This window comes from Tenrec ecaudatus, chromosome 7 (genome assembly GCF_050624435.1).
Source record: "Tenrec ecaudatus isolate mTenEca1 chromosome 7, mTenEca1.hap1, whole genome shotgun sequence".
Classification (NCBI taxonomy): Eukaryota; Metazoa; Chordata; class Mammalia; order Afrosoricida; family Tenrecidae; genus Tenrec; species Tenrec ecaudatus.
In genome coordinates, this window is record NC_134536.1 from 77,718,335 (window position 1) to 77,790,423 (window position 72,089).

Below are 72,089 nucleotides of genomic sequence, written 5' to 3' on the forward strand. Positions count from 1 at the left end.
AAGACACATGGAGAAAGGCTGATGTCAGTCAGAGCCTTGGCGCTGAAAGAACCACATGGAGACTCCTACCAGTGCTGCGATGCCTACAATGCCACTGGATCCACAAGACCTCCCACCCACTGGCCTGTGATTTTCCTGCATTCAGCATCACTGCATGTGTTCTGTGAGTCTGAAGAGGACTTCATAGATTGGTATCAGACATATGGGCTAATATCAAACTTATGGGTTTGATCTGGACTGGGCTGGAATGTTTTCTCAATATTCATACATCTTGTATATAAACCTCTTTCTTATACACATGAGTGTCCATGGATTTGTTTCTCTAGTCTACCCGACTACCACAGTTGTGATGTTTGGAACAGCATATTTGCAGTGTCTGAGTAGTCATGTGGCATAGGTATGGTGGCACGGTTAACCCTCTGCTCAGAATTGCACAAAGCTTCATTCCAGGCATCAGCCAGCACTGAGTCTCTATCTGAAGTCCAGGATCCCTTTACAAGCTCATGTGGGTGTTCACAGAATTTGTTTCCTTTCAGCTATGGATTCCTGGTGGCTTGCTTCTTCAAAGTCAGGAAGAGAACCTTCCTTATCTCTAGACCTTCTTCTAAAGGCTGTACTGAATAAGGTCAGCTGACCCAATATAGTTCCCTTTGGACTCACTTACGTAAATGGATTTGGGATCTCAGTTACAACCTCCAAGCCATGTAACAGGGATTTAAAACCAAACCAAACTCACTGCCATTGAGTCAATGGTGAGTCATCGAGTCCCTATAGGACAGGGTAGGACTGGACATGTGCGCTTCTGAGACTCATGTTTGTTTGTTTTTTAGTTGGGAGCTCATACCTATATGGAGACTTTTCCAGGAGTAGAAAACTCCATCTTTACCCACAGGTGTAGCTGGTGATTTCAAACCACCGAGCTTGTGGTTAGCAGCCCAATGCACCATCCACTACGCCACCGGGGCTCCAGCGTACAGGAATCGTAACCCCTTACGTTGCCATGCTCGTCTGAAGCAAGTTACACACCCGATTCTCTGAAGAGCAGGGGCTTACACTGAATTGTGACTAAGTAGAGGTCATTTTAGATTGCTTCTATATTCTTAGATAAGTAGAACACAAGATCACAATTTTGAGATTGAAGGAAAGACCAGAGGAGGTGCGAGGAAATGGAACAAAGGAGTGACATGTATTTAAGTTTTTAAGAATGAATGCTACTTTTTGCTTCTAAAAATCTACAAGATTTGTAGAGATCCCTACAAAATGTAGTTTCCTAGGATAGCTGCTTATCTAACTCATTCTTCATACATCAGTTATTACATATTCTGAATGGTGTTTGTGGGTCTTTGTCATGAAAAGTCAAAAATAAATAGATTCTACTGTCCTTTTAAAGATTTATTGATCTAAGAAGAATAATGACTAATGGAAAAATGAGGTTGATACTTACACATGGTTTCCTAACTCTTAATGTTGATTGAAAAGCATGTCAACATTTACTTTTTAAAAATTTCTGGTGCATGCTCTGTTTTAATAGCTGTGTTAAATTTAGCAAAACATTTCGTAGAAAGAGTACAGGGATTATGCAAATAGCTCAGAAGCTGTGACAACTTCAAACGTGATACTGTTACAGTAAATGACTGTTTAAGTTAGTTTAAATGGAATATTGCTATAATTTCTGCAACTAATATATATAATGAAGAAAACAGCCTTATTTTATGTAGGCAATTAAGTTTTATGTTTGTTTATAATTCTTTTTATCTTTTATTTATATTTATTGTTTTCATGGAACTTCCCTGAAAGTGAGTTTGACTTATCAAAATAAATAAATAGAAATAACGCGAACTATAATTTAATGGTTTAATATTTATTAATGAATATAAAACATATGTGCCCATATAATTTGGTATCAATCATAAAATATGGAAAACCTTTTTTAATCATTTTATTTGGGGCTAATACAACTCTTATCACAATCCATACATTCATCCATTGTGTCAAAGCACATTTGTACATATGTTGCCATCATCATTCTCAAAACATTTGCTTTCTACTTGAACCCTTGGTATCAGTTCATTTTTCCCTCCCTCCCCGTCTCCCTCCCCCATTAACCATTGATAAAATTATAAAATATTATTATTTTGTCATATCTTACACCATCCGAGGTCTCCCTTTATCTACTTCTATGCTGTCCATCCCCCAGGGAGGAGGTTATATGTAGGTCCTTACAATGTGTTCCCCCTTCCTCCCTCCCCTTCCCTCCACCCTCCCAGTATCGCCACTCTCATCACTGGTCCTGAGGGATCATCTGTCCTGGATCCCCTGTGTTTCCAGTTTCTATTTGTACCAGTGCACACCCTCCCATCCAGCCGGATTTGTAAGGTAGAATTGGGATCATGATAGTGGGGGGGAGGAAGCATTCAAGAAGTAGAGGAAAATTGTATGTTTCATCATTGCTACACTGCACCCTGACTGGCTCGTCTCCTCCCTGAAGCCCTTCTGCAAGAGGATGTCCAATTTCCCACAGATGGGCCCTGGGTCCCCACTCCGCACTCCCTCATTCATAATGTTTTTGGTTTTTTTTGTCTTTGATGCCTGATACCTGATCTCTTCAATGCCTTGTAATCTCACAGGTTGGTGTGCTTCTTCCATGTGGACTTTGTTGTTTATCAGTTAGATGGCCCGTTGTTTAACTTCCAGCCTACAGGACCTCAGATTCTATATCTCTTCGCAGCCGGGCACCATAAGCTTTCTTTACTACATTTGTTATGCACTGTTTTGTCTTCAGCAATCATGTCAGGGTAGGATGGTGTGCTTCTTCCATGTGGGCTTTGTTGTTTTTCAGCTAGATGGCTGCTTGTTTATCTTCAGGCCTTTAAGACCTCAGATGCTATATCTTTTGGTATCTGGGCACCATCAGCTTTCTTCACCACATATTCTTGTGCACCCATTGTCAGCGATCGTGCCAGGGAGGTGAGCATCTCAGACTGCTGAATTGTTAGAACAAAGTGTTCTTTGTTGAGGGAGTACTTGAGTAGAGGCTCACTGTTCATCTCTTTCCTTAATACAAAACTTATAAATATATGTACATAGATATATTTTCCCTCATCATATATAAATATATTTACATCTGTATATGCCTGTATTTAGATCTCTATAACTGCCCTTTGCTTCCTAGTTCTTTCCTCTATTTCCTTGTACTTTCCTCTTGTCCCACTATCATGGTCAGCCTTTGTTTGGGTTTCAGGAATTCCTCTCAGTTACATTGCCCTTGATCTATTCCTGCCAGACCTCTTGCACCCTCCTTGGCTCTGATTTTTGATCTCTTGTTGTTCCCTTGTCCCTGGATTTGTTAATACCCACTTCCTTTAATTCTCTTAAAAGTAACTAAAAAGGAATAAAATTAATAACCATTAGTAAGAAATGCTTATGAATAGAAATCACTATACAACAAATTGTATGTGCTAAATTCCTATGAAATTTTCTTCTATTTAACATTTAATTCTGTTTAACCTACTCTGTCTCAGGAACTGGAAATAAAAAAGTGGGTAAAAATACACACTAATTATGGTTAGGCTTCAAAGATATAGATTTTATTTTTTAAAACCTACATATTTGCTTATCTATATGATTCATAATACTAAATAAATAGAATCTCTCAAGGTGATTATAGTAAAGGAAGGTAATTATCATTGAAGATTATCTCAATATAAATTAGCAAGTGCCTAACCTATGCGAGTACAGGGGTAGAGTTGGGTGTACAAAATATGCTGGGAAAATAGAACTCAGGGGATAAATAGATACTTTGCTAAGATGTGTTGCTTTTTAGACAAGTTATAGAAATAGCATTCATTAATTATAAAACAAAAATTAAAAACCTACTGAATATTAGACACAACAACATATAATAGAGATTATGTACTTAACAAAAATGTTTGCTTTCTTCTTCCGCTGCCTTTTGACCCACTTTTTCACTTTCTAGTAGGAAAATTAACCAAAGGCATAAGAATGGAAAAGACTTACCAGGAAAAGAGGTCATCATCAAGTTATGAAATAAAAGCCTTTTTGGGAAGTTTGGAAGTAAAGTATTATTGTTGGCAAATGCATGAAAGGGAACCAGGTGAGTCAGAGATCAATACTAGGACTTCTAATTGATACTTTATCTTGTAGGCAACTGGAAACCACTGAAAAACTCAAAGAAAGAAAATTATCTAACTAGATCTGAGTCTAGATTTTTATTTGCATTAGAGAATACTGTAAACATATGTCACCATTTGCCTGTCAGTTTGTCATACTATGGTGGTATGTGCATTGCTGTAATGCTGGAAGCTATGTCCTTAGTACTTAAATATAGAAGGTCACACAGGGTGAACTCGTTTCCATGTAGCTTTGAGTAAGAACAGACTATAAAGAAGGAATAAACTGCTGAGGGTTGAGGTGCAAACAATCATGCAAACAGCAGTGACACATTGTCAGATTGAATCCCAGAAAAGGAGACCCTCCGATTAGAAAACACTCAGAAACAGCTGAGGAAGAACTGCATTCCCAAAGTAGAATTAGGCATGGTGCAAGGGATGGAGGAAAGCTCTACAAGCCTTCTTTTGGTAGAAGGGCACCACTCAAAATAAAAAGAAGCAATGCCACACATCCACAGAATATGTAATGTGTGAAATATGACTCTAGGAAAGTTGGAAATCATCAAAAAATGAAACATAAGTATTGAAACCCAAGGTCTAAGTAACTTAAAATGGACTGGTATGGGCCATTTTGAATCAGACTCTCATATGGTTTGCTATGCTGGAAAATACCAATCCAAAAGGAATATGGTAATAGTCATTATCAAAAAGAACATTTGAAGATCTATCTTGAAGTACAATGGTGTCTGTGATAGAATAATATTTCTACACCTACAAGGAAGTCCAGGTAATAAAACTATCATTCTGATGTATGCACTGTCATAGGTTTGATGGCCATTTGGGTGTGCCAAGAGTCTCCCTTTCTATGAGCTAACATAGCATGGTGAATGCCATGATGGGGACTATAGAGCAGTCAAGTAGTAGTGGGGAAAATAGACTCCCTTTATCTGGTCACAGCCTGGATACACTTGAAGATTTCATTCACAGTATGGCCTACTCTTATTCAAATTGACAGTGTGCTGAAGTTAGCTGACTCTACTACTAAATTTGGATCCTGTATCCAAATGATGCATAATGAATCTGGTTTGAAAACCCTTATGATACAGCAATACCTATACTTGGTATGTACTCTAAAGAAGTAAAAGTAATGATAGAAACAGACCTATGGACCCCTATGTTCATCCCAGCACTGTTCACAATAGCAAGAAGTTGGAAACAGCCCAAATACCCATCATTAGAAAAGTGGATAAAAGAAAAGAAAACATTGGCACATCCACACAATTCACTAAATGGCTAACAGGTATTGCCTTAGGTAAAAGAGAGGATGAAGTCCCCTAAGAGGAAGAAAAACAGGGTGTGGGGGTGGGATAAAATTCTGGTGGAATGGTGATCGGTGAGTGGACCAGTTGAATGAAGAGTTGATAGTCTCAGATGTAAATTCTCTCACCTAATTCACAGTAAAAAATCATTTAAACAGAAAGGGTTAAGGATCAAAGATGTCACCTTGAAGACTAACTTGTACTTGACCAAAGCTCAATAGTCTCAAGGATCTCATATGCATTGGGAAAGCAAGCAATGTATCAAGAATGGTGAAAAGGAACTGAGGTCGTGCATTTTATGAACATGCATTACCAAAAGGATTTTAAAAATCTGACTTGGAAAAAGTACCATCAGAATGTTTCTTAGAAGGGAGGATAGTGAGACGTCCTCTTAAGGGTTTTGGACACCTTGTTAGTAAAGATCAGCACCTGGCAAAGGACAGCTTGCTGAGAGAAGTAGGGGAAAAGCAAAAGGGAAAAAGAGGAGGGGGATAGGGAGCCCACGATATGCTGTAACTGCAGCGTAGCAATGCTTATGCGGTGGTGTAAGACTAGACACTGCCTCATTTTGTTGTAAATGCATCAGTATGAGTCAGAACTGACTCTATGACACCTAACAACAACCTCAATGATTGTCTAATCAGAAATTGCCTATATTATTAAGCCTGCCATAAGTCATGTCTAAATGAAGCCCAAATTATACAAATAAGTACTGACAGTTTTCCGTATCACATTCCTATGTCATCAGAGATTTCCTCTGACTGAGGGAAAGCTTGTCCCAAAGTATTGAGTAGTTTAGCATTTGCCCAAATTATTCATTCCACAAGAACATATTGCATAGAAATAATTATGCTGAACTTCACTCATGCTCTTATCTATTAGAATCATCAATACAGAATCCAAAGCAAAACCCATTGCTTTTAAGTGGATTCGACCTCCGTGACCCTGTAGATCAGAGCAGAACTCTGCCCAAAGTCTCTAAGTCTATAAATCTTAATAGAAACATAGTGCTTCTTTCTCTAGCCGCTATGCTTAAAGGACTCACCTTTCAGTTAGAAGCCCATCACTTTACCCACTGTACCACCTGGGTCCTGAACGGGGATACTGAAAGATAAACATGGAAGACAATTAGCATTATAACATGACTGCCTTTTTCAATTATTGCTAGGCACACTATAACTAACATTCCCCTGTCTGGAACACTCAAGAATCCAAAAGAGTTGGTGATAAAAGACCCTAGGGTCCAAGTAACTAGATGAGATAGTTAGGCCTTATGTCAACTTGGGTGGACCAGGATTTTCTCATGATATGGTCGAACACAGTGTGGTCAACTCCATGATGGGATCTTCTGTGAAGCACCCCAGCAGTTGTGAGAAGAATCGACATCTTTAAAATGGTCAGAATCTTGATACAATTGAGGGAGGTTTGAGCCCAGGTGTGACCTGCTTAGGACAATGTGTGGAAGCTAGCTGACTTCTGCTAGATTTAGATCCTAGGCTGGTTTCTTCAACTCCTATTATATAACCTGCCTATCCTAAGAGCAATCAGTGGATTGCCAACCGTGATCATCAATTCATTCAACTCTGCATCTACCAGCCTGTGGCTTTCCTATTTTATTTTCCTATTGCCTGTTTGTCAGCCTCCACATTGCAGGAAGCCTTAAATCTGACAAATGGGCTTGAACTGCACTGGATGTACCTGATTCTAAAATGGCATGAGCCATTTCTTGTTATAAATAATTTTCTATATACATACACATACATAATCACTGATAGAACCCAGACTAGCACATGCACTAACCACTAACACTAGTGATGAGGAAATTGAAAAATCGTACCAACTTCTTCACCCTGAAATTGATCAAATATATAATCAAGATGCATTGATAATTATTAGTGATTGGAATGTAAAACTTTGAAAATAAAAAAGGAAGTAGTAATAGTTGGAAATCATGGTCTTGAGAATAGAAATGAAGCTGGAGATCATATGATAGATTGATTGGTGTGTGATCAACAACTTAATTGCAAATACACTTTTTCAACATCTTACAGGGTGACTGTCCACATTAGCATTGCCAGATAGAATGCGTGGCACTCAAATTGACTACATTGATGGAGAAGTTCAATTAGCAGCAAAAAGAGTGGCCAACAACTGGCTGTGGAACAGTCACATATAAGTTCAAGTTGAAGTTGAAAAAAATTAAAGCAAAGAAATCCTATGCGAACCAAAATAAAACCTAGCATTGGGCTTTGATCTGCATAGCTGGCAGTTTGAAAAAACAGCAGTTCCGTGGGAGGAAAATGGGGCTCTGTACTCCGGTACACACATAGTCTTGAAACCCAGATGAGTCACTAGGAATCCGCACTGACCCGATGGCAGTCGTTTTGGTATATCCCACGGGAATACAAGGGATATCAGAATGAGAATGTTGACATCAAGCACCAGTGACAGAAGACCCGAGGAGCTGTGATAGGACGTCAAAGGTATCGTCCATAAAGAAAGCGAAAGGCCATTAAGTAGACCAGAAAAAGAGAGAGAGTGATATCAAAGTGGATATCATGAGACTATGAAACTTGCTCTTAAAACACGGAGGGCTAAATAAGAGAAAGGATGAAGTAAAAGACCCAATAGTTTGAGATGATAAAGTAAAGAATTATAATTAAATACACAAAAACCTGGAGTCAGCAAGTCAAATGGAAAGAACGGAGGAAAAGATTCGATGCAACATAAAGGATTCTCTGGGTAACATATCAACTTTTCTAAGACTTTAAGTATTTATAGGAGTAGAAAGCCCCATGTTTCTCCCAGGGAGAGGCTTGTTTCAGACTGCTGACCTTGCCGTTAGCAGTTTAATGCCAATCACTATGCCACCAGGGCTCCCTAGAATCATGCAGAAAGTATCCAAAAAAAAAAAACATGGAAGGAAGACACAAAGCCATCTCCCATTTGATCCACTTAAAGTTGTTTAAAATATTTTTTTTAATGAAGGGGAAATACATATGGATTGAACCTCCAGGGAAACCCTCTGACTATGGACCAGGGTTGTGAATAACCTAACTAACGTACAGAATGTAATGGCAGAAGATGTACTGCAACCAGCTAAATTAAAAACTAACGCTGTCCCTTGATCTCCCTTTGACCCCTTTTAAATTTGTTCTGGATTTTTAAATCTCCTATTTGGTTTTCAAAGGAGACATTTCTCTGGTTTAATTGTCATTGTTTGCTGTTGTTGCTGGTCTTATTTTTTGTATGTTTTCCAGTATATGAAACTCCAGATAGGTAAATCTATGGAGACAGTAACTGGATTAATAATGGCTTAATGGTGTTAAGGAATGCGAGATTGGAGGGAAATTGGGATCTGGTAGCAATGAGGATAAGAAGGAATAAAATATTCTGGAACTGATTGTGGTGATGATTACACAACTCTTTAAAAAATCATTTTATTGAGGACTCGTACAACTCTTATTGTAATCCATACATCCATCCATTGTGTCAAGGACATATGTACATTTTGCCATCATCATTCTCAAACATTTGCCTTCTACCTGAACGCTTACTATCAGCTGCTCATTTTAACCCCTCCCTCCCCACTCCCCCTTACCTCATGAACTTTTCATAATTCATAAATTATTATTGTCACGTCACACTGTCCGACATCTCCCCCTGCCCTCTTCTCTGCTGTCCATCCCCCAGGGAGGAAGCTATACATAGATTCTTGCAATCAGTTCCCCCTTTTCTACTCCACATTCCCTCCACCCTCCAGGCATCGCCACTCTCACCACTGGTCCTGAAGGAGTCATGTGTCCTGAATTCCCTGTGTTTCCAGTTCCTATCTGTACCAATGTACATCCTCTGGTCTAGCCAGATTTGTAAATATAATTGGGATTATGATAGTGGTGGTGGTGGGAGAGGAAGCATTTAAGAACTAGAGGAAAGTTATATGTTTCATCTTTGCTACCTTGGATCCCGAGTGGCTCATCTCCTCCCCACAACCCTTCAGTAAGGGGGTGTCCGGTTGGCTACCGGATGACTTTGAGTCTCCACTCTGCACTCACTCACATTTACAGTGATATGATTTTTTGTTCCTTGATGCTTGATATCTGATCCCTTCAACAGTTCGTGGTCACACAGGCTGGTATGTTTCTTCCACGGGGGCTTTGCTGCTTCTGAACTAGATGGTCACTGGTTTATCATCAGGCCTTTAAGACCCCAGATGCTATATTTTTTGATAGCCAGGCACCATCAGCTTTCTTCAGCACATTTGCTTATGCACACATTTGTCTTCATTGATCGTATCTGGAAGGTGGGCATCCGCGGATATGATTTTTAGTTCTCTGATGTCTGATAACTGGTTCCTTCTACACCTCGTGGTCAGACAGGCTGGTGTGCTTCTTCCATTGTTATACAACTCTCTTTTAATATGACTTAACTATTGAAGTGCATATGTGAATTAAATATCAATAAATTTTTTTAAAAAGAATCAATGATATATCCAAGCTGCACTGAAGGCATTAAAGAAAAGAAAGTCTTGATGGATTGATAAAATGCCAACTAAAATGTTTCAACAAACAAATATGAAGCACTAGAAGCACTCATTCATCTATGCCAAGAAATTTGGAAGGGAGCTACCTGGCCAACTGACTGGAAGAGATCCATGTTTGCACCCATTCCAAAAAACAGGTGACCCAACAGAATTCAGAAATTCAGGATGTTGACTGGAGGCAGAATATATCAGAAATTCTTGTGTTTTATTGACTATGCAACCACGTGGACGATCACAAATCACGAGTAACACTGATGAGAATGGGAATTCCACGATATTTCATTGTGTTCATGCAGAACCTGTACATGGAACAAGACGCCATCTTAACAGAATAAGAGGCTACTGGCGAGTTTAAAGTCATGAATGGTTGAATCAGGATCGTATCCTTTCCATTATATTTACTTAACCTGTATGCTGGGCAAGAAGCTGGACTCTAAAGAAAGCTGGCAGCAGTATCCTGATGGGAGGAAAGCTTATTCACAACCGGGCACATGCAGAACAGCCAACAGTAACTTGAAGCGTTTCTTGTTGAAGATCAAGGATGGCTGCACTGGGGTTGCGGTTCAATGTAAAGGAAACCAAAATGCTCACACTGGACCAATAGCCAACATCGGATTAATGGAGAAAAGATGGACGTTGTCAAGGATTTCCATTTTTTTATCACGATTAATACTCATGGAAACAGGAGTCAAAAAGCCAATCCCTCTATTGAACTGGGAAAATATGCTGCAAACGGTCCTTTAAACTGCTGAAGCACAAGAATGCGGCTTTAAAGACTATGCTGTGCTTGACCCAAACATATTTGTTCAATTGCCTCATATACATGTAAATTTGAACAATGAATAAAAAAGACCAAAAAGATATGATGCATTTGAATTTGTGGCATTGGCAAAGAATATTAAATGTACCATAGACTGCCAGAAGAAAAAACAACATATCTTTTTTGAAAGGACAGTCATAATGCTCCTTAGAAGCAAGATGGGGAGACTGTGACACAAATATTTTGCACAAGTTATCAGGTGAAATTTTCCCCTAGAAAAGGAAATCCAGCATGGCCAAGTAGAACGAAAGCTAAGAAGAGGGACACCAGTAAGGAGCTGGGTATGACAATGCCTGCAGTAATGGGCTTAAACATAACAATGGCTGTGAGGATGGGGAAAGATGGGGCCTCTTTCCTTCTCTTGGACACAAGGTCTCTAAGAGTAGGAACCAAGTCGACGGGACAAATAACAACCTAGGTGCATAAGCAAGTAGAGAAACATAATAGTCTAAAACTGTTATCCTGTACTAGGTAAGAGTGCCAATAGAGAATAGCATATGTTGTTGTTGTTAAGAACCACCAAATCGGTTCTGACTCATGGTGACCCAATGTGCAACAGAAGGACACACTGCTCAGTACTGCGCCATCCTCACACTTGCTCTTATGCTTGAGCCCCTTGTTGCAGCCATTGTGTCCATCCCTCTCCTTAAGGGCCTTCCTCTTTCTTGCTACCCCTCCACTTTACCAAGCATGATATCCTTCTCCACGGACTGGTCTCTCCTGAAAACGTGTCCAAGGATGTAAGATGAAGTCTCACCACCCTTGCCTCTAAGGAGTACTATAGCCATAATTCTTCCAAGACAGATTGTCGTTTTAGCAGTTCATGGTACTTTCAATAGTCTTCTCCAGCATGACAATTCAAATGTGCATTATTTTAAGTCTCCTTATTCAATGTCCAGCTATCACATGCATATGAGGCAATGACAAATAGCATGGCTTGGGTGAGATACACCCCAGTCCTCAAAGCAACATCCTTGCTTTACAATATTGTGAAGTCTTATGCAAATTTACCCAGTGAAATTTGTCTTTTCTTGACTGCTGTACATTGATATGTGGATCCATTCAAGAAAAAAATGTTGACAATTACAAACTTTTCTCCATTTATCATAATGTTACCTATTGGTCCAGTTATGAGCATTCTGATCGTCATTGCATTGAATGGTAATCCATACTGAAGGTACAGTACTTGATCTTTATCAGCAAGCGCTTCAAATCTTCTCTTTCAGCAAGCAAGATATATCATCTTCATATTGCAGGTTGCTAATAAACTTTCCTCTAATCCTGATTGCAAGTTCTTCTTCATATTCTATCTTCTCTGATTATTACTCAACATATAGATTGAATGAGCATGGTCAGAGGTATAACCCTGACGTGTACCTTTCTGATTTTAATCCATGCAGTATTTCCTTGCTCTCTTCACACAAGGGTCCCTTGGTCCATGTAAAAGTTCCACAGGAGTATAACAGAGTGTTCTGGAGTTTCCTCGAGGTTATCCATAGATATGACCCACACAGTCAAATGCTTTTGCATAGTCAATAAAACCTAAGTAAATGCCATTCTGCTACTCTCTTCTATTAGCCAAGATCTGACATCAGTAATGGTGTCCCTTGCTCCATGTCCTCTTCTGAAATCGAGCCTGAACGTCTGGCAGCTCCTGTCAATGTGATATTGATGAGATTGTTATAATCACGTATAATTTGAGCATTGTCAGACTATCTTTCTTTGGAATGGATAATAAATATGGATCTTTTCCTGTCAGGTGGACAAGGAAGTATCTTGCAAATTTCTTGGCACAGATGAGTAAGTGCTTCTAGTACTTATTATCTTGACGAAATATTAATTGGTATTCCATTGGCATTCCGTCAACTCCTGGAACCTTATTTTGGCTAATGCATTCAGTACAGCTTGAACCTCTTCCTTTAGTTCCATTGGTTTTTGCTCATTTGGAAATTCATATTTATATTGTGCTTGCTTATAGGATATACACATATTTAAGGAATATTAGGGGGAAAGGTAATAATTCATGCTTGATGAGATTTAGGGAGTGACAGAGTTTTATGAGATCAAGAATGACCCTCAATATAAGATTATGTGAAATAAGTGACAGTAAATCAATCAAGGTAAGAATGAGGAGTGAGGAATATATCAGATATTCAACTTCTAGTTTAAGCCAGTAGTAGTTACATAATCTGGTGTCAATTTGGGATTTGAGAGGATTATGAGGATTATGAGTGAAGGGGTGGAGTCTGGCCTGTCAATCAAGATATAACCAATGAAACCTGTGTGGGCATAGCTTTCTCCTGAGAATTCTGCGAACTCCAGTATTTCTTCTTTGGAGGCAAGAGACACCTCTCTCTCTGCTCACTCCCTGCAAGACATCCCTATGGAAAAGCCACATGGATTTACCCTGATGCAGTCAGAACTCTGGACCTGGAGAAACCACATGGAGACCCTGGAGAACCACCTGGAGAAACCACATGGAGACCCCTGCCAGCGGTGAGATGCTTACAATGCCACTGGATCTATAAGACTTCCCACCCATTATCCTGTGATCTTCCTGCATTCAGCATCATTGCGCGTGTTTCGTGAGTCTGCAGAGGACTTTACAGATTGGTGATAATCTTTCTCTACAGTGTAGAGTCCACAGTATCATACCTGATTTGCTAAAAGAACAATTGTGAGGATGGCCCAGGACCAGGCCGTGTTTTGTTCTATTGTAGAGGGTCAATATGCATTGACACCGACTCAGTGGCACCTACCAACAATTATTAGGGTGAGAAATTTTCTATGTATATTCCATGAGAGATATTGTCTTACCATTTCACTTTGGCATATGTGTTAGCTTAGGTTCTCTAGAGAAGCAAAATCACTGAAGCGTGTATATATTTGAATATAGAAAGAAATTTTTAGTAAAAATGGCTTACACAATTTTTAAGTAGGCAAGCCCAGTCTGGTTCAAGTCAGGCTTCTCCTGACTAGTGGAAACTGACAAAGCAGCAGCAGGATGATGAAGAGGGCGCAGGGGGCACAGGTTGGTGAATGGAGAGATGAATGAATCTGAAGTCAGTCCCCAGTAGGCAGTCCACTGATGGCACCTTGGATCAGCACGTAATTGAGGGAAGCTGACCCAGATCCAATCCAGTAAAAGGTGAGAGGATCACAGAGAACCTGATTGATCAGTTTCTGTCTTATACAAATGGTCATACACCCCCAGAGATTTCATCAGGCTGTGACCCAATGACATGCTGGGCTCTACTCCACCCTCAACCAGCAATGTGTAGTTGACGTAACGCCTAACCTTCACAGAATATACTTTTATGCCAGCCTAATAAAACAAGCAGAGGAAATTCTTTTGTTTCTTATACTTTAGCAGATGTATGCTAATGTCTGCGTAACTATTTTAAATGAAACATGCTATTTTTTAGCTTGTTTCCACACTAAATGGCTCTTTTCCTTGGTTAAAAAATCATTTTCCTTGATATTCTTTTCAGAGTACCTTCCATTTATCTCAAGACAGAAGTCAATAAACAACTAAAATAGCATTCATGACCTATACTATTAATTTTTTAGGTACCAGAAAGTACATTCACCAACTGCTACTTCTTAAAATTATACTCCCATTTGGTTTCTGACCTTAACGAAAATTAATTTTACTGGAAAAATAATAGTGCTTCAGTGTTTCTTTGAGAGAAATCTTTGGTTCATGTTAGTACAAATAATATGAAAAAGTTTTAACTTACCAAAAGTAAACATGAATAATCAATACAATTTTATTTAGAACATATAAAAACATATTTGACACTTTCTTTTTAGTTTAATAAGATGAAGTATATATATTATTTTTTTTAATCTTTTTATTGGGGCTCATAAGGCTCTTATCACAATCTGTACATACATCAATTGAGCAAAGCACCCTTATACATTCGTTGCACTCGTCATTCTCATAATTCACCTTCCACTTGGGTTCCTGCAATCAGCTCGGTTTCCCTTTTTTCCCCCATCCCCCTCCCTCCCCGATCCCACTCCTGGTCCCTTGATAGTTTATAAATAATTATTATATCTTATCTTACACTCCCCGGCGTCTCCCCTCACCCGCCTCCCCCCATTGCCCATCTCCCAGAGAGGAGGTTACACATAGATCTCCGAGATCGGTTCTCCCTTTCTACATGCCCTTCCCTGCTGGTGTCGCCACTCCCACCGCTGGTGCTGAGGGGTTCGTCTGTCCTAGATTCCCTGTGCCTCCAGATCCCCACTGCACCACTGTACATCCTCTGGTATAACCAGGTCCGCAAGGCAAGGTAGGATTGGGGTCATGATGACTGGGAGGGGAGGAAGCGTTCAGGAACTAGAGGAAGGTTTGAGTTTCATTGTTGCTACACTGAACCCTGAGTGGCCCATCTCCTCCTCACTACCCCTCTGGAAGGGGTGTCCAGCTGTCTACAGGTGGGCATTGGGTCCCCATCATGCACTCCCCCTCTTTCAGGGTGATGTGATTCTCACCACCACACCTCCTTTGTTGTTGGAGACCTGGTCTCCTCTGTCCTTCACGGTCACCTATGTTGATGTGCTGCTTCCGTGTGGGCTCGGTTGCTTCTGGGCTAGATGGCCGCTTGTTTGCTTTCAAGCCTTTAAGTCCCCAGAAGCTATATCTCTCAGTAGCCGGGCACCATCCGCCTTCTTCACCACACTTGCTTATGCACACTTTCGTCTTCAGCAATTATGTGAGGAAGGTGATCACACAATGATTGTTTTTGTTCCTTTGTATCTGCTACATGGTCCATTCAACACCTTGTATTCGCTTAGGCCGTGTGCTTCTTCTCTGTGGGCTTTGTTGCTTCTGAGCTAGATGGCCGCTTATATGCCTTCAAGCCTTTAAGACCCCAGATGCTATATCTTTTTGATAGCCGGGCACCATCAGCTTTCTTCACCAAATTTGCTTACACACACGTCTGTCTTCAGTGATCATGTCGGGAAGATGGGTATCCTGCAATGGCTGTTTAGCAGGGCGAGGTGCTATTGTATTGGGGGATCATGCATGAGGAGGCCCAATGTCCATCTGCTACCCTACTACTGAACCTATAAATATATGCATGTAAAGCTATTGCCCCCATAATCATAAATATATTTACATATGTACATGTCTGTATTTACGCTTCTCTGTATGCACTTTGCCTCCTACTCCTTTCCTCTATTTCCTTTCGCTTTCCTCCCGACCCATTACCATGTTTGGCCTTCATTTTGGATTCAGTAATTCCTCTCAGTTACCTTGCTCTTGGTCACTCCCTTCCAGTCCTCCCCTCCCCTCCCTCCTCTGGTTTTGAACCATTCGCTGTTCCCTTGTCCCTGTGTATTCCTAATTCCTCAGAGGCATAAGTGACATTTTAAGGGTGTGAAAACTATGTCCCCTTTCATATCCAATTCTTTATAAGTTGTAGTATGTCAATTTTCAGATGATAGTGGTTAAATATATAAATTTATCATTTTTCTGTATTATTAAATTCCTTCTGAATATGTTTGTGCGTGATATTTTCAACCTTGGCACAAAGAGTGACTGAACATCATTTTCAAATATGTTAATGTTTCTATAAAATTAACTCAAAATGTTTTTGTACATGGGAATAATTACATTTAATATTTTTAATTTTTAATGTGATTGAGCAGCTAAGATCATCTCTTAGTTTTGTTTATAATGATTTCTTCTCAAATTTTTAAACCACTTTCATCAGAATTATTAAAAATAAAACCATGATGAGAAACTCATATATCCTAAGTTGAATAGTATATAATACTTCTTACCATGGTGTATCATGGCCTTTGACCAAAATATCTTTATGTCAATGTCGTAGCTTCCAAAAAAAATTTATTTTATAATCATATTTACATCTAGTTGTTTTTAAGACACTTAAATTAAGTATACTTGTGTTTTAAAATCTAGAACCATTCAATATAAAAGTGCCACTGTTTATGGATTTCAGTTCAGTTTAGATCCTTCTTTATTTATCCCTTTTAATCCTTTGATGCACTAAAATTAAGTAATCACAGAATGCCAAAATGTCAAGCACAATGCAAGATGCTACTCTCTTCATTGATAGGTAGAATATAGCAGTCCTACTCGTCAGTTCTATGACTTGACAAAGATGAATGAGTCTCCATTAAGTAATTACACCAAAGTAGTATCTGAATTCTCAAGGCCACAATCGTACATCCTAAGCACACATGAGCAGTTAGCCTTCTCTGTGCCTATACAGCCAGTGCAAACGTTATTTGCACTACATTTTAAAAACAGCACGATTGTGAGTTATCCCACTCTTTTGCATGTGCTTAGGTCAAATATTGCTTTCCATACTATGGATATGAGTGTCTGACTTTAATTTAAAAATTTGGAACAGGCTTTTAAGGAGTGTTTCCAACAGGGATGATAGAGTTTTGAAGCAGCCATCATGTGTAAACTGAGTAACTAATGACTTTGAATAAGCAAATGATTATGAACTTGGTATATTCTCTGGTAGCTGCTTACTTTTGCTCTATTAGGGGAAAGTCAATTTCCTAAGTTATGTCAGAGTTAATATAGCATTATACACAAAAAATTTAAATGGAGAAACACCTGGCAAAATTTTAAAAACCTTTTTACTTGTGTAACAGTTAAACTCACACATTTTAAAAATATGTGCAGATACAGATGTCTACTTTATAAATGCCACATACAGGATGTATTAAGAATACTTACTGAACACAATTTTTCCTCTTTTAAATATAAATGAAATAGAAGAAAGTTGATAAACAAGTAGACATTTTGACTATGATGTAATACAGTTCATGTACACTTTTATTAGGGGAACATTTACTATATATAACAAGATAGGATACTATGTTTAATGACATACACTCAATGAGGATCAGGAAATTAATGTAACGATAATCAGTAACAGCAGTTTTTCAACAATATATGTTCTAAATGAGAACCGTAGATTTGGTTTTCACAGTCAAAGCAACTAGACTGACTGAAAAGATGAGTAATTTATAAAAGAATCCATTATGATTCATATATATATATATATATATATATATATATATATATATATATATATACTATACCACTCAATGTTCTCTTGTAACCATATTCTTAAAATCTGTTAAATTCAAATCTATAGTGTTTTAAAATTAGGCATTTATTTGCTCTTATTTATGATCAAAATTATCTAATCTGTGTTCCAAGTCAAATAGAAAGCGATACCTGAAATTTCAAAACATTCCTCCCTAATACTCAACAAAATTTAGTTTTTCCTAATGATTTTAAAATGTAATTTAATCAATGTAATTACTAAACCGTTATAAGAACAGATTCCATACATTTCCCCCTTAAAGAATGGTGCGTGACACTGACTCACTTTCAATGCACAGTAACCCTGTAGACAGAGAACTGTGCCACAGGTTTTCCAAGACTGAAATATTTCTGGGAATAGGATTACTATGGCATTTTTCCTGCAGAGCTACTAGTGGGCTTGAACCAATGACCTTTCAATTAGCAGTAGAATACTTAACTCTTGTGCCAACTCCGCTAATCATTGAAAATACTAGGGGGTACCCCACAACACCTGAATTGTGCTGGGTAGAGCAGAGCTCTCGTTGTGTGCATTTCTCCCGCTGCTAGGCGAGCATCCGACAACTCACTCTGAGTTAGTACACCCAGTGGCATCAACTGGGAAGGTTCTCTTTGGTCACTGTGAATTTTTTTGTAAAAGCAGTTTCGCTCAAACATTGTTTTTGGTGATGGCCAATTTAACAGAACTGCGTGAGCTATGAAATTTTGTTTCCTGATCAGGAAAAATGCTGCAGAAACTTGTCTTGTTAAAGACAGCTTATAAGGACAGTGTTATGATACAAACTCAAGCATATGAGTGATTTTATCATTTGAACAAAAGGTGAAGTGACTGAGGACAAAATTTGCTCTGAACGTCCTTTCAACTTCCTAAAGGATGAAAATTTCCACTCGTAGTGCACTTGGGAGTTCCTTCCACCCAGTCACACTATTAATCGAGCTTTCTATTTAGAGGTTCTAAAAAGATTACCTAACAGTGTGCAACAAAAAAGGCCTGATTTCTGGCAGACAGGGGACTGGTTTTGCCACAACGCACCTGCTGACACAGTCATCTCAGTGCACCAGTTTTGGCAAAAAAGCAGCAAGTCTCTCCTTCCCCACACACCTTACTCACCTGACATGGCTCCCTGTGACATCTCTTTGTTTTTGCAAATGAAGAGGGACATGAAAGGGCAGAGATTTGACAGCATAGAAGAGGCGAAGGTAAAAATGAGGGAAGTGCTGTCAGTTATCCAAACAGAGGAGTTTGAAAAATGTTTCCAGAATAGGATTGTAGATTTGTCAAATGTAATAAGTATAATGGAGAGCACTTTGATGGTGATAAAGTTGTTTTGTTAAAAAACATTTAAATACCTAACTTTGGAAAAATATTCTTTTTTTTTGTACCCCCTCCCTTTTTTTGGAAATGCTACTGCTTACACTTGCTGGTTGGAGTAATGTGTTCAAAGGTCATGACAAAGTTCAGAAGCTAAAAACGCTCTAAGGCAGTGGTTCTCAACCTGTGGGTCACAACCACTTGTGGGGTGGAATGACCCTTTCACAAGAGTTGCCAAATTCATAACAGTAGCAAAGTAACAGTTATGAATTAGCAACTAAAATCATGTTATGGTTGGGGGGTCACCACAACATGAGGAGCTGTATTAAAGGGTCGTGGCCTGAGGAAGGTGGAGAAGCACTGCTGTAAGGGATAATCTATTTCTGTAATGGTGGAAAAATAAAAAGAGTGATATACTGAGGATGTGCTGAGTCTATCTATACGTATAGTTTCTCCTAATTTCAAAATAGCTTTATGAATTCATTTTCTCTCATGAGTGGTTCAAATGCACAAAATAGGGAATAAAGGAAATTCTTCTGTAGTGAATATATCTCTAACTAAATTTAATAAATATATTTCATGACATATTTATATTTTATCCTTAACATATTCAATAATGGCTAACTGCATAAAAGAAAAAAACAAACCACAGGTTGATTATTTTAATGCCACCGCACCCCCTCCCGCCCACAGGCTGATTTTGTATGACTAATCACACAAAAATGCTTGTTCGTATCAAAATATCCTCACAGTGACTTATTCTTATAACTAATAGAAAGCAATCATGCTAACACTATACTTACTAATTTTCTGTGGCATGCTCATTCTCTGAACAATAGGTAATTCTTAAGTTATAAATATCTTTAAACTAATATTAAGCATACAATTTACTTCTAAATTGATGTTAAAATAAATTTTAAAAGAAACATATTTCATAATTTGATGGGGCATTTTAAAAATAAATTCCAGTGCTAATATATGCTTCTGAATGATCATCTTTATAATCTGATGGTATACATGTGATATTGTCTAGCATGGCTCTTTTTTAATTTAACAGAATTAAAAACCTAAGAAATAGTTCTATACTAGCACATATATTAGAGTTTTACTGTAATCTTAATTAAAAATGCTAACTGTAACAACAGAGTGTATTTTTTTATTCTCTAGTTTTAACTGTAAAGCTAAGAAACTATTTTGTAGCATAAAGATGCTTAATTTGTCACCACATGAAGAGCTACTAATCATGAATACTTTAGCTTGACTGGTACTGAGAGTAACAGTTTTAAAAAGTAAATATCAGGATACATGAAAAATGCCAAGTACTGCCTTGTAAATGAAATATGATTTTCATCATTTTACATATTCACTTTATACACATGCTAAATACTAGAGTAAATATGACTAAGATTTCAAAGCACTGTAAGTTCCAGGTTCCCAATATATGAGTACATTTTCTTTATTATTTTTGTAAATATTGTAAGATGAAGATCCTATAAAAATTATAGTACCAGCCTTTTTTTAATCCCTGTATCTTATAATTAGTCCCTGACTAACATGAAATTTAAAGATCTTAAGTATTAAAGTGTTAAAGACTGACATGATAACCTAACGGAAGATAAGTGAGTATATTTGGGACAATATGTCTTCATAATTGTGAAGAAAATGATACTTTGCTAATAAGTGACAAGCAATCATTAATTTGTATGAAAGTACTTTCCACAGCTTTAAAAATTGGTAATTCAGCATAATAAAGCAGAAACACTAAATATGCAAACCCCCTAGCAACTCCTAGGTAACCAAAATTCTGCAAGTATTGATACATCCTGTACTACGGAAAGCATGCCTTCTTTATACAATGTGGTTCAGAGTAAGGCTTCAGGCACACAATTTCATTTCTCTAAGGTCACCATTCTGGGGCGCTGTCCAGAGGCTGAACACTAATACAGTAAGGACAACAGATACAGTGTAAGGAAAAAGAAAAGGAGGGAGAAAGAAAACATGGAAATGATATCAGAAAATAATTGGCTCCTTTAGTCCATTTTTCTTACTTATACCACATACCCACAGCCCTATTTCTTTGGGCCCAGATGCAAGCAGGACTTAACTGTGTGCTGGCTGCTTTATGTAACAGCAATGTATCCACCGTGAAATTAAAATTAAATTGCCATCAAAGCAGATTTTCAATGTCATCCCAAAATCTAGCAAACTGTGCCACGAGGAATGTGGTTTGCACACGTCTTGTCTCGGACGTGATCTTAGTGCAAGGGAAAAGGTGGCAATGACAATAAAACTACTTTTTTTTAAAAGTAGAAATTATTATTTTTAAAGATTGCACAGTAGTTATGCATCCTGAACAGTAGTTATGCATCCTGATTCTGACAATTTTCATAGCTCAAAACAAAAGGCCTTTATTGAAATTACGTGTTTCAGCAGTTACTACACTTTCATGAAGACATTAAGAAACAGGTGGCTGGTGAGCTAATGTATACGCTGCCCTATCCTTGCTGAATCTTTCAGACCACTTGCGAGTTAATTCGAGGTAAACACCTGGCTTGTGAGGCCGATAATCCAGGTATACAGTATTACCAGTTCTTTTGGGAACAGCTTTTTCGATCTGCGTTCCTTCGTGCCACTCATTGAAAGAAGTGATGGAAATGACACTGGGCTGGGTCTGGAGAGCTGCGCTCAACGCAGTTTCGTAATACTTCCCGTTGACTCTGTTGCGGGTGTTGTGAGTGTTCCATGGACGGATGCTGGTGTCGATGTATCCTGGGCCCACACTTGGGATAAATATTAAGTTGTAGCTGTCACAAAAGGCTTTCAGGCTAGCCCAGTTCTGATGTGATGAGCCATAAGTAAAGCCATTGGTGGCGAAGTATGTGTACATTCCATCAAAACCACTGTGAAGAATTTCCAATTTATGTTTCTCGTCTACTAGAAGTGCAATAAACAATCCATCATAAGGAGTATTGCGAATGCTCTGAGACCCTGAGGCGGTTAATAGATTGGCCCATTTTTCAGACTTTATGATATAGGAATCATAGACATAAAACATCGGAAGAGCATTGCCTGTCTTAGTCTTGTACCTGTAAAAGGCTGGGTGTCTTCCATATCTAAAACACAAACATATGTGAAAGCAAAATGAATATTCATAACTCTCTTTCCATAGACAAAAGCTGATAATGTACAGAAAATGAGCTTAATCAGTGCAACTGAAGCACACTGTTAAACATCTTTGGAGAAACAGTTATATGAGTGTAATAATCAAAAATGATTATTTAATTGTATATATTAGGAAATGAGATACTGGGTACATCAAGACATAACCAAACCAGAAATTAATTATTTCACGCTGAGGTTTACAAATGATGACTAATGTCATAAAATTCTCATTAATTTCTACAAGACTACATAAACTACTTTCTGTATTAGTAATAAATGTTCCATTATTGCTGACAAGTTTCTTTGTGAAAGTACAGCATCTGTCACAAAGTATTATCAGTGAAAGTTTTCAACAAAATGTAACTGCATTAATAAATTATTTCCTTGTAAATAGACCAAAGATAAATAAAATCATCAAGTGCTATAAAAACAGCTCAGATGTCATGTTCTGAAGCTATGTTTTAAAACACAAAAGTCAACAATCATAAGATTTTAAGAAATACCATTTATAAATGGCAATATAACAAAAAACATAGAGCCTATTTAATATGCAAAACAGTTCACAATAGTCATATTTAACTATTCATCTATAAAGTAGACTATCAGGATTTCAAGAACATTCTTCTAAATGGTTATGCCATTTATTACATAACAGTTTACAATTCTTTTATTGAACATAGTGGATCAGAAGTTATTAAAATCTTTCAAATATAATTTAAATCTACTCTTCCTAGACCAAAACAACAAGTAGAAGCTATAACTAATTATAAATACAGCAGAAACTTACTTGTCTATAATATATTTCACATTTTTATACATGTTTTGATCATCCCGATTACTATATGGCTCTATGTGAAATGTGACCTGAAACAAAAACAACAAAATTGATTAGAGGAAAAGTATCTATAATGTAAACATAAAAATGAATGCATAACCCATTTTTTATGGATTAACTTAATAATCTTAATAGAAAATAAATTTTTATTGAACATATACATTACCAGAGAACTCTGCTAGTAATAAAATACATAAGGGAATTCCTCTAAATAGTGTACAAAAGATTGTATGCTTATAGTTCAGTTAATCTTTCCTTAACAACCGAAGAAGGTAGTTATTATTATTACTTCCATTTTCTAAATGAAGCAATTATAGCTAAATATCAAGTCACACCAAATCTAATGCCATCTGCTTGATTCCAACACAGTTGATGTATTCCATGGGGTTTCCTACAGTATAAATCCTTTGAGAGCAGACAGACTCAACTTTCTCCTCACAGTGTGGGTGGAGGGTTACAAAAGTGGACTTTACAGTTAGCAGCCCAATGCTTTCTTCACAGCAGCATCGGACCTCAGTGATTTGCTCAAGGTCATAAAGCTGTGAAGACGTCATCTGAATTCAGAACTGACATTCTCATAATGGGCATTCTTCATCTTACACACTTATTTTGCTTAAAAAGAAAAATATAAAGTAAACATAGTCTGAAATCTGGAGTGTTTTTTTGCCCCCAGTAAATTTACACTTAAATAGAGTCAAGAACAAATTTATGTAAAGGACAAATCTTTCAGTATCATTAAAACAATTAAAAATACTGTATGTTTGTCACACAGTAACAATGGGTAAAGCTGTAATTTGTGTAAAGGTGACGCTTGTCAGGGCAGGGCATGTCAAATATGTTTCACAAATAGAGAGCACTAGAAAAGTAGTTCAGTTTGCATCCCGTCGACGGAAGGAACACTTCGGAGAGCTGTAAAAGTCCAGCTCCACCTCCCGAATTTGCCTGAGCATGCAAAAGAACTCAGAATCTATACCCAGAAAAAATAATATATATTAGTATTAAAAAGGACAATAATTTTTAAAACTGAAGTTATTGGTATAATGGCTACACGATAGTAGAAATTAGAATAAAATATTTAAATATATTATGTACAGATATAATTTTTTTAAACGATGAGCAGGTTCATTATACCAGAAAAAATGATTTATGGTTGGTAAAAACATTTTGAATACTACATCTAATATTCTTAATATTGTTAAGACTACACATATCTTCACTTTATTTATATTTTTACTAACTGAACAAGAACCACCAAAATATTAATGACAATCTAATAAGCTTATTAATACAGTTCCCAGTTTAAGTTTCAGGCTCCAGGACATACTTAGGGACTGGAGACTGGTAAGGCACTGCAATATAAAACCATTGCTTTCAATTACCCAATTACAGTGAAATGTATTTTACATTAGTCAGTTCTACTAGTTTTCACAGAATCAATTTAAAAGTCAGAAAGCATTTAGTGAAAAATATCATTTTCTACTTACAGTGAAGTGAGATTATGTAGATGTTTTTGTCAGTAACAAAGCAAGGTCAAATTCATTTCTGCAGTACACTGTTAGTATTGCCGATGTGGCTTATTTTTTCAGCAGTTCTGATATTTCCTTTTTAACTTCAAAATGAAAGAACGATTGGCAAGGATGGAGCTATTTTCATTCTTTTATATGTTACCTTGGGTTAGTGTTCCTTTTGATGTAGCATTGTTATTTTCTAAGATTCCATTTTTATATGCAAAGGATACCATATTTAAGAAAATAACCAATTTCAAATGAAATTTGTATTTAAAGATATAACTTAAAAATGGCATTCTTTTTTGTAAATTCTGAAGATCAATATATTTCCAGCGCAAAAAGCCATTACTAATAACGAAAAATATTTGACAATTTTGCATTAGCTATTTTTAACTTAATTGCAATATAACTAATTACTTTTTAGGTTTAATCAATATTGGGATTTAGTCCCTATTTTTCTCTTCCTTTTAGAAAAATCTGTAATATTTATATTTAAGTTTTAAAATGAGAGGATACGACCCAGAAAATTAAATACTTATATTATTTTTAGATTAGTGAATGAAGATCATAAAATCAGTTTTCACTCTATGCTAATAAAATGCTGACTTTGCCTGTTTTTTCTTCACATCAAAGCCAAAGTAAATTGTCCAAAGTAAAAAATATCCATATTCTTTTTTCTCTAACACCTCTAGCTCTGCTCCCCACCTCACCCTTGGATGCAAACTGGATGTGGGTTTATCTACATTTATGTGGTACCAAAATACTCCTACTTTTATCCACCTTAGTTTATAACCGCCAGTAGATTGCAAAGTCCATAAAAGATAGAGATAATTTTAATTATTGTAAAAATTATATATCAGAACACTTTCCAATTCAGTGATGTACAATTGATATCCATCACACTGTATTGTGCAACTACCATCAACATTTGCAGTAATTGTATTTTGCAACCCACAGTCAATGCTAGCTTTCCTATCACCATCAACAAACACTGCTTCCTAAACAATGGCTTCCCTTAATGTTTTTGTCCTACCCCTGGTAGCCACTGGTAACTTTGATCATAATTTCCCTTTTCTCATTATTTCATATGAAATTTTTAAAAGTCCCTATTTTATCAAGCAAAAACCCAGGGACAAGGGAAAAACAAGTGATCTAAAATCAATGGAAAGGAGCTCATAGGATGCCTGGTGGGGCTTGGTCAAGAGCAATGTAATCGAGAGGAAATAGTAAACCTAAATGAAGGCCTAACATGATAGTGGGGCAAGAGGAAAGTAAAAGGAAATACAGGAAAGAACTAGGAGGCAAAGGACATTTATAGAGGTCTAAATACAGGCATGTACAACTGTAAATATATTTATAACGATAGGGAAATAGATCTATGTACATATACTTATATGTTAAGTATTAAGGTAGCACACGGACAATAGGCCTCTACTCAAGTACTCTTTCAACTCAAGAACAGTTTGTTTTAATAACCTGGCATTCATGATGCTCACCTCCTGGAAAAGATTGCTGAAGACAAAATGTGTGCATAAGCAAATGTGGTGAAGAAAGCTGACGGTGCCTGGCTATCAAAAGATATAGTGTCTGAGGTCTTAAAGACTTGAAGATAAACAAGCGGCCATGTAGCTGAGAAGCAACAAAGCCCCACGGAAGAAGCACACCAGCCTGTGTAATCATGAGGTGTTGAAGGGAACAGGTAGAAGATATCCAAAATCCAGAACAAAAGAATCATATTAATGTGAATGAGGGGTAACGCAGAGCAGAGGCCCAAACCCAATCTGTAGATAATTGGACATCCCTTTACAGAAGCGTCACAAGGAAGAGATGAGCCAGTCATGGTGTTGTACAGCACAGACAAAACATACAACTTTCCTCTAGTTCTTTAATGCTCTCCCCACCCCACCCCCACTATTATGAACACAATTCTAATTTACCAATCTGGCTGGACCAGAGCATGCACAGTGCTACAGATAAGAGTTCACAATACTGGGAATCCAGGACAGTTAAACCCCTCAGTACCAATAATGAAAGTAGAAATACCAGAAGGTTAAGGGTAATGTGGGGGGAGAAAGGGAGAACTAATCAGAATGATCATCATATCAAGCTCCTCCCAGGGGGATGAACAACAGAAAAATGGGTGAAGAGCAAAAGCAGTTAAGACATGAAAAAAAAATTATCAAGGGTTCATGAGGAAGGGAAGGTGGGGGAGGGAGGGGGTAAATGAGTTGATACCAAGGGCTTAAGTAGAAAGAAAATGTTAAAAATGATGATGGCAACATATGTACAAATATGCTTGACAAAATGGATGTATGCATGGATTGTGATAGAGCTGTAAGAGCCCCCAATAAAATAATTAATTTTTAAAAATTTTCTCAAGGTTCAACCATATTGTAGCATTAACTTGGCCTTCATTTCTCTTAATAGCTGAACAAAAGCCCATTGTATGAGTATACGATGCCTTATTCTCATCCATTTATGTGTATATGGACACTTATTGCTCCACCTTTGACTCCTGTGAATATGCTGCAATAAACACTGGTGCAGATGCATTGTTTGTGTTCCTGTTTTTAAATCTTGTGATAATACTTGTGAGTAGAGTTTCTGGACCATCGGGTAGTTCTATGGAACTCTTGTGGTGCAGTGGGCTAAACACAGGGTTGGAGATTCAAACCAACCAGCAGCTCCAATAGAGAACGTTATGAGGCTTTCTTCCTGTAAAGATTTACAGTCTTAGAAATTCTATGGATCAGTTCTACCCTGTCCTGCAGGGCTACGGAATTAGAATCGACTCACTGGCTGTGGGTATCTAAGAGTAGTAGTTCTGAATAAGTCCTGGTAGTGCGCAGGGGAAGGGCTCAGCTGGTCCCTCAAAGGCCGTTTGGACGTATCAGCTATTTTCCATGAGAAAGGTGTGGCAGTCTACTTCTGTAAAAAGGTACAGCCGTGGAACACCTATGTCCTAGTCCTCCTATGTCCCACAGCGGCATCAAGAATCGGAACAGACTTCTCAGCGACTGACCAGCTGACAGTGCTGTTTATCTTTCTGAGGACCCACCACATTTTCAGGGGTAGCTGCACACCGTGCATTCCTACTAGCCAGAGACACCCCACCCACAGTCATCGCATCTACTTCACCTGATAATGATTGAAAGGGCAGCGCTGAACTACCCCTATAGGTTTTTAAGGCTGTAAATCTGAGAGCAGAGAGGGCTATGTCTTGGCTGCTAATAGGCAGGTAACTACAAGGTCAGCAGTTCTAAACCACTAGCCACTCCGAGGGAAAGAGATGAAGCTTTCTACTCAAGTAACAATTTAGAGTCTTGGAAACCCAAAGGGGCAGTTATTTTTCCTATGGGATGGCTCTGAGTTGGAATCCACTCGATGATAATGATCTACACGGTAGAAAACATTTTCTTCTTTCAAATTACATTGCAGCACTTAGAAAATCTGCTATGTCAGATGAAAATGGAAATTTCAGTAACTTCCAAAAATGGAAATAACTTAGTCCACATTCATTCATCATAATACAAAAGACAAAACATTGAATTGGTAGCATTTTTGTCATTGATATTGCTGTCTATGATTTAAATCAGTCTCTTAAATTACTCTTGATGTTAATAAATCAAAATTGCAATTACAAGGTATTTGCCAACTAATACTTATTAAAGTACGATATAATCAAAACTAATGAGCTATGGCCAAAGCTTAACTATGAGACAAATTCATATAACATGAAAGATAATAAAGGGAAAACATGTTCAATTTAAGTAGAGAGTGAAGAGTAAACAAACTCATGCTAAGTGAGAAAAAAATGAGTGATTAATGTCAAATTAATAAATTAGAACCATTAAATTATTTAAAATAGAATCGATCAATTGAAGGATATTTTGGGAGGAGCTATGCAAACCAATAGTACTCAAATAGGGGAAAGAACTGTTTATTTCCTTGCTGAGACTAGCAAGTAAAAGTAAATGTTACTAATAAACTCATTTTACATTTAAGATTTTAGACATGGTCAGGCATGCAAATCCACTACAGGCCTGTTTCCCAAAATAAGTTCATAATATTTTTATTCATCTTTTCCTATTGTATTGTTTTATAACTTCAAGTAATTCAAGTATGTTATTGTCATCAAATAACTTTTGTTCATATCAGCAAGTGAAAGTTTTCCATTGTTTCTAAAAATTGGATGATATTTCATGTAATTATAAAAAAATAATCACTGTTCAATAACCACAATAAAACTGAAAATCACAGAAACATTCCATAAGTAGGAGGACCTGTGGCTGTATCAGTTGTCTTATGCCAGCACCATGAAGTGCTAAATGTGGCTCTCCTAGCCAAACTCTTGGCTCCCACCAAACAACCTGTTCCGCCTGGGTCTGGTAAAAAGGTGGGGTAAGATACCGATAAGGATTTGCCACTGGTGAATAACTGGGAACAAGGTTCCCTGAGTGGCATCTGCTGTGTATAAAATGAGCTCTCTGAGAAGCAGGAAGAAGGATCTCTACCTGCAAGAGCTAGGAATGGAGCGAAGTCCTGTGAATCCATCATTTCTGCTACAACTGAGGTGTAGCAGCAGAACCAGGAGCCAGAGCATGGAACCAAATAATGGGCTTCCCAACCTACAGAGCAAGTAAAACGGAGCACTTTTGTGCAGCAGGTTGGCTGCAGAGTGGGGTTCCTCCAGGCATTTACTTCTGGGAGATGAGTTTGCTGACCCAAGGTTCTTGGGCAGAAGGCCTTCAGGTTGACTTACAAGGCAGTGAGATGCCCCCTTAGACATTTATTAACAGACTTGAAAAAAGACTTTCCAATATGCTCAGATAAACAAGTCTGAGCATTTCTCATCTGCAGTACAACTTGTCAATTTCCTTAATAAACCCTTTAATCATGAATTCGTCTCAGTTCTGTGTTGCCATTGCAATGACTCTCAGAACCCAGAGAGGGAACAATATAGAACACTGAGACTACACATCTTATATTTGAGGGAAAAGCCAAGATGAACGGCTAATCCAAGGTTCCAGATTTATTCTGCAGACTAGCTCTCTAGTCACATGGTTCCCAGTCTATCAGAAAAGTCCCTACCCGCACATGCTGATGTTGTTAGGTGCCATCGGTCCGTTCCGACCTGCAGAGATGCTATCTATGCACAATGGGACAAACGCTCAAGGTCTCGTGCCATCCTCACAACTGTCAGTATGCCTGAGCCCACTGTGGCAGAAATGGGTTAATTCCATCTCCTGAGAGCCTCCCTCATTTCCACTGTCCCTACACTTTAACAAGCATGATGTCCTTCTCAGGGTCTAGTCTCCTATAAAGTATGTGAGAGAAGTCTCGTCATCCTTGCCTCTAAGGAGCACTCTGGCCATATTTCTTCCAAGACAGATTTGCTTGTCCCTTTAGCAGCCATGGTATTTTCAACACTCTTCTCCAGCACAATTCAAATGAATAGATTCTTCTTTGGTCTTCCTCACTCGATGTCCAACTTTCACAGGCATATGAGGCAATTGAAACATCATGCCTTAGAACCTTAGATCGCGCATCCCTTCGTCCTGGCTTTTCCATACTCCCAAGAGGTCTCCTGCAGCAGATTTACCCAATGCAACACATCTTTTGATCTCTTGACTACTGCTTCCATGAGTACTAATTGAGGATCCAAGATCGACAAAATCCTTGAGAACTTCAATCTTTTCTCCATTTATGTTCCCTATTGGTCCAGTTGTGAGGATTTTGGTCTTCTTTACATTGAGTTGTAATCCGTGATAAAGACTTCAATCATTGATCATCATCGGCAAGTTCTTCAAGTCATATTCTTTCAGCAAGCAAGGTTTTGTCATCTGCATATCATAAACCTTCCTCCCATTCTGTTGCTACATGTTTCTTGATATAGTCCATCTTCAATAATTTGCTCAGTATACAGATTGAATAAGTTTGGTGAGAAGATATAACCCTAATGCTTATCTTTCCTATTTTATTCCATGTAGAATTCCCTTGTTCTGCCTCTTGATCCATGAGATCAAAAGACACATCGCATTGGATAGATATGTCCCAAGAGAAGGACATCATGGTTGGCACAGTTGAGACAGCAAAAGAGAGGAAAATTCTGGGCAAGAAAGGTTGGCACAGGGGCTGCAAGGATGGGCTCAAAGGAGCAACTGTGAGGATGCTGCAGGACCAGGTGGGGTTTCGTTCCTTCTTTTGCACAGAAGTTAGTATTCTTGTCAGCAGCAGACTCAAGGCACCTCACAACAACCACCACCTTTGCCTGCAATTTTCAGAAAACAATAGTGGAGCACATTCCAAATATTCTGAGCATGACATAAACGCTGAAACTCCGTGAGAGCCAGTGTGTTTCAAACTACTCCACAGACAACTGGTGGTCGGAAGCGTTGCTCTTCAACCACTGTTGCTCACCCCATACAGAAGCTTAAACAAAGAAAAATCTTCGTTAAAGCATTAGAGCTTTATCGTTTTACCTTTAAAGAGCTTCCTGAAAATAATGAAATAACTACTTTTTTGGCCTTGTGAAAGTCTCTGGCGTCCTTCCTTCCAGAATTATAGCAGGGCCTGGACAGAAGAGATGCCTTTGGGCATGTGTTGCGGAAGATAAATCACATTGCTTATCTAGCCTTAGATCAGGTGCCAGTACCTGCAGGCCTGCCTATTCTTGGATTTTCAATGCCAGTTGGAATGCACTGAATCTCACTAGGGGAAATAACTGAAGCCAATTTGGCCGAGTCAGCAAATTTGAGAGATGCTGTCTTAACAGCTTCAGGATTGTAAAGCAAAAATGGTCCTCTATGGAAAGGAATTAAAATGTATTTGCTTAGTTAGTCATTCCCCTCTCCCAGGATCCATTTCTATTCCCCAGTAACTACTGGGCCCTTAAGTCATAAAATAAAATGAAAATAAAAGTAATCTTTGTCAGATTTTTACTTGTAATTTAAAGGTTTCACCAGTGATTCACAGTATTTCTTCTGGAGTTCAACTACCAGTACTAGACAAACCAAACTGCTGTCCACAAAGACATGAAACAGCCAGACGCTGCAGAGCAAACAAAAGACTGAGCCTTCAGACGATCTGAGAACTCTGGGCAATGGTGCCCTCGTTAAAAGACACTGAATCACAGTTAAGATTTGCAAGCAATGCTTCAAAACACAAAAGGAAACTTGAAGAAATCTGAGAAATCTGAAAATAAGTAAGTGATCATAGAAGTGAAAGTATGATTGCTCACGGGCATGGAACAGCAGAGAGGTTAATCATAAACTGAAGTATCCAGTCTCCTAAACAACATCATGAATAAATATTATTTCAGTGCCTGATTTAAAATTATTCTTGATTTATATTTTACATTTTCATGTACAGTGCCTTGTTTCTGGACTTGATTATGTCACTGACCTCATAAGTCTAACACTGCAATCTTAAATTCTGTCATTTTATTGTGAATTTTATCATCTAAGAAAGCAAGTTTTCTTTCATGCATAAACATTTTAAAAGCAAATGGTACTTTATTATAACCATATTATAAATGTTGGGATTAGTTTGTATAATTCTATCTTAAAACTCTCATTAGGATTTTTAACTGGATAACAAAACAATAAATATAAAAATTATGCTAAATAAAATAAACACATAGATTAAGAAAATGGTCATTTTTACAACATTGAATCTTCCTATAAAATTCATGTTTCTCTGTACAAGTCTTTCAGATCCTTTGTTAATATCATAAGCTTACTCTTATATTATTATTTTACTTTCATTATACTTTATTCACATTCTATCAAAATTTTTTCTACTAAAATATAGGAATCCTGTTAATATCTATGTTTTTTTTAATCCCAGTCACCTTACCGACTAATTTTTCTAATAGTTTCTATGTAATTTTATAAGTTTTCTTGATAGTTATCATTTACAAAAATCCTAAATTTTTTCATTCTTATTAAGTCACACTGCTCTGCATAGAATCTCCAGTCCTAAAAACTACTGATACTAGGAGCCTTGTTTTGATATTGATTTAATAGACATGACAACACAATTAATCCATTAAGTATGGTACATTCAATAGTTTGACATATCTTTAAGGTAGGAAATTATAAAACTATCTTAATCTTTAGTAATCAAGCATCTTATTAGTAATATGTCTTTGTTGTTTGAGTCTCTGAATTTTTCTCTAACCAATAGAATAACCAAGTCTTTCTTTCTTTTAAATAATCAATGTACCTTATATACTCGAGTATAAGCCGACCCTAATATCAGTCGAGGCACTTAATTTTACCACAAAAACTGCATTAAAAATGCGCTGAAAAACTTGGCTTATACATAAGTGTATACAGTAGCTTTATTTACATTACCTAACATGTAAACAATAAAGCTTCATTGATTATTTAAAGGTTCTGAGTGGTTTTTATTATTATTTCCATTTTACTGATAAGGAAGCTGAGGTGTAAGAATTACTTAGTAAGTAGTTGAGCAATAATTTGAATATAGGCTATTCAGATTTGATACACTTGGGACCATTCTTAGATCCATGCTAATACATATTTCTTTTCTAAGTTTCCTTTAGGAATTTTGCATCTGTATTCATGAGGGACACCAGCTACACTCTTCACTGTGCTATGATGGAATACATTTAAAAGCTTTCTGTGGTAACTAGTTTCCAAGATGACCACAATTATTCCTACTTCTTGGAATGCACGTGGGAGTAGCTCCTTCTTCTATTAGCTTATCAGTAATAAAGTAATAAAACTGGGTAGAATGTCACTTTAAAGAGAGGTTAAAAAAAAAAGAAAGACTGCAGCCTCTATACTGGATTCTGTTTTGGATCACTCCAAGGCAAATGCCATATAGATTGGGGAGACTAAGGCATCCTTGGTGGAGAAGCGGCCCCATGGTGAAGAACTGAAATCCCAATTCTAAACGATGCAAGGCGCTGAGCCCTGTCAAAAGCCGTATGAGATTGAAAGTGGATCCTTAACTTTCAGCTGACAGTTGCGCAAAGTTGTGCAAGTGACCACAGCAACCAGATGAAAGATCCTGGACCAGAGCCACCCAGCTAAGTCATTCTTAGACTCCTAATTCATAGAAATTGTGTGACATAATGTGTCATGTTTTAAGCTGCCACGTTTGGGCGTAACCTGCCATGTAGCCATAGATAATTAGTGTACTTTCCATTATATGGCAGTATCATAAGAAGCAACTGTTTGTGGAGGGTTGATGAGAACCTGTTAGCTCCCCAAAACAGGTTCGTTGGGAAAATATACTATGGCTCTTTAAATTTTTTCCCCCTAAGATAGTCAATTCGCATTTTTAACCTCTTACACTAAAATTTAATTATTCATGTATTTTCCCATAAGTGTCCATTTCTTTTATCTCTAAATACACTGATATACAATTTTTAAAAACTTTCTGAAACCATAAGTAGATTTCCTTTTCATTTTAGACTTTATTTTTAGGGCTTAAGTAGAAAGAAAATGTTTTGAGAATGATGATGGCAACAAATGTACAAATACGCTTGATGTAATGGATTGTGATACAAGTTGTATGAGTCCCCAATAAAATGATTTAAAATTAAATTTCAATTTTATACATATTTAGAAGTCATTTAGGCATATAAACCCTTGCATATTTCTAATAACTATATTAATGCTAAATTTGATAAGAGTAACCTACACAAGGTTTCATATTTGGTATTCATATTATTTTTTAAACTTCCTTTATGAATTATAGTATTATTAAAGTAAAAAATCCCAAGTCTTTACATTCAAACCGGAGTCCTTATTTTCATAGTAAGCTTTAAATTAAAATACCAATTTTTTATTACTATTTTCTTCTCCAAAAGAATTTGCTTAATGTAGCTTAAAAATAAAATGAAATACCTTCAGATTATATTTATGAGCTTTATCCAAAATAGTCGGTACTAAGTCATCAGTAGGTTCTCCATTCTCATCACTTGAAGCAGGTGGGTACCAAGACAGGGCGAGAACACCTAATGAAAAAGATGATTAAAAAGCAAGAAGGAAGGAACAGAGATGACTACAGGTATTATAGAAAAGGCAGAAAAAGTACTAGCTAGTCAACAATTAAAAGAACAAATAAAATAGTCTCATAGAAATTTGCTCTGTTATCTTATTTTCAGGCAAAATACAAGAACTTCACTCTTATATGTAGTCAATTACTTAGTAACTTTACATTAGTCATTAATATTTTCACAGAAGATTCAAAATAAGTGAAAAATTCTTCCCTGTGTTACATAATTGTTTAACTGATTTTTTTTAAAACTGCCAGAAATATAAGCCTGTATGAAAATTACTAGTTAGAAAAGGAATGCTTGGAATCAACTAATTCACAGCCCTATGTCTATTGTTAAAAATTACATTTTAGTTGAAACAAGAATCAAAACAATGTTAAACTGATAAATTCTATAAAACATATAAAAAGGAGTAATATTAATTCAACACAATCTTTAACAGAATAAAGAAAAGGTCTCTCAACTATGTGTACGGACTCAGTAATACTCTAATAATTAACCAATGTTAATTCAAGATCATAAAATTACAGATCGGTATCCCTCATGATCCTGGTCACAAACAGAAGTCCCTTTAAAATATTAGCAAACAATTGAATAATGTATAAAAAGCATAATAAATCATTATCAAGTAGGTCTGATTCCAATAATGCAAAGCTGGTTCAATATCTAATAAATCAATGAGTCATCATTAGCGACTGAATGAGGAAAAAAAGGCCACGCTATCTGATTTCCAAAGCTATGATAAGCCTAGTGCGGGAGAAAGCACTTATTGTGTGTCTGCACAGAGGATTTTGCAATTCTCTTGCCTACGGCTCTCTCCTTAGCTCTCCCCCGTGTGCACGCTTGCTTTGCAAGGTCTATAGATTCTGTTCCAAGAGAAAACACAAGATGCAGCCTGAACCTAGTATTCAGTGAAACTTATTTTCAATCCAAGTTTTATTGGCACAAAATTCACATATCAAACAATTAAACATGTCAGTCATTCAATGACATCAAGGGAAGTTGCAGTTGCACCATCGCCACCACATCTATCTCAAAGGATACCCCCACCCTCCAGAGTCATATCCCTTCAACTGAGCTGTGCAATCACTCCCCTCCTGCCCTCACAGTTCACTCCAGAAATCCCCCTGCCCTCCTGCTAGCCCATGCCTCACCCCTGCATGCCCTCTAACACCTTATATCAGTTATCATCATTATCCATCGCTCCTTCTTTGCTTCACACCTAGGAAACCCAACAGAAAACAGTGCAAGACGAATTGCACTAAGGTGGTAAGAATAAGATCATATTAGTATAAAGGCAAAAATGCAAATATTGTGTAAGTGGGAAAAGACCTCAATCAGTGTTCAAAAAGCCAGGGGAAATTTTCTGTCAGGGGACAACTAAAAGATACCTGCACCTCGCACTAATTCAGGTCCTATCTATAGGGAGGACAACTGCCCTGGTACCAAGATTGATCCAGCATAATCAGGAATACAATGGTCTCTGCCTGATATTAAGGCTGTTTGGGACTCTTGCCTTGGCGAGAATGGATCTGCCAGCAGCTGGGTCTGACTTGATACTCTATAGATGGGTTTTAGGCTGCCACTGTCCTCCAAAGGAAAGCCTTCTCCAAAACGTGCTCATAATTTTAGTTCTAATAACGTTGAGTAGTGAGGCTGAAACCGGGATGTGGGTAGCAACTTTGCTTTCGGCCAGGTGTCTCTACGAAACAGCTATGCAAAAATGAGCCCTTATTCATAGTTTGTTAGAACTGCTCCAGGGCTGGGGCCCCAGCCCCTTCCTCATACTAGGAACCTGTAAGATCTTTGTGGCTAGTAGCTAGGGGATTGTTTTTCCTCTGTTCCTGCTGCAAACGGGTGCACAAACCACCACTTTCCTTTGTTATCCACCTGGCTCTGGAAGACAAAGGGGGTTGTGGATCTTTTCCCTACTTAGCAAAGAACTCTGCAATTAAGAGTAAAACACTTTTTCTTCTGAGTCCTCTTTGATTCACATTTCATTGTTTCCAAATTCACCTCAGTGACTAATGGTTGCCTGTCTCACTTGTGAGGCACATGTCCATCTGGTTCTACTGACTATGCAGTACCAACTGAAAAATCATGTAACTTATAAACAAGCACGTACAAGGGATGATCACAAAGATGAGAAGTTCAGAGTAAAGTCCCCACAAAATATATATCTGATTGGTATTAAAAGTCTAAGATCAAATATTATGGAGCTAGGACAGTGTTCCTAATATAAAACTGGAAAACCTAGATTCCAGCACTAAAAATTAATTAGAAATACAGGTGTTCTCATTTTCTAAGCATAAAAACTATTTATCATAAATGACAAACTTTCAACAAAAAATTACAATGTACATAAAAAAGCTGGAAAACAACACACTGCCAAAAAACAAAGCAATAAACAGAAACAGATTAAGAATCTATAGAAATATTAAAGCTGTATGATACAAAAATCAATCAACAATTATGTAAATTAATTGATCAAGCATGTAGTTATTCTAAAAAGAGGAACATAGGTATGTGCATTTATACTAAAAATCGAGTTCATTTTATTTCCATTTCTTCTAGTAACCTTAGGATAACAAATCTAATTTCAGAATATAGTCTAAAGTTGATATCCATCTAGAACTTTGGAAACACCAATGATGAAAACTAGAAACATGGAATGTGACTTGTGCCCCTTTGTCCGCAACATCTAACACAATTTTGGGAGATGGTAGAAATCAATATAGTTTTAGTGTTAAACTGAGAGATGGTCATTTTAAAGACTTGGGATAAATTATGCTTGGCTAAGTGTAAAGAGTTTTCTATGACTACCGGATTAGCAAAAATTTAGCAGCTTAAAGTATTACACATTTATTTTACTACAGGCACGAGAACCAACTGGGCAAATATCAACATTTCAAACTGGATGGTATTCATTTCTGAAGGCCCAAGGTAAGAATGTCTCCTTGTCATGCCCAGTTCTAGAAGCCAAAACATTCCTGATTCCAAGGATACAAGGTGAAAATTTTGTGAACATTTTATTGATATCCCATGATTTTTTTCCCCAAGAGTCATGAAAATAAATAATCTCTATGGAATCTTTAGAATGGAGAAGGGCGAGGCCATGTAGTCTGTAATCCTTCACATACAGAAACGAAAATCATGCAAAAACATGAGGCTTCTACTAGCTCCCTGATAATCATAATAGTATGATTGTAGTTTAAATATAACATTTATTTTATTTTAAATTCATCATTTCCTAGGAAAATTCAAAGATTGGACCATTAGAAATTATACAATCCAAACCTATAACTTTAAAAGGATAAATCACCCGCTGGTGCTGAGCAATAATGCGCAATTCAACTTAGGAATCGTAAGGACATACAGGATCAGGGGAAAAGATGAATGTTGCAGATGAAGTCAAAGCATAGTCAATCACAGAGTAATTTAATGATCCCTTTTAAATTAATCTCTTCTTCAATTTGAGAAATACCCAAGTTGTCATGCTAACAGTATTGATTATTATCATGTCTTATGTTTGGGAACTTTGGAGTGAATTTATTATTTGCCTTAATAACAATAAATATAATTCAATAATTAACTGGTTACAAAATCACTTATTTTGAGATGAGCTACAATGTTGTCACTTTTCTTACTACTGACTGGGTGTTTATTTTTCCCAGCAGAAAATCTATCAAAAATATAACATATCTGCATCAATAGGGAAATTGTCAGCACTTTAAATAAAATTAATTGTATAACTGCTTGTGGTTAGAAATAATATATGTTAAAATAGAGTATGTAATAAAAACATGAAGGAAAAATATCTGTACATAAGCATTAGACAAGTACAAAAGAAAATATAAACTTATACATTTTTCTAATCACAATAAAATGATAACAAAAATATTTCTAAGTATTAAAAATGCCTAGTTGTATATAGCTCATTTGCATAAGGAAAAAATTTCCAGGAATAAACATTTCCATCAAGCATAATCTGGTTTTGACCACAATGACAAAACCAGTATAGAAATAACACAAATAAAAACTGGAGCCTATATAAATAAATAAATACATAAATACGCCCTGCCTGATTTCCAAATGCATTAGTAAATGAAGACAGATGCAAGCAATGCTGTCTGAATTTATCAAGGTTATTGTATGTCCTAATACAGACAGAATACAGAAACAAATGCTACAAAGTCACACTAAAAAGCTAGATTTTGTTTTTGAATAACTGAAAAATATAATAAATACTAAAATTCACTAAGAAGAGGACAGGAAAGGGAAAAGAGAACAAAGAATACATGGGACAAAGACAAAACGAAAAGCAAAGTTAAATATTTAAAATTACTATATTATTATATTACATAAAAATGAAAAAATATTTTTAAGTTGTCAAACTAATTTTAAAACATAGTAGTACTAAATTAAATATAAAAGTGATGTCCACTAACAGGTACATGTAAAAATAAATTTGTATAATTATAAAATTAAATAGTATTTACATATAGAAAATGACTACACTTATATAGCATAAGAAAGTCACTTAATATTATACAAAACTAAAGAAACCAAACATACACAAAGGATAATTTTCTTTTTCTTTTTATTTTCTTACCATAGAAGAATATCTGCAACTAATCTACAGTGGTAGAATTCAAAACCATAGTTTTCTGGAGTGGAGGGTGCATATTATTTTAGGTTATGAAAAGATTTGCTTCTGAACTGGATGGTATTTAAACAGTATTTAAACCTTTGAGAAACATCATGTAGCTATATATTTAAATTGGGAGAATTTACTGTAGTTTGTGTAAATTATAATTTAATAAAATTCGGGAGGAAAAAAAATTAGAAGTCAATAAATTTAAGCCACTTAGGAAAGGTTTAGGAACTAAACAACTGTCTCTGAGAACATGGTTAAAGGATCTTGTCTGAAGTTGTAACACTGCATGGATAGTTTAATTTGGGTGTTAGGAGTTCAAAAACAGAATCAATGACAATATGAAGATTACTAGCAATGTGGCACAAAAATGTCATATATGGTCATATATCCACAATACACACACACACACACACACACACATACAATAATTACCAATTGAAGCTGAGCACATTTGTCTCATGTGGGTTTCTATGACAGAAGGATCCCGAGAGCTATAACTTCCCAATTCAGGATAAAAGCTGGAGCCAATATCATCTGGTGGGCTGTGTCTCCCTGGTGGATAATTTTTGGCTATTCGAGGGTCCCAGTGTTCCAAGACTGGATGGTTCCAATGTAGATATTTACCATCAAACTGTGGGTTTCCATACCAACTGTAATAAAATACATGTAAATGATAATTCAGAGGTGGCAGTTCTTCTAGGTTAAGTTCAGAGTGTTTGGAAGGTTTCATAGTGATTTCTACACTTTTTAAATTCTTGAACTTTGCTTCACTGTTGATTGTGTCACTCCTTTTGGAATCAAATTTTTTCTCCAAGTGAATAGTTTTCTGTCGAAATTCTGGAAGAAGGTCAAGTCCAAAAGGATCTCCAAAAGTAGCTGTACTTGGTCTCAACGTTTTTAAGCCCATCATCAGTGAGAAAATAAATAAAATGAAAAGTGACAAAAGGATGCAAGTCCTTCTCCGAAACTTTGCCATGATGACATACTTCAAACTCCAAGAAAACCCTCCATGATGTTTTGCTGTAATTGTTCAGGGAAACAGACAATTAGTAAGTGCCATTTACACCTGTTTTTCTAATACATCCAAAATGAAAACTAAAATAATTATATTCAAAAATTAAGAACTATATTATGGCTTTAACTATATCATCAAATACTAATTTCTATGGAAGGATCTATTTCTGGCTAGATGAAATGGCAGTACCTATTTAGGAATATTGTTTTTATTTGCAGGACAATTATATTTAATAGATAAGCATTTTAAGAATTTTTAAAAGCTGAACATATTTATCTTTCATTTTGTGACCACATCGAATATTCTCAAGTTATAAAGGGAATATTTATCTACACAAATCCCACTCCACTGAGTGGATTCTGATTCAGAGAGACCCTGTAAGGCACAGTGAGAACTCTTCTTCGAGATTCTAAATTGTTATAGGAACATTAACACATCACAGTTAATAAAAAAGAAATAGTTGTGAATATACTAAAATCCTAGGCATAATATGAATTTTCAAAAAGACGTTTGTTTTAAAGAATCAAAGGGAATAAATTAAAGCAGAGGGAAGAATGATCACTTGGCTGTTTCAACTTTTTACTTTGCATCTTTGATGGAAGCCTTACTGACCACAGGTTATAAACATTAACGTGCATCTTCTAAAATGGCTCTGTATGCTGGTTATACAATTGTCTAAATGAGCTTAATACGTGCATGTATTGAATATTGCAAACAGACATAAACACACATGAATTAAAAAGTTTCCTTTTATATACATACTTCCTATTTTATTTCATTAAAAAATTAGTAATGACTACATTTAAAAAACTAACACATACTGTTGTAAGTCTAAAGAATTCAGTTAAAATAAATATAACCCTGACAAAAAAGACAGAGAAGTGATACAATATAATGAGTAATTCAATACACACACAAAAAGAACTTCTACACAAAAAGAACTTCTATGATGGGCGCGTGAAAGAAATATTACAATAATTAAGTATGTTACTTTTTTGTGCTAAAATCAAAAATTCCTTTCAAAGTCAATCTTGTGTAATTGTGAACTGTATCACAGCTAAAGGATAACAAAAATGGCATATGTCTAAAGCTTGATTAACAGTTTAATTCGGTGGAACAAATCCAAATACTCTACTAGTTGACATTTTCATCCATTCATGAACTCGATAGATGTCCAAAACAAGGTTTGTCAACAATCAACATTGCACCTGTTTTGAGATGAGAAAACCACTCATGCACTTGAGTTTTTCCCATAGTGCTGTCCTTTGTCAGCTGTGTTCAGCATCACAAGTTTCTGCAGCATTTTTCCCAAGCAGGAAACAACATTTCACAGCCACACACTGTTCTCTTAAATCAGCCATCACAAAAAACAAGGTTCAAACAGAACTGCTTTTATAAAAAAATTCACCGTGGCACGAGAGAACTTCCAGAGGCGATGCCACTGGGTGCATTAACTCAGAGCAAATTGTTCCAACTCGATGCTCACCTTGCGGGAAAATGCATACGATGAAAACACTTCACCAAGCACAATTCCGGGATTTTGGGTGTACCCACTTGTATGAATTTGGAGATTTTGTTTTAATAACCATGTTAATTTCTACTTTGAGGAGATGTCATATATTCCCTTTCCTAACTTTATAAACCAGATATTCAAAGTAATACTTTTGGACTTTCGCTCTTCAAAGACTAATTTGGGAATCATTCCTGTCTCATCAGGAGATCAGTTCTTGGAAAAGGGCACCACGCTGGTAAAACAGAGGGGCATAAAAAGAGATGACAACACTAGACAAGACGAATTGATAAGGCAGTTGCAACAATGAGCTCAACGATAACAAAAATTGTGAGGGTGGTCCATGACTGGATAAGTGTTTCATCCTGTGGTACACAGGGCCACTATCAGTTGAAACCAACTCAACAGTACCCAATGATATACTCTCCTACCATCGTCTTTTTTTTTCAAGTATTTTGATAATGCATGGAAATACTAGGACACAAAGCTGGACTCATTAAAATATGTGGCAATATTTAGTGAATAAAATAAGGCATAATATGCTAAAACCCATTGCCAATGAGTAGATACCGAATCCAGTGACCCTGTAAGACAGAAACGATCAGAACTATGTGTAAAGGTTTCCACAACTAAATTTTTATAGGTGCAGAAAACCTCATCTTTGTACAGAATGGTTGGGGGCATTGAACCATCAACCTTGTGTTTAGTAGCCCAACACTTAATCCATGTACCAGTTCATTTTGACTGATACTAAAGCAAGTATTATAAATGTAAACATAATTGAATTTAATATGAAAAGATGAATCGTTACTCCTTTATAAGGTACAAAAATATCATTTTACTGGTTGCGACACCTAAATATTTCTAGCAAGCAAAACATAAAAATGTATCTAATTCAGTTTCAACTAAGCAACTGCCTGTTATGCTAGATGGTACATGAAGCAGGTTGAGTAAAAAGACACAGCTTTTATTATCAAGGCCTACAGAGTCCATGAAGACAAGCAACACATAAGTATAACACAAGGAAGAAAGTGCCAGAGAGAGATAAATTAAACATAAAACGAAATACTATATAAATTTAGAAGGTGATTTAAAAGAAAACACTATAGGATAAAAACAGAAAAAGTTAAGATGCTTAAAAAAACGAATGCAGAAAATGGCTACTAAAAATGGCAGCCATTGACTCATCTGTTGGTTAGTTTGTCAAATTCATGCAAAAACTTTACACACACCAAAAGGGATACAGTGTCAGATAAAATCAGGAAAGGTGTGTATCTGGGCTGTATCCTTTAATCTTAGGCATTCAATTTGTATACTCAGCAAATAACCCGAGAAACTGGATTCTTTGAAGAAGAATGTAACAGCTCGATTAGAGGAAGGTGTATTAGCAACCGTGACATGCAGATGACACAACTCTGCCAAAGTAGAAGACGACTGGAAGTACATGCTGAGGATCTCAAGATTAAAGACTGAAGTCTTCACTGTGGATTACAATACAATGTAAAGAACACTAAAATCTCACCAAAGGCCCAAGAGACAACATCGTGATAAATGAATCGAAGACTGACATTGTTAAGCATTTCATTTTACTTGAATTTACTATCAGGAAGCAGCAGATAAGAAATGTAAAGATGTTTTGCACCAGGCAAATCTGCCTAAGACCCACTTAAAGTATCATAAGAGTAAGAATCTCACATTGAATACTAATCTGTGTCTGATCTAAGCCATGGTATTTTCAATCATATCACATGCATGTGAAAGCAAGACAATCAGTAACGAAGACTGGCCATCATGCTTGGTTGGAAGAAGTGTCAGCTAAAAAGCGGAAGATCCTAGAGAAGATGGATCAACCCAGTCAGCAGCTGCAACAACGGGCTCAGGCATAACTGTGGGGATGGTGCAGGAGCAGACAGTTTCATTCTGTGGTACAGAGTCTCTCCATGTCCAAGCCCACTGCCACCACCAAGTTACAACATAAAGGCTAGAGGAAAAATAGGTCTAAATATAGCCTACAAAAAAGAAAGCTGTGTGTGTGCCAAAGCCCTTTCTGGCTGCAGCTCAGGATCTGGATGGTGAAGCAGATAACTACTTTGTCTGCTAAATGCAATCTCAGCAGTGCAAAGCTACGGGGAAGATAAGGCTTTCAATTCTCGTAATGACTGATAGTCTTGGAAACCAGCGCACTGGGCAGCTTGTCTGTCTTACCGGGTCGCTGTGAGTCAGAATAACTGGGCAGTCAGTCTGATTCGGGCTGTAGCATTTTTGCAAGCACAGAAATGAGGTAAGGCACAGCTGTGGGGCGTGTTGCAACCATTGCCCCTTACTGAGATGAGAGTGGGAGGCTGGAGGAGGCCACGGAACGAAGCCTGGGAGACAAAACACTGGCACAAACAGAGTGTAGAACAGAAAGATAAAACATGTATAAAAAATGAAGTTCATCCTATCAGACTTCATATGATTTTCTGACTGGAACACTGCACACTAAAGATGAAACTGTAACCTGTTAACAGCTGGTAATTTTGAATTGCTGAGATTGCAGTTAGGAACTTCAACTTCCTTGAGTGCTAACAGTGAATTCAAGTAAAATGAAATGTTTTAACAACTTCAATCTTCTCTTCCTTTTTCATATTAAAAAAGAAACTGTCATTTCTTCCAGATTTATAATATCATGCTCAGTAACTCCATGATCAACATGTATGATTCATCCAATAGTAAGTCTATCAATTGACTACTTCATTGCTAATGAGCTGTTACTTCACCCCACCACACCCACTTAAGTATCAAATGCATATCCTGGATCTTGTTTCAATGGTTGTGCCAGTCCAAAATCTTCTTTTTTCAACTTTCCTACTTTCCAAACGTAACTGTCCACGCTGTGCGCCCCTCGTGCTGTGTCCTCATTCTGCTTATGACCATTGAGCTGTCCCATGCACTGGCCCAACTACACTTTCCAGTCTTCGTGTTTTGTTTCTACAGACACAGCTTAGAGATCGACAGAAGAGCAATGTTTAATTCTTCACTTGCTACTACACTTAATTCCCTTCATCCTTCTTTAACACATGCCTCAAAAAAGTTCACATACATACTGCTAATTTTGAGCTTGCTGTACAACTACAGGATGATATTGGGGGGTGGGGAGAGCAGGCTGACTTTTAAAATTGACTTTGTGACTATACATATCAAACAGCCACTCAAAACTATTTACCTAACATTATGCCCTAGTATGTTACTTCTCTAATAGAAAAAAGAGTTATTTCATTCTTTCTTATTTTTTCATAAAACTTTCTGGTAAATGAAACCTGTGATACAGTGATTTACTTAAGGTGGTTCCACACTACAGTTTTCCTAACTCTCACCAAAGGGCTGTTTCCTAGTGATTTTAAAGGTGGGGGAAGATATTGAAAGGATTACATGATTCCGTCAGTGATTGTTAAGTGGGTTCATTATGATTCTAAGTGATTGGAACACTAACATAGGGAGTGGTCAATTTTGCTAGCTTGCTGGGTATAAGTTAGCCATCTGAGAGGAGGGTGGGAGGCGAAACCTCACCACCACTGAGACAAGTCAGGAGTGGATTGTGTCCTTTGGACCGAGATTTCTGTGTCCTGAAGCTCCTTCATCCAGAAGACAGTTGTGACACCAGAGGAGCAGCGGAGGAGTTGTAGGACCAGAGCGGAACCAAGAATGTGAGATGGAGCTCAGAGCCCATGGCTGGATTGTAGAGTAGGGTACCTCTAGGCCAGTGGTTCTTAACCTTCCTAATTCCGTAACCCTTTAATAGAGTTCCTCATGTTTCATTGCTACTTCATAACTAATTTGCTACTGTTATGAATAGGGTGACCGCTGTGAAAGAGTCATTCAACCCCCAAAGGGGTCACGACCCACAGGTTGAGAACCACTGCTCTACGCACTTAACTAGGAGAGCTATAAGTTTGCTGACCCAAGGAGTGAGAGCTGAAGCTTAAGGTGGAGTAGGGTGCCCTTTAGGCATTTGCTGGCAGTCCTAAAGGAGATTTGTAACATTGCCCAAGCAAGGCAGAGGCTGGGCCAAGAGGCTGAAGGTCAAAGAGACGCATGCCTGTGGGACACAGCAAAGAGGCTGTCCTGACTGAACAACAGTGTCCTGAGTATTTCTCACCTAAATTGTAATCTGTTAACTTCCCAGTAAACCTGAGTATGGTGAGTTGCGTGAGGCCACCGCAATAAATTATCAAACCAGGTGAGAAGTAGAGTACTGTGGGTGGAACTGCCGGTGTCAAAACTGGAAAGGCTGGCAGGTGTCTCATAGCAACAGGCCTAAGGCAGTGGATACTGGTGATGGTACTTATACTTTCCCCACTCACGTCAAAGGAGGTCAGACGCGGTCACCTGGCCTTTTTATTCTTTAGCCTTCCCTTGCTCTCTTCTCATATTTCATAGAGGAAACATACGTAACGAGACAGAGGCTCTCTAGTCTTCTAATGATCTTATTAACTAGACGTTGGATACATTTTTCCTGTTTCAAGCAAATATTTAAAATTTTAAACTTTCTTCTACTTTACCACTTTGTGTTACCTCTGCACAAACTCCTTTTATTGAATCTTTGCTCATTTTTAGAACTATACCTTTTTATTCCTTTTACTCTTCTTAAATTTCATTTTTATTATTTAAAGTTTCTGCTCATTCTTTCTAAACTTCTTTTTGTAAATCTAAAATTATTTCAAAATGAATAAGGGAAAGAATCTCAACAGTGAACCGAAGGGTACGGGCAGTTAACATGTTAGGTGGCATCCAGTCGGTTCTGACTGACAGGGGCCCCACGTGCAGGCCTGCGCCATCCTCAGCACTGTCATGCTTGAGCCACTGTTGCAGCCATGAGGATAATCCATCGTGCTGACAGCATTCCTCTTATTAGTTGGTGTTCTTCTTTGCCAGCAGGATGTCCTTTTCCAGGGACTGCTTTCTCCTGAGAACGTGTCCAAAGTACATGAGACAAAGTCTTCCCATACTTGTTTCTAGCAGGTGCATTCTAGCTATACTTCTTCCAAGACAGGATAGCTTTGTTCTCATTTTCAATATATTGTCAATATTCCTCACCAACACCAAAATTCAGACACACCAATTCCTCGTCAGTCTTCCTTATCTGTTCCCTTTCACATACATATGACACAAATGAGACTACTATGGCTTGGGTTAGGCGCACCTTAGTCTTCAAAGTGACATCTTTGCCTTCAACACTTCACATAGGTTTTGTGCAGCAGGGGTACCCAATGCAATTAAGTTGTTTAATTTCTTGACTGCTGCTTCCATAAGCCTTCCATTTAGATTAAAACTCAAAGGTAAAGAAATCCGAAATCCTCACATCTGGACCAATAAAGAACATCATGATAAATGGAGAAAAGATTGAAGGAGTAAACTCCTATCTCTGAGAATGCCCCCCTCACACAGTCCTTCAAGCTCTACAATGCATGGACCCAGGAGTGACAGTCCCACAATCTGCACTGTGGCAGCGCTGCTGCATTTAATTGGAAGGAAGAAGGGGAACATTCATTTGGCCTGCGTCTGCAATTCAGTGCTCTGAAATTCTGAACTTCAGATAAAAAAATGTCTTTCCTTTTAAATAAAGAAAACTGAATGTTGACAATCCACGAAGCAGTCAAATATTTTTGTGGATCTCAATTATATTTAAAAGCACGGACGCAGAGAGCAGAAATGTAGAATGGTCACCTCTGGGCAACAAAACGCCAGGAGAGTTTCTTACTGTTCTTTGGGGATAGGTATTTAATAAGCAATTCATCAACTAAATTCTGATGAATCATAAATAATGGGAGAAATACTCCTAGACATTGATTTTTGAAATGATCAGTTTAATTGAGAAGTGAAATGTTTGGAAGTGTCAGAACATATAATGGAAAGATACTGATTTTGGAATACAAAGACTTAAGTTCCCACAACCATGTTGAACTTATTTGTATAATCCTCAGAAAATCCTTTAACCTGTTCCTATATAAAAAAAAAAAAAGCCCATTATCTGTTTTGTCTCCGGCAACAGTGTTCTGTGAATCACATAAGATAATCCATGTGAAAGAAACTAGAGAGAGCACTGTATTAACTAAATATTAACTCAATGTAAGAATAAATTTGAAAAATGAAGATACAGAAAACCAATACTTCAGTTCTTTTTTTTTTTTTTACATTGTTGGTTTCTCAGATCCCACTTGTGCATATACATAACATGTCCCTTTATGGAAGCTACATTTCCACCCACTCCTTGCCTTAAAATTCTATTGTTACAGAAAAAGGACATTGTTCAAAGATTCTATGTATATCTTTGGTTTCTATTTTGTGCTTTTTAAATTTTGAAATATTATATTTTAACATGGAGATCAAAGAGATCTAATAAGAAATATTAAGATGTATCTAGCTAAAGAGATCCATAAGCAGTGTGAGATTGTTATTATTTCTAAAAGGATATGCTCTAATTATTTCTCGGAGAAAAAACAGATTTAATCATTTACATAATCATTCTATTACATGGACTTCTAGTAATTTTGGGGAGGTTATTATTTTTTCTAATCTTACTCTGTATGAAATCACTGGAGATGAATATAACACTAAAAGGTACACATAAACCAGTGGTTCTCAACCTGTGGGTCAGGACCCTTTTGGGGGGTCAAATGACCCTTTCACAGGGGTCGCCTGAGTCATAAATGTAGCAAAATTACAGTTATGAAGTAGCAACAAAAATAATGTTATGGTTGGGGCATCACCACAATATGAGAAACTATATTAAAGGGTCGTAGCATTAAGAAGGTTGAGAACCACTGAAGTAAATTTATAAAATCAGTTTCTGTATGAGAGACTTCCTTGTTCAGGCTAGTTTTATTATAAAAACTTATATCCTTTGGTTAACAGAAATTCTGTTAGGCATAATCTAATCCATCTATTACTTTTAAAACTTAGATATTACACATCAAACTGACTGTTTCTGTTTCTTTGATGGCAGTATTTCAGTCTTCCACAAGTCAATACTTGTATTAGATTATAGTCCTTAAAGGCAGATTGAAGTAAGTTTTCATTCATCTTCCCTAGTAATTGGTGAATCCTAGACAATCTTCTGAGTGATTAAATGGCATTTTTCTGTTCCTCTTTGTGTTTACACTTGTCCAAGATAGAAAAGAATGTCAATATGCAGTAGCTAAAATCCAACAGGAGGTACATAACTTCATTCTTTTTAAAACAAATTAACCAAATGATAGTTTTATTATACTATTCAAATATTAGAGAAAAATACAAGAAGTCTGTTAATTCTCTAAAGTAATTAATTGTTACAATGCAGTGGAATATTTAATATAGCTCTCCAACTCATACCGTTATTCCAACAAATAACCTTCATGTTTGATGTGGTCCTAGTTAACAATTAGGGGAAAATACTTATTGGATCATACAATCCAGCTGTGGGTGATTGTTAACAGGGTTAATGGAGATCGCCATCCTACTGGGTATAAAATCATGGGGGAGGAATCTTACTACTGGAAAGAGAGAAGAGCCAGGGGTGTAGTGAGTCCTTTGGGTCCTGAGATTCCTAGACATTGAACTTCATTGATCCAAGAGACACCATTGACATTGGAGCAGCAAAGGAGCCACAACAACAGAACCTAGAGCAAGAGCGTAAGACAAAGCAGTGGACATCTCAGTCCAGCTCAATGGCGGTCACAAAACAGTGCCTGTTGGGTATTACAAATCATTCTATGGGGCTCAAAATTTTAACATGCTTTACAGCAGTTGGGATAATGAACTTAGATGCAATTGGATGATAATCCCCTCTGGAATCCCTTAGACAGTTGTCATAAACTCCCGAGTAGACGGACCTCTCTGCTTTAAATGTAACTGGCCCAGCAGATCCCAGTGGGAGTCTCTATTTTGACTGCACTTTTTTTGTGAACACACCCAAACGAGACTAAGAAAATGCAGATCTGAAATGCAGCATGACTGAGAACCAGCAGCTGTCCTACAATCTCTGAGACATGTTTAAACATAATTTGTTTGGAACATACCTTTGCCTGTATGAATTGCAAATCTTGTGGCAATGTTTTACAATATCCTGATACTTAAATCTCTGCTGAGTTAGGGGGTAAAAAGCTTAAAACTCTGGCCAAAAAAAACAACAAACCGAACTCAATGCTGACGCATAACGAGCCCCTGTGGGTTTCTTAGACTTTTAACTGTTCACAGAAGTAGAAAGACCAGTCTTTCTCCCACGGAGTTGCATGTGTTTTCGAACTGCCAGCCATGCAGATCACAGCCCAACAGGCAACCACCACACGACCAGGGCTCCTAAACTTTGCTAAAAGTTTAAAGACAGTGCAATGAAGTCGGTTCAACTGTGTCTACTCATGGTGACACCAGTATGTACATTACACCTGCTCCATAGTTTTCATGACTGTGCTTTTACAGAAGCCAAGCGCATCTTCAGAGGGGCTTCTGAGTGTGAACCTGCAACCTGCTGGCTAGGAGATTGCTGATGCCGCAGAGTAGAGGGCACGGTGAAAAGTTAGAACTGCCTAGGGAATCTTGGCTTTAAGTCAGGAAGGTCTTTCACGTACCAATTACATGATACCCGACACCTTATTTAATTTCAATGAGCAAAACTGCTTCACCTCTATTAGCACAAAGTCCTAGTAGTATCTAAAGCACATCTTGACAATAGGATTATTAATCTTTTCTAAATTCAGATTCTCTCTAATAGAAAACAATTGCCATAAACACTCAATAAGAAATCTAGAATCTTATCTTGAACTTAACATTAGTAAGTCAATTTTGAAAAACAAAATGTATTACATCCTTTCTCTAGGCAACGCATCACAACTTCCCTTATTGTTTGCTTGCTTCTATTGCGATACAATTTGGAAATTTCAACTTCTGCAGCAGCCAATCATTTTTGGAATTTAGTAAGCCTCCTCAGGATGAAACCTGATTAGTAAAGATATTGATATAGAAATAGAAGTGGGTAAAAATCTGAGCAAAAATCAGAATGATCATAAAAGAAAGACCTCTTCTTAGGGTCTAGCAAGATAAGAACAGGGGACTGAGAAATGATAGTGATACTTTGATAAAAATCATGATCATATATCAAAGCTAACATGAATTGAGCACATACTATGACCCAGGTACATTTCTGTGTTAAGTGAGTCTTGTTTTTAAATCTTCAGATAAATCCTGTGACAGACCCCCTTAACAGCATTATACAGATAAGGAAACAGGCATACAGTAGTTGGGACCTTTTTCAAAATCTTTGGTCTAGTAAATGTGTGCAAGCTTAACTAACCAGCAGGTGACAGAGACAAGCTCAACTACAGAGCTACCAACTCTTGCTTCCCATGCTATTCTGCCTTCCTGTAGATATTAGACTAATCATGTTTAACACACATGCCACTGGTGTGATAAAACTGTTGTCATTTGCCCAGGTATCCATTTAAAGGTTAGAAAATAACTATTAAGGATTACCTACTCCATAAAAGAATACTTGTGCACTAGCTGCTGAGGGCAGGCTCGGCAGTGGAAACCACCCCTGGCTGGGCAGAGAAAGGCAGTTTTCTAGTCAGGGAAAGAAACTCAATGGGTTGCTAGGGGTGAAGGCCACTCAATGGCAGTGGTGTTTTTGTTTGTTTGTTTTGAATTTACTCCATGAATTACAGCTTACATTAATCATATATTCATTATTCATCGCTTGAATTACAGCAAGCGGGTCCAGATATGCCTTAAACTGAGTCTGAAAATTCACGAGTTACTGCTCTCCACGGTTTTTATTCAGGGCTTCAATATCGCTCACTATAAATGAAGTATAGTACTGTCATGCAAACAGTAAAGTGAGTTGGTATCACCAACATCTAGATTATATTTTCTTTCAAACTACTGCCTGAAACTAGCCTATTCTAGTCCTATTTTTTAACCGATTTAAGAAACGTTACCTTTCCTTATTTTAAACACTTCCACATTTCCCCTTAACACTTATCCGTTGGGTTCGTCCAGCAATAAAAGTGAAAATCCGGCCAATGCTCTAGGTGCTGGAGCAGCTAGCTAGACCAGAGGGGCCGCGTCCCGAGGCTGCAGACAGCGCGGGATAGGGAAGGATGGACCGATGGATGGGAACAGTCCCTGCGGCCGCCACGGTCGGCAGCAACCGACCCTTGGAGGCCCGACTCCCCCAGTTCTCCCGGGAAACTCCTGGCAGACACTGGACACGGAAACAAAAGAACAAAGGTGGAAGGGCTTCCGCCGGCCCTGGATTTCCAAACTGCACGGAGCAGAAGGGAAAACCGGGGGCGCGGGCGTTCCCTCCGTCTCCAACAGGCAGCGCCCCGCCAGGCCTGGGGGGCGGGGGGGGGGGATGCAGGAAGACCAGCGCCGGCGAAACCAGGAACTAACAGTGACGCGGAGGGACGGCTGCGGCTCCCAGCTCTTAGTTCCGCGCCTCCGGACCCCAGTCCGGGGGTGCGGGGTCAAAGGGCGGCGGCGGAAGCGCGTCTAGGAGATTGGCTTGCGGGCCGGGCGCGCAGGCGCTCCAGGGGGGCCGTGCCGCGGCAGCCGCGTGTGGGCCGTCTGAGCCCCCCGGTTACTTACCGGGGTCGGTGAGTCACGGGCAGCGGCCCGGGTCCTGGGGGGTCGCCGGCCGCGGCAAGAGCGGAGCGCAAATCAACAGTCCCTGGCCCAGTCCAACCAGGCCCGCCCCGCAAAAGGCGCGCGCAGGGCGTTCCGGCAGCCCGAGGGGCGGGGACTAGGCGAGTGGGCGGGGCTCCGCGGGTGGGCGGGGTCTTTGGTGGGCGGGGCTCGTGTAGGTCCAGATCCCTGAGGGTGGCCGCCCCCATTCTCTAGTTGCTGTATTGGGAGACCCGACTGGGAGAGAGGAAAGCTTTTGAAGAACATTGGGTACTTGGGCAACTCTCCTGGTCCTCCTGCTAAGGATAATACAGCTCTTTCCTAGAAACGATCTTTTAAAGTTCAACAGAGAGGACTCCACTAATAAAGGTTAGCTCTTTTGATGCGAGGCAAAAAAAAAAAAAAAGCTGTAGTTTTTGGGTTGTTTGCAAACTTTTTTATGTTGAAGAACTATTTTACCTTTTTTATAAATGGAACATTGTATGAAAGTCCTAGATAAATAGATAAAAATGGACATTTTTAAGTAATTTAAAAATGCAATTTTATAATGCCACATTTTTATCCTAGTTCTTTTCAAGTACAAAAAGGCGGGTTTGAAGAGCAAACAAATTTGAAATTGTGGTTACAGCTGAAGGTTCCCATCTTACATCAGCTTCAAAAGCCAAGAGAATTCTATATTGTGTTTTGGTAACATAGTTACCAGGAAATCCTGAATCGGCAGACTAGAATTTACCAATGTGAACAAGTTTATGGGGACTCTCAAAACCTCACTGATCTTTTTTAACCCTATTAATTGTCTCATATACATATGCGTGCACACCATACATATACTTGTATATTTTAAAAGATAATACTTTCTAAAAATATACATTATAAAGCTTAGGAAACAAAAAAATCAGTATCTTTTTAAGCCTTCTGGGAGGGTTTCACTAAAAGCAACTCCTCTTGTAACAGGAAGTAACCATTATACTAAATGTTATGTTACAGATAGTCTGCATATATATCCACAGCTGTGTGTAGGATTTGACTGGTAGCAAACCTACAGGGCACAGTAGAACTGCTCCATAGGGTTTCTGAGACTTGATTTGATGGGATCAGACAGCCTCATTTTTGCCCCTGACCTTGGGTTAGCAGCTCAAACCTTAACCCCTTGTGTCAGCAGGGTTCCTTTAAAATGTATAATTCCCTAAAAGTATAGCACTCTTCTTTTTTTACTTTAGATAATAAGAATCATACCACTTTTGCTCCCCTTAAAAGCTACTTTTTACTCAATATTCATTGAAATTTTGAGTTCAATTGTCCAAATCCATTCCATATGTAAAAGGCCTGAATATCAACATTTACTATGCATGTTGTTGTTAGGTTTTTCAATTTTGCCTGCTCATCTGAATATTCTTTTAATGAGCATTTACTCTAGTGGTAATAGAATTGGAAATATTTTATATGCTGTTTAGCTATTTGAGTTTCTATAAAATCCCTGTTCTCAAATTATGTTTAATTTTTACTGGATTGTTTGCTTTTGAAACTTGATGTATAGATAATATTACATAATTTAATGGTTTCAATGCTACTTTCATCAGTTATATGAGTATCTCTTAGTTTATTGTGTCTTTTTCTGTCTTTTGATAACCAACAACTTTATATACTTTAAATTATATTATCTCATGTGTTTTGCTTTATCCCCACCTGAGATCATAAAATAGTCTTTCATTTTCTTCTAAGTTTTAAAATTTAGTTAATGAAAAATTTTAGACAGAAAAGAATAGAGAGTAAATGACCACTTAATTTTTTAAACTCTGCATATGCAAACATTCTCCCTCAACCCTTCCTTCTGATCCTTCTGGACAGCTGCTTTAATTATCTAGTCCTTACTCTCTTATGTAAATTTTAGGTTCAGTAGCATACCATCAATATAAAAAATAATTTGCTTTTGGTCTGAATTTATAGATTAATTTGAGGAGAATATGGTGAGTAATGTATTATGCTTTGACTACTAACCACTAGGTCACCAGTTCTAGCCCATCAGCTGCTCCATTGGAGAAAGATGAGTCTATCTCATACCATAAAGACTTTCAGCCTCAGAAACCCTGCGGAGCAATGCCTTTCTGTCCTACAGGTTCGCTCTGAATCTGAATGGACTCAATGGCAGTGGATTGAGTGGATTTTGTTTCTTTGTTTTTGTATTTTTAGGGAAATCTGTGTTCTTAGCTATGAACATTGTATAGTTATTCATGAATATTGCTCTTTATGCTGTAATGGCTGTGGTTTTCCGTATTAGACGTCTGAAACCTCTTCCATTACGCAAAGTTCCTATAATGTATTTACTGTTAAAATAAAATGAAAGGTAGCTTTCTTCAATTTTTATTTTTAACTGGCTATTACTATTTTATAAAAGGCACATACATTGTGTATGTTGATCTCATATTCAGAATGTTGATGGATTTCTGTTCATTTACTTCTTTGTTACCACTTTATTCTATGTGGACAATCACAGCATTCATAAAGATAGTTTATTCCTTTTTTTACTTAGTAACTTTTCTTTATTGTATTTTTCTAAAAATTTTATGGAATAATAGTATCTTTTCGCATAAACTTTGCCATAGCATTTCTAAATTTTTTATCGTAAAGTATAATTTTGCTGGGGGCTTTACAGATGGTGTTGTGGTTATGCATTGGGGATGATCTGCATTCTGCACAGTCTGCTGGTCAAAAACAACAGCAACTCTGCAGGAGATAGACTGAGCTTTCCGCTCCCATAAACAGGTCCAGTCTCAGTTTCCCACAGGCGCTCGCTCTGCGTCAGCATTGACTCCATGGCAGTGGGAATTAAATATGAAGTTTAAAGATTGGTTGAATCTGTTTAATTGTATTAAGATTTTTATGCATATATTAAAATAAATAGCTTCTTACTCTTTTTTTAGGTGTTATTTTCATAATAGATTTCCCGAAGTTAAATGTAGTGTTAAAGTGCACCAAATTGCCTAAAAATTTTTGGACAATCTATCTGCTAATATAAATAAATCAGTGTAAATAGATTCTCATTGCATCATCCTTTCTATGTGTTGGAGCAATTGACAGTAGTGTTTCTAGAATATTTAGGACTGCAATTATACTCAATCCTGTAATGTCCTGTATTGTTTTCTCTTCTATACTTCATTAATATAAAATTAAATTATACATATGTACATAAATTAATATAATTTATATAAAATAATATATTTTATATATCAATAGGTCACTATTGAAAATATTCAATTACTCTTGTATATAAATTTCTTTCTTATACACATATGACTGTCCACGAATCATTTCTCTAGTCTACCCAGACTACGCCAGTACACTAACCTTCTTAGTCCCGTCTCTTTGGGAATTAGCAATATACATTCTTCTGCTTTCTCAGATCGTCTGTTGGTGGTGGGTGCCACATAATGAATTCCAACTCACAGCAACCCTTTGCACAATGGACTGAAGCATTACCTGAACCCGTGCCGTCCTCATAATTGTTGTATATGTGAGCCACTTGGTAGCACCACTACGCCCATCGATGCCTTTGAAGTTCTTCCTCTTTTTCCTGACCCTTTACTTACCAAACCAGATGTCCTTTTCTGGGACTGCTCTCTCCTGATAGCATGTCCAAACACGTGAGGAGCAGTCTTGTCATACTAGACAGCTATTTTTCCCACCAGCTATCCCTTTCTATGTCGTTGTCTTACTCCAGTGAACTCAGACATATCTGGTGTTGCGTGTAAGGGGGCAAAATCATTAGGATTAACTTTAGCCACAGGACCCACAAAGCTTAAATAATAGGAAATTCTACTTATCACTTACATACAAGGGAAATAATTCAGGACTGATATGGTGATCACACAGGTACAATGGATCTAGGTATACTCTGTTTATTAGTTGTATAGGTTTTCATACTTAATTTATATTGTATTCAAAAATAGTTGCTGTATTATAGGTATCCTCCCACTCAGGAGGAAAATGGGAAAGAGGTTGCTATAAAGGACCAATATTTCCTTGCCCCTCCAGCTTGTTAAAGGAGTTCTCTGAGGGACACTATCTAACATTTTATCCTTCCTGCTATTGATCATAGTTGAGTCAGTAATCTGGACCAAGTTCCAATGAACTCGTGGAAATGCAACCTTTCACTTTGGAGAACTGCCACCCCAAGTGAAATCAGATTTCTGTTGTTAAGAAAGAAAAAATGCGTTCTGGCTTAGCAGAGTAGACTCTGGAGTGCCTGCTCACCACCATGGAGCTGAGTTTTTCTAAGGGGTTTCCCACTTGTTTATGAAGGCACTGAAAGGGGCCAGAGCTCTTACCCTGAGATTGACAACCTACTCCAAAATTATCAAGTTCCAGTTTCCTTGTTTCCAAATATATGAAGATGGGGTAAATTTAGGTCAGAACCTAAGTCTTTAGGTGTTCAGAAAATAAAACAATCACTGAATGGGTACTTTCAGTGCCTTTACTATCATATCCCTAAGCACTAATGTGGTAAAAGGCATCAGTGGGTATGGAGAGAGCCAAGAGTTTTAGGTTTTCTTTTGGTTAAATTATATTCCATGTTGATGGTAAGCATAAGGACCAATAGAGTTTCAATTTTGAAAGAAGTGTATCATGAGAAATATTTCTCTAATACGCTATTGATGCACTCAAAGCGCCTATCCCTTTTTGACAGGTCATTAATAAAGTAGCTATGATTTGTAATCATCTGGATGATACTGGGTTGGGATTAAAATACAAGTGAGTGGAGGATCTTAACTGCACGCCCAAAACCTAATGTAAAAGCTAAAATTTCAGTGTGAAACTTGGCACTGTGTTCCTTTGATATTTCTGGAGCCTGCCATTCAGCTAGATAAGCTTCCTTTGCAGATATTGAGTCATTCTCTGGCTGAGAAGTGGTACTCCACACACACACTGGATAATTTCAAATAAAGTAGCCAACCTGGCCACAGGTCACATCTTAGTATTCTGTCCAAGAATCCCTGTGCTCTGCAGCTGCCATCAAGGATCATGTACCCCATGTGACCATTCATTACAGCAGCCATAGGAGACATGAGAATATTGAACACATACTGGGTTCAATAAATTTTCATGAATAGGTAAACACCGAACAGTGGGAATTCAGTAAATATAAAATAAATTATAAGATGCCCAGGTTGGTCTAAAAATGTGTGAGAAGAAAGAAAAATAGTTATGCTATATGTTATTTTGTGATATACTTTGTGGTAATTATATAATCATTTGTCAATTTGAGAGGATTAAGAATGAAAGGGTGGAGTCTGGCCTGTCAATTCTGTCACAGCCAATGAGGCCTCTGTGTGGTCATGGCCTTTTCCTGAGGATTTTGGGAAACCCCTGTATTCCTCCTTGGAGGTAAGAGACATACTTTCCTCTGCTCACTCCCTGGGAGACATTGCAGCTTACAAGACACATGGACCTACCCTAGTGCCCTGAGCTGGAGGAGCCACATGGAGACCCCTGCCAGTGCTGAGATGCTTACAGCTCTCCCCACCAGTCTTCCCACACACTCACCTGTGATCAGTATCCCCACCCACTGACCTGTGATCTGCATTTGGCATCATTGCCTGTGTTTTTTATTTTTGAGTCTGAAGGGACTTTATAGATTGGTATCGGGCACATGGGCTAATATTTGATTTATGGACTTGATCTGGACTAAGTTGGGATGGTTCCTCAAGATTCAATTGCTCTTCAATATAAAGCCCTTTCTTTTACATATATGAGTGTCTATGAATTTGTATCTCTAGTCTACCCAGACTAACACACCCTTTAAAAAGTACTTGGGATGTGGAAGAAAAAAAACCCCTACAAATATACCTATAGAAGTAAAACTAGTTACATTGACGTAGCTTGAGTGTTTAATTGCCAAATGGTACTTTGATAATTTTGGAGATTTATGAGATTGACAAATTCTCTTCCATGAGAATTGCACGTATTTTAACATATATTCATAATTTCTGGAGGGTACTTAGCAGTCAGAATTAATTTTAAAACTCTGACTTCTAGGAAGTTGAAATCAACTGAGAAATACAAATATGTCCAATATATGGTATATATCTGTGGTATACTTATTATTTAAATTACTTTAATTGTATTTGTATATGTCTTACATATACAAATTTATGGCCCCACAGATGGAATTTTTGTCATGTACCTATGTATTCTTTATAACCTCTGGCTTAATGCCATCAAGTAGAAAATCTTTAAAAATATTTAATTATTAGAACATATCTCATGGCTAGACAGTCATTTCTAAAATATTCACATGAATAAGAAACAAAGCAGTGTGTGTGTGTATGTGTGTTTGTGTGTGTGTGAGAGAGAGAGAGAGAGAGATCCTAGGAATAATAAATGGCTCAGTGATATAATACATTTCTATTCCTGCATCTTTCAACATAAGATGGTGTTTAATCAGCTCAAGTAATGTGAAAATGCAACAATAAAGGCAGAATTTTTAATCTACTCTCCATTCTGTTAATATGCCCACAATAGTTTATGATGGAATAGAAAAATATAATGTCCTCTTTATATGATTTTATATGATTATATCATTTATATACATTTTAACTGTTTTGTGTATTTAGAATGTGTTCCAAGATATAAAGTACCTTCATTTGTCATATTTTCTATAACTTCAGGAAATACATATATGAAGATCTATCTGAAGAATTAAAAAGTAATGAATCCAAAAAATACATTTTCAAGGTTAGTATCCAGGATATTTATTCCACTAAAAAAAGAACAAGGTAAAGAAATGTTAGATGGGGTTTACAAAGAAATAGACTCCTGTATGGCATCTTCCAGACTTCTCCTTTCCAGGGTTGCTCTCCCACTGCACCTCTTGTCTTCTCAGTGCTCCCATGGCATCTTTGCCTCCCTCAACACCCAACTTTGTGTGCATGTTTTCCTTATGTTCCTCCTAGTGGGCAACTCAGGGAAATTCCCTTCGCAGATGACCTGCAGGTTTGAAGGTTATCATTGATTGACTCACTCTTTGAGTGGTTCCTCAAGTTTTCATTAGTGGGGCCTTTGTTGGAGTTCGGGCAACCCATAGCATTTTATAGTGTGACCAGAAGACTCATCGCCTTCATGTTGATTCCCACTCATGGCAATGCTGTAGGACGGAGTGGAACTTACCCTGTGGCCTTCTGATCCTGTGACTTTACAGGGGAGGAAAGCTCATCTTTCTTCTATGGAGAGGCTGATGACTTCAAATTACTGTAACCCAGTGCATAACCCACTATGCCAGGAATATGCTCAAGGATATGAAAATTAATGTGGGCCTGTGTCTCTTAATAGAATAACTCCTTCTATAACACTCCAAACTGGCAGTCACTATACTTTGGTCTGAAACAGCTAAGAGAAGGCAATTCACTGAGTTAATTGCTGTAAAATTTCCCCCAAATATGTCATAAACAGTTTCTCTATGCTTTCCACATAAATTACCTCAAATCAATGGCTGAAATAATATAAATATGTTATTTTACAGATCTGTAGATTAGAAGTTCAATGCGGTTCAGCAGAAAGAAAGGTGTCAGCATGATTGCCTTCCTTACTGGGCACAGGAGGAGGGACCCTATTTCTTTGCTGATTGATGCTGGCAGAGGTCAAGATCTCCTTTGTCTGTACAGCTGCAAATGGTAGGCTGTTATTACGTGCTACGTGCTGCAACATTGGCTCATGACGTGCATCTTTTATTTTCAAAGTAACATCAGGTGAGTCCTTCCCATATCACCTGTAACAGATCTACTCATCCACTTTTAGGAACACATGTGAATTATTGGCCCCCCAAAATAATGCAGGATAATTTTCCTATCTCAAAATCTCTAACCTTAATTACATCTGTAAAGTCCCTTTTTTCAATTTAAGATAACCTATACACATGTTCTAGGAAATAAGATGTAGTCATTTTTGGACATTTTATCCACCCCAATATATTTATGTAAATGTAATATAAACTCGATTGTGTGTGGGTAAGAGAGCCAGGGAGAGAGAGAAAGATTGAAGGAGAGTAAGAACAACATCAGCATTGACAAAAATAAATTGTGTGAAGATCAAATTTCTGTAAATAAATATACCACATACTTACTTATAATAGTGTTATCTAGGAAATGGGCTTTTCATACATATATATATATTATATTTTATCATATTATGCTAAAAAAGGTCAAAGAAAAGTCAAATGATCAGATAGGATCAAAACACTTTAGCTCACTTGCTACCTTTTCATATATAAATATCTGGAGAACTAAACAGTCTTTGAGTAAAATTTATTTTTCTTTAAGTTAGTCATTTAAATAAATTGGCAGATACTTTACCACAGGTGTTATATGCAATCAATTGACAAAAATAACTTTCAAATTACTGACTTGAAGACGTACTGCATATCTAAATAGAGCGATACATTTTAGTATAGAATACTACAACAGCCTCTAATTTTATTAGCATAAATAATAGACTGCTTTGTAATTTAGTGATTTTCAGGTACGACTTGCCCAAAGACGTGCTCAATATTATGTAGGCGCAAATAAGAACTTTGATATTCGCTTTAGGAACTCTGGAAGATCATAGGATAAAGACCCAACATATACCTGATAAAGCTTCCAGTCTAGAAACGGAGCTAATGCGCATGTGTGAGCGCCCACACTCAATGGAGAACATTATAAGTACTATTAATAATGACTGATTAAATGTTGTAAGAGTTCAGAGAACAGAGATTGTTTAAATATAAAACTCTTAAGCCCGAAAATTAGTTGCCATCAGGTCAATTCCAATTTATGAGCATACATGTGTGTCAGAGTAGCTATTTCTTTACGCAGATTGTCACACTCCTGAAGAACTCTGAGTGGAATTGAACCTTCAGTCTTTCGGATAGCTGACAAGTATGTTAATCCTTTCCCATGCCCAGGGATTCCAAGAAGTTATTAGGAAGGGTTAGCCAGTGCATTTTAACTGAATCTTCTATAAGAAACATGTTGTGATGCTCTTTAAAAGAGAACTGGGAGAGAAAGGAGAATTCTCAGACTAGTGCTAAACAAAAGTGGCCCTATTACCATCTCTGATGAGGGGAAATCAGAGTAGTAAGAGCCATTTTGGATTAAATTCAGAAGAGTCAAAGATAACTACAAATGTTTTATTCTTGGCACACAGAATAATGAAAATACTAGCAATAATCATTGGAAACGTGTGTCCTTGTCTTACATTACTCCGTCAGTCTGACATCTATGGTGACTGCTCGATCCCCACTACTCAAGAATTGCTTTTCTCAAGATCTCCAGTGATGTGCTTGCACTAAGTACAGTACATACATTTCAGTTAGTACGTTCTTTTAAACCCTGACTCAATAGTCTCTTCCAGCTGTGTGAACACATGTTTGCGGCTTTCTTGCTATCATCACACTCTCCAGGTTTTGTATTCAGCAATCCACTTAAAATGCTTTCTGCACCCGATGCTCAGTGCCCACATTCACTTAAAACATATTAGCATTTGTGATATTTACATACGTGCACATGTTTACTTCTGTGCACATATGCTATTATGCAAACTCCCTAAGAAGATTGATCCTGTCCAGCATGTTCCTTTTATTTTCCCAACAACTGGCCTTGACATGAAGTGGGTATTTCATAAATACAACAAAGAATGGAGGAACACATTTTATAAATCAGTGAGCAACTATAAAAAAGGCTTGGAAAAATACAATATGATAAACTTTGTTTGGGACATTTTGCTTTTTACAAAGACATTGGAAAAATCAAGGCAGAAATTAGCAAGCACTAAAATCAATGAACCCTAACTGAGATGAAAAGTGAGAAATTTGTAATCAAAATTTATCTCTTTCAAGTTCGATATTCAAGCCACAAGGCCCAATGAATTTGAATATATAACATATACAAAAAAACGGAATAGAATAAAGTAGTTAACATGACACATTATGGCTATTTTGTAGGTATAAAATACAGCTCACTTGAAATCAGGTAAGTAAAAATTTGATTAAAGACTTCAGAAAAATAAAACTTCTACACAAATAAATGACTTGAGCATTAGTATAACCAAACCCATTGCCAACCCAACTCTCCAAACTACATAGCAATTAGTGACTACAACATCCAAAGGAATGTACAAATAACGAAAGCCTGCATACCCTCGGGAGCATGGCAAATCCAAATACTTTTAGCCTGAAGTAATTTACCTGAAACCAGGTAAAGGAAGGATTCCTTCCTAAGAAAGTCATGTGACATTTCAGAAAGCAAATGCAGGAAATCCTGGCACATCATAATTTCACTATGTGTGAAGGCAATGGCATGCACAGGGTGAGCGAGAGATATTTTCTTCCTCTGATCTGCAGCACTCAAAATGATCTTTGTTGGAATACTTAAAGAAAGCAAGCAAGCTACTCAAAAGGAAACCAGCAGGTGAATCTTCCTCGGTGATTTTAGAAATAGCACTGAAAGACAAGTTTATACACAGTAACTCTGGATAGGAGACTGCACCAAATGGAAAATGAGACAAGACCTGATCCCTGTGACAGAAGTCTCATGAATGACGGACAGAAAATCTTTCAACTTTTAAATTACTTAGTGTGTTAGACTGAGTTGTCCAGAGAAACAAATCCAGTGACATGCATGTATGTATTGAAAAGAGCTACCCCCCCAAAATGGAATTTTTTTCAAAGCTATTTATTAAAATATTTTTAACAAAATAATCTTGTCACTTTCAATGTACTTCCCATTATACTTAATACAATTGTCAAATCTGCTATTCCATTCTTGGAAACACTGTGCAAACTCATCGCTTTGGATGGCTGACAGCACCTCCCTCAGTTTTTTCTTCACCCCTTATATGTCATCAAATCACTGTCCTTTCATGTCCCTCAGCATTTGTGGAAACAAAAAGAAGTCGCACAGAGTGAGTGAGGTCAGGTGAGTCAGGTACATGGGGATAAAAGAGACATGCTGGGTTGTTTGTTTGTTTGCCAAAAACTGGTGCATTGAAATGTTTGCATGAGCAGGGGCATAGTCATGGTGACAAAACTCGTCCCCCATCTGCCAAAAATCAGGCCCTTTTTTTGTCACACACTGTTAAACACACTCTTTTCAGATCTTCTAAATAGAAAGTTTGATTAACAGTCTGACCTGATTGAAGGAACTCCAAATGAACCACAAGTCAACATTTTCATCCATTTGGGAAGTTGATGGATGTCCAGAACGAGGTTTGTCATCAATCAACATTTCTTCTTTTTGAAATGAGAAAACCACTTCTTCACTGGAGTTTTTCCCATAGTGCTGTCCTTGTAAGCTGTGTTCAACATCAAAACAGTTTCAGCAGCATTTTTCCCCAGCAGGGAACAAACTTTCACAGTTGTACCATGTTCTCTTAAATGGGCCATCACAGAATATGAGTTTGAGTGAAACTGCTTTTACAAAAAATTTACTGTGACCAGAGAGAAACTTCCTAGTCGGTGTCACTGGGTGCGCTTAGGCAGAGCAAGTTTCTCAGTGCTCACCTAGCTAGAAAAATGCACACTACAAAAGCTTCACTCAGCAGAATGTTTTTCCATTTGGGGGAGTGTATTCTCTTACAATGTTCTATTGGGTAGATGAAAAGTGACTTAGATGAATAGTGTTTGATATCTTCTTTTTAGTGAGAAAACTAATTTTAAAGTGATAAGTCTTCTCCTACTTAATCAACCTATTTTTGCAACCAAGATTTCCAGAGTTCTGTTTCACAATTTGATGACACAATTTTGATAAGTACAGTTTTGAAAATTAATCTTTAAGAAAAATAATCAGAAAAATTCTGCAGAAAAATAAGGAAACAGATTTATAGTGCTGAACACAGTATAGATGTTGACTTGAAAGTCAGTTCAATAGAAGTAAACAGAGAACTGAGAAATTGATTCCTAAATTCCAATGGGTGTATGAAGTGTGGCACTTCTAGTCATTGGATGAGAGCTAGCTTATAGGATAAATAATGGAGTTATGTTCCGAAGTCAAGTAGGTTCTGAATTAAGTAAGGCTAGGTGTGATGTTTAAGTATAAAAATTAAAACCACAAATATACAGAAAATGTATATTTGGATAATTGGGTGTGGAAGTATATAAAATGTTTTTATAAATCAGTAAAAATTATATATTTTAGAAAACAATGACTCAGGAGATTCATAAACAACAGCTAGAAGTAAAATCCAAAGGACTCAAGTGTATTTTGAAAGTTTAAGCCAGGGTTAGCCCCACTGCTGTGAAATTCTGTAGTTGTGTAGAACACCATTCTTGGAAGAGCCATGCCTTTGTCTTCATACTCTGCCACTGTAACCTTAAATTCTTAATGATTATTATAAAAGGACTTGGGATTTTCATTTTTTTTCTAAATCTCACAAAATATGCAATTGGTTCTGACTAAATCCCATGTACACTCAATAAAATAGAAATTAAAACTACATTTACTGTTTTTTAATTTTAAAAGATGAAAAGCTTATTGATATCATATAAGAGTGGAGGGAAGGAACACTTGATTATGCTTTTAGTGGGATTGAAAATTAGTTCAGCAATCTGAAAACATTTTAGAATCATATATTCCAATTTAAAGTGAATACCTCTGATCTAACCAAATTTCCTGTAGGAATGAAGCCAAGAAGTTAATTGAATAACACAAAAAATGTGAATACCGTATATACTCATGTATAAGCTGAGTTTTCAGCACACACAAAAAAAATGTGCTTCAAAACGGGTCAGTGGTACCCCAGTGAGGTGTAACATCTCGCTGCCCCCTCCCCCACCCCTTCAAAATGAAGGTGGCGTCAAGAGCAGAAGAGAGCAATAACAGTATTGTAAGTAGGGAATTCTGTGTTCATGAAAAGCAAGTGAGGGAGTGGCGGAAAATGAAGGCTAACTTGGAACAGATTCCAAAAGCTAAAAAAACTCATCGTGATTTAACTTGTTTTTATGGGGCTCTGGAGAGTGAATTGCATAAATGGGTTATGGAGTGTCGTCAAAAGGGTTACAGCGTAACACGCCTGGGAATCCACACATGTGCTTTACAAATGGCTAAGGATGACAAATGTAAAGCACCAGGCATTGAAAAATTTTCCGCGTCAGCAGGATGGTGTACCCGCTTCATGAATAGGTTTGGCCCATGTTTGAGACAAAGAACAAAGATTTCCCAGAAATTGCCACAAGACCTTGAAGGAAAAAAATATGTCATTCCAGTCATTTATTATAAAACAAAGAAGAATTTATAATCATGACCTGGCAGATACTGGGAATATGGATGAAACTGCCATGACTTTTGGTCTTCCAAGCAACAGAACTGTAGCAAGTTTAGGAGAAACAAACATTTTTCTCAAAACCACAGGAAATGAAAAAAAAAACCCACTTTACAGTTGTTCTATCATGTTTGGCTAATGGAACTAAGCTACATCTGGTCATTATCTTTAAAAGAAAGACCTTGCCTAAAAAGATCAATTCACCACCAAGAATTACTGTGTGTATACATGTTAAAGGCTGGATGGATGAAGACAATAAAAAAATGACTGGAAGAAATTTGGAACCGACGACCAGGAGCAGCCTTAAAGAAAAAGCCATTGTTACTTGTTTGGGATATGTTCATAGCCCACCTATCGGATGATAAAAAAACAAATTGGAAAAATCTAGTAGTTACTTTAGCTGTTATTCCAGGTGGGCTTGCATCTGTACTGCAGCCTCTAGATGTATCTTTGAATAAGCCTTTTAAAGACCGTGTGCGAAGGATGTGGCATGAATGGATGTCATCTGGTCAAGCCCGACTAACAAAAGGAGGAAATCTCATGAAGCCTGACACAGAGTTAATAGTAAAGTGGGTTCGAGATGCATGGGAAGACATTCTAGAAGACATGGTGCGACGTGTCTTCCAGAAATGTAGTATTAGTAATGCTATGGTTGGCAGTGAAGACTGCGCTTTGTATGAAAATGACAGCAGTGATGGTGATGACAGCGATCTCAGTGAGGACAGCGTCTGTGATGACCTCACACCAGCTGAAGCTCTGCATTGGGATACGGATGGTGAGGATGAATCCAGTTTTGAGGGATTTTAACTCTTTACCTTTTAGCTTGGTTGCTGATTGTGCTCAGGGAATAGTACTCTTAAGGTGTCATTGTTGATACCTTATTGTTTCTGTTGAACCTATTTTCCAGTTACTGTGCTGGTTTACTAATGTTAAATGACTTGTCCTTTTATTTGTGTTTTTTATTTTAAATAAATATTTAAATACATTACCCCACTGATGTCTCAATATTTAGTAATTTTATGTTCATTTGATTATTGAAACTCACCAAGAGCTTCTGCATTTTCCACCCTAGGCTTATACTCGAGTCAATCAGTTTCTCTGGTTTCCCAGGTAATATATTAGGTACCTCGGCTTATACTCGGGTTGGCTTATATTCAAGTATATACGGTAAGTCTAAATGTATGTAAAATCATTCACTATGTATTGAAAGCTTCATATATATTGTTTTAATTTTAAATCATATACATGTATACACATATAAATAAATATATGGAAATGGATAGATATATCTCATGGTGACAGTCATTTCTGACTCACTGTGACCATAAAGGACTAGGCAGAAACGTTTATGGATTTCCAACATTTTAACCCTGTAGGAGAGTAGAAAGCGTCATATTTCCTCCAGAAGCAGTTAGCCATTTTGATACACTGCCTGAGCGAAGGTTTACAGCACAATAGATAGGCACATCACGTAATGGAAAGATGCCAATTTTTAAGTCAAAAGTAGGTTACGTTAATGTCAAAGAGAATGAAATAGAATCAATTCTTATAAAAAACTTTTAAAATATATGTACAGAACACTTCTGAAAGGTTAAAAAAACATTTTCCCCCCTGTAATTAGAGGTGATATTCATTTTGTTACATGGTGTCCATTGTCTTTTTTTAAACAATAGGCTATTGTTTCAAAAACCATGGTAAAACTATTTCAGTTAACTAAATAGAATTCCCTTATTTAAGTGCATGGGCGCTCTTTGCCAATCCCCTGGGTGACAAAAGACTATATAGCCCAGGAAACGCCACAGAACAATCTACTCTGTAATGCATGGGGTCTCCATGAGGTAGAGCCAACTCAATGGAAATAGATTTCTTTGTTCACTACATAAATATATGTTCACACAAATAATTATAATTAGGTTATTTGACAAGGCAAATGGCAAAAAAATAATGAAAGTAAAGATTAATATTACTGGAAAGTTATAACAGAAGTGTCGCTAAGGTGGCAAATGTACAACGAAAAGTAAAAACATACAAATGTTTTCATTTTAGGAAGGAAGCAACAAAATACACACTGTTTCATTCCTGGCATAGAGAAATATAGGTTTAATTTAGCTTTTGCAAAGCATTAAGGAAGTAGAATTTTAGAGGATTTTTGGAGGCATGACAAATTACACTGAACAGACTGCACATGATGATGAGACAGACACATGGAGTAGTGTATCTTGAATTGCAGTGCAGAATAGTACTTAATGTGAAAAATAATGATTTGGATTCAAATTTAATTAAAAAGAGAGGAAACTATACCATCCTTAATGAACCGCAGAAAATTTCATTGCTTTCATCTAAAAAGAACCCACAGAACGTAGCTAAATCTAGATGATGTATTACAGTCATTGAGTTAATTCTCTATGTTGATTATTATAAATACATAATCCCAAATGAGTTGCTTCCTGATAGTTAAGTTGTTTTACTTGAAAAAGAATTTAAAGGGAGAAAATAACAAATTAAAAATATGAAATCCAGGACTACCTGCAGTTGGATTCTCAGAAGTCTGATGAGTAGAGATGTTTCAGTCAAGTGTCTCCTGTTAAAAAGCACATATCTATCGTCAGTCTTGACGGGAAAGGGCATATTTGGAGACAATCCAGTCCAACTGAGAAGTAACGATGCACATTTTAGCTGGATATTTGAACCACTAAAACTTAATTTTAAAAATTAAATTAAAGGAACCCTCGTGGTAGATTGAGTTATACAGTGCTAACCACAAGGTCAGTGATTCAAGTCCACCCGTGGCTCCGAGGCTTTCTGCAACAGTAAAGATTTACAGCTTCAGAAACACCCCCACAAAAGGTCATTTTGAGTTGAGATCTACTTGATGGTGATGAGGACGTTTTTGGTTTGAGTTTTTATTAGGCAGTGGTGTTCTCTTACATATGCCTGTCCTGGACCTCGATTTGCAATTCTACCAAAAATTACTAATTTAGAGCTGCCATCTGCCCCATGATTGGTCTATTTAATGCACCTGGGAGGAGCTGGTGGGTTTGCTGTTGTTTAGAACCGACCCACAGAACGGACATGTGATTCAGTGAAGGAATTAATCTGGTATCGGTCCTGTGAGAAGTGTCAGACCTTGAAATTTTACTTTAGTTTGCTTAGAAGAACAGCCAACCCCATAGAGTTTCTTAAAGAAAAGAAACAGACTGAGAAACGTGAAGCAGCGACCTCCCTGAAAAAGCTACAGAAATAGCCAAGGGCATGGCAGAGAAAACATGACCTAGAGAGGTTTAGAAGGAAGAATGGCAGCAAATCTGGCAGGGCCTATGGCACAGGAATGGTGGCATAAGCATTGAGACGATCTGCAGCAGTGGGCAAGTTGGCCCATGCGGGGCAGCTGGACAGACCCAGTCAGGAGCTCCCTCATTGACTGTACTTATTACCATTGAGTCATTTCTGATTCATAGAAACCTTCTAGAACTCTCTCTCTCTCTCTCTCTCTCTCTCTCTCTCTCTCTCTCTCTCTCTCTCAGTTCTCAAGACGTTAATTCTTTACAGGAGTAGAAAGCCTTGTCTTTTTCACACAGGGTAGCTGACTGTTCGAACTTCTGACCTGTGTTTTGCAGCCCAACAGATAATGCACTACACCACGAGGGCTCCAGTCCCAAAGGCTCAGCAGCCCACAAAGAAGAAAAAGTTACAGTGCAGGCTCTTGGAGAAAGCTGCCTGGGCAACTAGGGTGACTGTAATTCTAAACTGGTCTGCCTTTGACAATAACAAGTCCCCTGGCTGTATGGAAAGCTGCCACCCTAAGGTGGAAAAGATGCTACTACTGAGGGCCAGGAGAAGGTTGAGGTGGTGGCCCGTGGCCAGAGGCTTGCAAGGATGGCAAACAGACTTGCTAGCATCAAAGAGAGGTCAGCTAAAATAGCAGAAAGCAGAGAGAGCTGTCCTGGTTGGAAGCTATCCTGCAGTGAAGAGAGAAATGTGCTCTCTTTAAGGGAGCCTTTCAGACTTTGTCTCTATGCTTCCTGATCCTCATCCCAAATTATTTTTTGCTACTTCTGAATTGACCCTGATCCTGAGCTGTAGATTGTTAACTTTCCTAATACATCACAAGATTGTGATTAGGGTCTGTGAGTTCTGGGGGGCCATTGCAAGTGTTTACTGAACTGGATGGCGAATAAAAAGGGGGTGGGGATGGGGGAAAGGGGAGGGTACAACATGGGAGATGGTGTCAAAACCATCGAAGAAGGTGGAGAATGGAGATATGTGTAATCTCCTCATGGAAACTAGCTTTGTGCTCACCCTGATTCTTATCCCCTAGGAACCTAGATGAATCCTGATGCCAGTGCACATGTGTACTTTTCTTGTTAAATTTCTTTAAATCATTTTTTTCTTGTGCTTTTCAAAAACACTTTAACCTATATGATTAAAGTAGGAAAGTCAGAACATTATATAAAAATTCAAAAGATCAAACTGAAGTAATATTATTCTATATTCATTAAATTGATTAGATATAATAAAATAACTAAGGAGTATGTATTTTTAATATATAATATTTAAAATGGATATATTATGGATTGATTATCAAAAGTCATGGTGAATTAGTGAGTGCTGGTTTGTGAAATACCTTGTTTCCTTGAAATAAAGCTTCCTTTCTACAGAGGCAATTGCTTTGGTGAACTAAAGCAATAGAATGCTCATCCTGACTTTCACCAATATGTAGTCAAATTAAAAACAAAACAACAAAATAGCTGCTACTTGCTTTTTGTCTTTTATGTAGAGCCTCACCATGTGACATACAGGTTGTGCTTATTAAAAATGCAGAGATTTGGACTTGATTTAGAATCACCAACTCAAAATACTGTGGTTATGCTTAGGAATCTGCTTTTTTACGAAAACTTTTAAGTAGTCTTCATATTGCATTCTGAGAACCACTTCTTACAGGATTGAAGGTAAGAGTCTATAAGGAACTGCTGAAAGCTTATGGAAAAATAACATTTTTCTATGACCTTTTTTGAAGCCCCTCATACAAGGCGGCAGGAGTGTGTGTAGTGGGGGAGGTGGAGGGGGGAAGATGCACAAGAAGCTAGACAGAGTCCCTAGCTGTTTCTCTGAGGGGAACTGACGCCACACTCCTCAGATGCCATTATGCATAATTCTATAGATTCCCTGAGACTATGTCTTGCATTGGAAAGAAAATTGACAAAATATTTTAGGTGTACAGGGAAGAATAAAGATAGAGATTACAGGGACCTTCTAGACTGGTAGTTGGCAGACAAAACTAAGGGTAACATTTAGGATATCTACTTATCTTTCTTCCTTCTATAAGACTTTTTGGGAAAAGATATGCTTCCCTTTTTGAAATCTCTTACACCACTAAATTATTTCCTTTTACTAAATTATTTTTTTCATCCTTTCTCCTTCTTTCTTCCTGTATAAGGGGAAAAAAAAACATTGGTAGAATTCCTTATAGACAAACATTTTAGTAGCACACTATTTTGCCTGGCACTGTCAGAGGAATTCCTTGGAGAAGGATTGCTTTGTAATTCCACTCAGGGAAACAGATCCTTTGGAAGTCTTCTGTCCAGAGAGTGGGCTTTGGAATTGGAACAGGATTAAAATCCCTCCCGCTATCATAGGAGGTATGTAAGCCCAGAGGACCCTATGCGCTGAGCCGGTAACCAAGAGAGGGATTTGAACCCACAGAGGAAAAGACAGGAGCCCTGGCATTAGAACACACACTTGAGAATAAAACCAGGCCAGATATTTTTATGATATGACAGTAGGATAAGTACCAAAGGTGACAAGTATCAAAACTATCAGAAGGTTGGGCAAGAACTGAACAGATCATCCTTGTCCTAGAACCTGCTGGGCTGTGGGTAGGATTTGGAAACACTAGCTTGTCCCGGGGGACAGCAGGGAACAGAGGCTTAGAAGTAGGTAGGTAGTGACAGATAAAGTGTGCATCCTGTTTTAAATCACTGAATTTTGCAGAAGCCTCTACGGAAACCTAAACTGCATTGAGGAGATTTATGGAGTATTTGAAATAATGAGTATGACATCAAAATAATCTCTAATAACAATCCTTGACCAAATAGTCCCAAACACCTAACTATAATACCTACAAAGATATGAAAGATGAACATACATCATCTGGCCAAGAGTATACACATAAATTATTTGATTTCTTTGAGCTGAAAGAATGATGCTGAAAATTATGC

General features: G+C 37.4%; 1 protein-coding gene across 1 annotated transcript; it reads right to left on the minus strand.

The window, feature by feature from the left end:
• Window positions 1-14,927: 14,927 nt before the first annotated feature.
• On the minus strand, window positions 14,928-52,692 carry MANEA (mannosidase endo-alpha). Its single transcript, XM_075554759.1, has 5 exons — window positions 52,549-52,692; window positions 39,854-40,441; window positions 34,613-34,722; window positions 23,176-23,252; window positions 14,928-22,339 (listed from the first exon to the last, which is right to left on the minus strand). Exons 2-5 carry the CDS (start codon window positions 40,395-40,397, stop codon window positions 21,682-21,684), a joined length of 1,389 nt encoding a protein of 462 aa, XP_075410874.1. The 5' UTR covers window positions 40,398-40,441; window positions 52,549-52,692; the 3' UTR covers window positions 14,928-21,681.
• Window positions 52,693-72,089: the final 19,397 nt, after the last annotated feature.

Coding starts and splice junctions, on each gene's coding strand:
- MANEA (XM_075554759.1), bottom strand. CDS start 40,397: ATGGCAAAGTTTCGGAGAAGGACTTGCATCCTTTTGTCACTTTTCATT. Junction 23,253..34,612: donor CTCATAAATATAATCTGAAG/GTATTTCATTTT, acceptor TTTTTGTTTCAG/GTCACATTTCACATAGAGCC. Junction 22,340..23,175: donor GTGAAATATATTATAGACAA/GTAAGTTTCTGC, acceptor TTTGTGTTTTAG/ATATGGAAGACACCCAGCCT.